The following is a 69957-nucleotide window of genomic DNA, read 5'->3' on the forward strand; positions in this document are numbered from 1 at the left end:
ACAACTGTGTCTGGTGATAAGGCCAAGCTCATCTTACACCCAGGTAGCTGCTTGAGAAGCATCTGCTGTGTAGATAGGACCCACTGCAGGGTGGGGCAGAGAGCTGGAGGGGGTGGAAGATCTGATGGCAGGTGTGCTTGTCATACTGTCACGCTCACACAGTTATCACCATTGATCATGTAGCCAGTACAGGCTGAAGGAGAGGAGGTTGTGTAGCCGGTCTATTATGGTCTGGTTACTTAACATTCCTCCTCCTAATGTCCTTTTTTTTTAGGATCTCGTGTGACCTGACTGGAGTCAGAGAGGTTATGTGTTTCTTTGTTTGCACTATCCAGTGGATCTGTTTTACATCACTGCAGTATGAGATGCCGACCAGTGATAGCGTCAGGATGTTGACGCTGTAAACACTGGCATGTTGTGCACTCACCTTTGGGTTGAATACTTTTCGCTGGCAAGATTGAAGTTCAGAACCGTCATTGTTGTTCCTACAAATTAGCTTATAGTATTGTTCTAACGTTGTTGTAATTGTACTTCCCTGTGGAGTCGCTCAATATTCCACTGTCACTAGAGTATGTAGATCTGATTGGGTATTTATAGCCAGCTTTTCAGAACAAACAACACATCATCAGTATCAACAAGTTGGAAGTTGGCCTATGGAATGTGCAGCTAGAACTATTATCTACAAAGACATTAATTCACTAGGGAGAGAAGAAGGATTACCCTGTCCAGTGACACACACTCCCATAGGGGGAGGCAAGAGAGCATAGCAGAGAGAGCTAATCTAGCCTCCACCAGTCAAGGAGAAGAGGTCACTGACAGCACATTAGTACTTGAAGACATCTAACATGGTGGACACATTGCTGAAAACTAAGCCAGGGTGTAGTCCGAGTGGGTGATGGCGAGTCGGGTAAAACGGTTTCTAAGAGGGGTTAGGCGAAAGGAGATAAGAGAAGAAAGATTGGGGGGTTGGGTTTAGAACCAGACTAAAACACTGCCTCCCTCTCTGAACTGACTAAGGGGATTAAGGGTTTTTAATGAAGTAGGTATTGCTGGTCAGAAGTTTGATTGACAGGTTGTGGAGTCAATGGTGAGCCTGGTTCTTACCGAGGGCGGGCCTAGTGACAATCAGTTGGCCTGGAGGTGAGGCAGGAGACCAGGCTATCACGAGGCTCCCAAAAACATGAGAGTCCAGAGAGAACCTCAGTTGTCCTAGACTTACAAAAGCTTACTCCACTTCAACATAGCATCATGGGTCTTGGCCACTAAGTGCTTAGCTGACAGGACTATTTTGCACAAGATTTGATTATGACCGGTGCAATGCATTTAGTAATGCATTTTGCAGGTGTTTAAGATATACTTCAGTGAGGATAATATTTTTCACAAATTATGGTTTGTCAAAAGATTATTCGAAAAATTATTGTTGGTATTTTTGAATACGTTTGTTTGTGAGTGAGTGGGTGAGTGAGTGAAAGAGAGGGAGTGAGGGAGAAAGCGAGATAAATCCCTAAGTGAATGTACACAGCTAATGGCTTTGCGTGCGTTGCCATTGCTGACGTTCACAAAGTGGCTACAATTACACTAAATTAAGCTATCATTAACTCTATCCACTGTATGCATCCAACAAAAACCGGAAGAGTTGGTGAAAGTCCATGCAGGTTTGAGTGTGTTGGTCTACTCGTTCAATGGGTGTGGAGGAGAGGCAAGGAGGGAGGGGAGAGAGAGACAGCCACCGGCACCTTAGCAGACGTTCACAGAATTAGAGAGGAGAGACGTTTCTAAATGGAGTGCGCACTGTGAATCCTACCTGGGAAACCTAGGTGCAGGGAAAATATTTTACACTCCCGCTTCAGACTGTGGAGCTGCGGGAACTAGTCTGCGAGGAATAAACATGGCCCCAGATATATTACTCCGTGGAGTCTTGACGTTGTTATTTGTGACTTCAACCTGCTTTGGATTTAATATTGACGAGCGGTTCCCAGTCATCAAAGAAGGAAAAACCACTGGCAGTTTATTTGGATTCTCCGTAGCTTTGCATTATCAGACACAAGGCTCGAAGCAATACCTGTGAGTATCACGGTGCATCTATTGAACGTAATTTGTTAAGTGTCCAGACGAAGATGTGGGGGTTTAGACGTGGTTTATGTATTAACGTAGTATAGTTTGCAAATATTAGCTTTTGAAACTCGGATCTACTGTCACATATCAGGTTATTGAACAAACCACTTTCGCCAATTAGATTTTAAAAAGGTTCCGGGAATCTTTTCTAAAGTTCTAATGGTGTCATCATCAGCAGTATATTGCTGTCCATTGCAAACCGGTATTATAAACCTCTGTAGATCCGTGCCGCAACTTCTCAATTATGCATAAAAACTCTCCCACAAGTCGCACACCTGTCACATCAAACTGTCTTCCTTCGACAATTTTCGGCGCTTTACATCGATGCTGCTTCCCAATCTGACAATGATGAGGGCTCGGTTTAGGAGTTCTCCGTTAGATACAATAAAAACATGTATTCTTGGATTCTAAAGTTCAAAGACGCCGAAATACATCGAGCTACTGTCTGTGCCTTTGCTACCTGATGGCTACGCAATTCATGAAATAGTATGCGCCGGTAACGTTAGTTTTTTGTGTGTAGAAAGAGTGTAGCCTACGTGTATTGGTTGAAGGTGTGGAGGGTAGATTGCGTTAAAGACAAAACTTTACCTTCCCTTTTACCTAAGCTATTTATAATCCGTTTATGCCTATTAAATACACAGCGTCTCATTGCCTTTAACCTTTCTTCATGCGTCAAAACATTCATAAAATGTGTGCCAGTGTTTTAGTTTGTTACATAACTAAAGGCCACAGAACATAGCCCAAGACAGAACATTTAAATTAAAGAGGATGTGTTTGCAGAAAGCAAAGCATTTTTTATGTATGCTATCTTACGCGGAATCTCATATGTGTCTCTTTCTGGCTGGCTTAAGCCATGCCATAACTTATTCCACTCGATTGATCAATGGCAGCGTAAGAAAACAAAGCAATGTTTCATAGGTATGGTAGTAGTCTTGGATAGAAGATTTGTAACCAAAAGGACTTGTGTAGACTTCTCATAAATGTCTGTTGTGCTCTCTGTGCTGGGCTGTTCGCTGCAGGATAAACAGGTGGGCCAGGTGATCATACATTACAGCCTCCACTTCCAAGGTTCTTGGTTTGTGTGCTCCAAAGGGGATCATATACCTCACTAAATGTACCCCTGAGGGTAATATGTCTTAGGGAAGGGACTCTATACTCGATTGCAGACTTAGAAGAGAATCCCAGAGGAAATGTTTCCTTATACTCACTGCTCTTGTAGGTAGGCTGGGTGCTTATACTGTGTTTCACAATAAGATGGTCACTGGGCAGTCATTTGTGCAGTTTGTTATTGTCTATAAGGGCATTCTTGCCCATATATCTGTATGTTACATACAGATATGTATGTAACATATATCTTGCCATTATATCTGTATGTTACATGAATACAAATGTGTTCTTCTAAGATCTTACCTCCCAGTGGGCTTGAAAGATCTTTGAACTATGTGGAATCTCACTGGTAGGAGACCACTAGGACTACAGTACGTCAGTACATAATTGAGGATTTCCTTTGCCCACATCTTCCTGTTTCATTCATGAGAAGATTATACGTTCATTGCGTTTGGTGTTTCCCAGTCAATGTTTTGTCATGGAGAATTGCCCATTTAATTGCCTACATGAGTTAGGCAGGAAAGAAAACTACAAACTAAGCTCCTCTTCCTGTGATGTAATCATGGACTTGAGATAAAGAGTAGGGGAGTTACCGTTTTACAATAACTCTAACCCTCCCCAAAAATATATTCCTAATAAAATAGCAGAACAATGTATTAATCTGAGACTTCTTAGTCAGGGATATGGATTGGACACTGGCCCTGTCCCCAGTGAGATGGTGTCACTGTCCACAAGCTGCAACCTAAGAAGGGGACCACATGGTCATGATGATGAGACAGGGGACCTAGGGGACCTGGGGACATACTGAGAGACTCAAACCTTTCCGAAGATGAAAGAGTGTGAGTGAGAGTGCCCTTAGCACCTGAGCTCCAACATGTCAACATCTTTATTTATTTGTATTATTACAATTCTTCTACAGTCTAGCAGTAACCTTAAATGTAATGTTGGCTATGCTGCTAAATGTTTTGACCTATGAATTTACTTGGAAACTACTTAGATATATCTGTAAGTTTTTATATTTACTGTTTTTCATAGTTCAGTTAACCAGATATTTTGTGTGAAAAGGCAGCATGTATTAGTGAACCGATAGTGTACGCAGTATACGATGTAACCCAACATGCGATGCTATGGTGGCTAGTTTTGTATCGTATCGGCCAGTCTCAAGAGACAGAAGAATGTGCTGACTTATGTTTGAGTTAGGGGGATTTATCTGTGTTGTCTGCTGTCTGTGTTCCGTATTCCTTTAATGATGTTTTTGTCTTGTTTCACCACAGTAAGGGTTGACCACAAGTCTGCTCGTTACATTTCTCCATTGTAGAGGGACGGAGAATGAGTGTGAAAAATGATTTTAAGGGTTCTATAAACCAGGCATAGCTTGTACAATGTTTATTTATGTATAGTTTTTGTCTGTATGCATGTCTGACAGAGTTGAAGATTGGAGCTGTAAAAAAAAGTTTTTACCGGTGCAATAAACCAGAGCTGAGATTGTTTTGGCATGGAGAGTGCCATTATACAATTTGAATGATTCCAGAACAGAATACTCCAGCTCAATGTCTGACAACTATGGGGAGGAAAGGGGTTAGTTCCTGTACAAAACCCAGAGCCTTCATGATCCAGACAAGCTAGCACCTTGCTCATGCAATATCTGTACCTGGTCATTTGAACATGACATCCCTCTCTCTCTCCCCCTCCACTCCACTCATCTCTTCTTTTCCCTTTCTCCCATTTTTTTGTGGAAGGTCTATTGGGTGTTTTGTTCTTTATTGGACCAGGAGAGGAGGGACAAGGCTGTCAGCTGGCCTCTTATTGGTTCTTCCAGGCCCCTGACTCGGTGGTATGCGTGGAATGTTTCACTCTTGCCTGCACACTCGCGACCTGCCAGGTTGCAGGTTGGGACAGGACTAAAAGCGAGGAGATTGAACGCATCCCTCTTTTCTGCTACTAAATTTATCTTGTATGCATCCAATTCAAACCTCAACAGGTCATAAAAAAGCCGATCTGTCTCTTTTCAACACAGACTCACATTTATGATTCACTGTGTTCCTGAATTGGGTAATCAAGAGTCCATTAATCCTTGGACTCAGACATATTTAATCAGAGTTGAGAGGTGCAGCTTCATCAGCTCATCTCTGTCTGGGGGCTGTGGCCCAACACCATGATATCCTGCCTTTCATTTAATGGGGTCCTCCCCTTTCTCCACAGAGGTGTAGATTAGATTGGCTGTCAGTGGTTTGATAGACACACACACACACACACACACAGAGTAGCTGCCGTTGCAGTAACAAGTCTCCTAGCTTTGTCCCTTTACAAGAGACTGAATTTTCATGCAAAACTCCAGACAGAGATTTCCCCCCTCATACTGTTGATTCCCGAAAAACCCAGTAACTACATTCACTAACAAAGGAATTAGGACAGAAGAATTCCCAATGTGATTATGAATAACAAAGCATAGTCCCCTCGATAACATAAAAGAGATGGCCAGGACGGGTTAGTTGGACTTGGCTCCAGTCCAGCATTCCATGTCCATTGCTGCATCCTTGGCTCTTGAGTAAGCCCTTTTCAAAAGCACTAGCATCATGCCATAATGACACGCCTTTGTGATAAGAAGCCTGTGTTGTCCATTAGGCCCTTAAACATACAAACTGTATGCCATGAGTTACAACGCATAGGCAGTGGTTCATTGATAAATCTCTGTGACAAAGAGCTGTAGTACTTAAGTTTTGTTTTAGGATAATATGTCTGTACTTTGTGTTTTTAAAGGTGTTTTAATGCATACAGGATGGCCTACCGCGTGCTGCAGCACATCTTTCTGATTTTATTAGCATTTATTTATTTATTTTTACTTTACGTAGATATCATAACAGCCATGCTCTGTAGAAGTTACTGAAAATGGTTAGTGCTGAGTCATTGGTGCTGTCTGCTAGAAATTGGATCAAAGCCTATGGTGCATTAATTAATCGTTGTTCTTCTTTTTGTTAGTCTGCTGTTTTTGTGCATTAGCTCTGAAATAATCCATAGCTCTCAGTGTATAGGGCCATTGCCAATGATGTTGCCAAGTGAAGTTTCAGCACAATCTGAGCAACGCTGAACCTATAACAAAGTTCAGTTGATAGCTTTTACCGCCCTCCTTTAGCAGTTACAACCTTTTTACAGAATTTTTCAAAGAACATACATTTCTGCTAGTTTCATGGTGTGATCATGACCCCTAACCAATCCCCACTAGCCTGCGTCACTTATCTTAGCCTCTGTCCCATTAGCATGACTGACAAGTTCCAATAACGTGTTGAAATCAACCTCAGCATGATCCCAGGCTTTCCCCTAAAACAGCCATGGAGACTCACCCCGGAGGGCCTTTCACTAGGAAACACCTGCAGGGAAGACAACTTCTCACCAAACAAAACAGGAACACTTCCTTTGTCTGCTATGGCGGTACAAACTCACCGAAACAGCATGGCGGATGAACTTGTAATGTTACCTCAGGGCTAATGAAGGTATGGTCGCCAAGGGAGCAACATGCTATCTCACTTTCCCCATGTCATATTTCATCTTTGACGGTCATTTGATAGCGAGGTATACGTTTACCTTTGGTATGCATGTCTCTTGGCACTAACATTGTATTGGGGAATACTTAAGATGTGGTAAGAGCTTCTGTAAACGATGTCACCGGCTCGTCAATTAATCCTCCTCCCTATCTGCCCATCTTGGCGCGAGTGTGCAGTATTTATACTTGGAGTGAGTTTAACCAATTAAACTCAGTTACACTCACTCAGTCACTCACCCCCCCCCCCCCCCCCCCCACCCAAATATAGATTTGGTAGATTACCTTAGCAAACATGCTAAAATGTTGTTAGCAGTTAGCAGAACATCAACTGTCAGCAACTGTCAAGACTACACTTAACAAACCCCCTGCTGTCCAACCTGTAACCTTATATGGGGAGAGCCAAGCGGGGTCAGGACAGTGGAGATAATCTCAGGGCTAGTCTGTTGTAAATTCCACTTTTTACAGCTCCGTGAGGGAAGTGTTTCAGTTGGAAACCCACTACTCTGGTTAGCTCAACGAGAACCACTGACTTTGCTGCCTTGTAAAGATTGGTCGATTTGGGGCCAAAGTTCTCCCGGGCCACACAGAAATGTGTTTACGGATTCCCCAGATGTGGATGTGTGTGTGTGGGTGGGTGGGTGGGTGGGTGTGAGCGTGTGTGATCTGGAGCCAAGGGTACAGTATACTAATGTGGTGTGTACGTAGAGAGACCCAGTGTGTTCAGTAAAAGATCCACCCTATACTATGACATCACTCACACAAAGCCCCCCTGTGTGGGGAACATTGCAATAATCTGAGGGCTTTAGTGTCACTGAGTACAGTGCTATTCGACTGCTATCAGTTATTTACTTATTTGCCACCAGTCTGAATGAGTTTGTTCTGTTTTCACTGATGACTCCCCAAGGCAGATGGTGGTCCTCAAACAGGATGTTTGTCATGTTGAGATGCCCCTGACAGCTTTCGTGTGTGTGTGTTTCCACCTGTATGTGCTTGCTTGTGTGTGTGTGCTTGTGTGTGTGCTTGTGTGTACACAGGGACCAGAAGTTTCTTCCAGAGTTGTTCAGCCTGGCTGGTAATTTCCTGTATACATGGTGAAAATGTACAGTATTACTTTTGTTTTTTGTTTTCTCTAGAATTCTCCTTTTCTCTAGAATTTCTCCTTTTGCTGTAGAGTTACTATTGATCCTAATGATGCATGGATCTTCTTCCTGTGTGTCCCAGTGTTTTCTGGAATTCATTCTAAAATGTCTGACACCATTGTGAGGCGGATCTGTGTTTGACCAGTACTACAACGTGAAAAGTAAGTACGTCTGTGGAGACTAAAGCAGTGAGAGGGGAAAAGCAAACAAAAAGCTCGTTCTCCCCACAGGTCGTTTACTATGGCAGTCTGTCAGGCCAGAGACATTGTGGAGTAATCTAGAGAACATTTTGAGTCCATTTTGAGCTACTAAAACTGGTAGTTCTGTGGTGGAATTCAAATTGATCATATCCTATGAGATATGGTCTACTTGTTTTGTTTGGGGTTGTGGAATTGCAGTTTAGCCTCAAGCTGTCCTCAAAATTGCCTTTCAGTGGTTCAGTAGGTGTGTCTGAGTGGTTCACCACCAACCGCCATTCACCTGCTGATCATGCATGCAGTAATGAACTAACACTAGGTGAATGTTGGGTCTATTGAATGAAGCACTCTTGTTCTCCAATATGGTCAACTAAATACAAAGCTCATAGTTATCATAATGGGTGTCTGATCATCTTTGGGGTCAGAAGGCCCTTCAAAGATTTAATGTAAATGCTATCTCCAACAAGTTATTTTAAATTCTTGCTAAATATTCTGTGAAAGGTTTGATTGATTGGTCTACTGTTCTAAGTAGTAATGTTCTTTTAATATTCAACCTAAGAAATTAACCTAAGAAATTAACAGTTAAAAACAGTTAAAATCTGAAACCTCTTGTTTTGGACTTGAATGTTCTTGCACTGAGCTACACCCATCCCATCACACAGTTCCAAGGCCTCCCAATGCAGGCAAGGCACACAGTGTGTCCCAGATGGTGAATAATGTTGTTGGCATGTCTGTGACAACCACATTTCAACTGAAGCAGGTGGTCAAACTGCAGCCCCCTTCTCTATGTTTGTGTTTGACTCATCTGCCAGCTATGTGCGTGTGCACACAGCAGGTGAGAACAGATAGGTGTGCACACGCTGAATGGTCTGATAGCAATGTGTGCTCAAGGAGAAGGTATTCTGTAAGCTGTATTGTAGACAGTAAGAGTCCAGAAATAGTTTATTTCTGAAGATAAAGACTTCAAACTTCAAAACGACCTATCTAAGGACAAGTGAAAAGCAATTTTTTGTATCAGTATCAGCCAAATCAGTCACCTAAAACAAATGAAGTGAGAGAATGTTAATGATTCATTCCCAGAGTTCATGGTCTAGTTCGAGACCTTCCCTTTGTCTTTGAGGACTACCGTTCTCCAGTAACATTCAATCACCAGTTCCTGTTTGAAATCCCTATTCTCATGACATGCAGTATTAGACATATTGTCCTCTTTCAAAGTAGCTGTTACACCATTACAAAGGCATAACTTAATTGTGTACCTGGTCGCCCTAGTTCTAATGCTAAATTGAATCTGCAAATTGAGTCGCTACCTTCAATATTACCCCCATCTATTAGCTTAGCAGGTCTAATTGGCTCAAGTGCAGAGGTTTTCCAGGAATCGATGTGGTCGTTCATATAATGTAATTGATTTATTCGCTAGTCTTGGGCTTCCCACTGGGGAAGTGCAGGTAAGGCATGCTGCTTGTCCAACACGGTGTCTATTTGTTTCGTTTTGTGTAGTCTCCCCTTGGGACTGGACTGTATATGGGAGTCAGATGGTTGAGCGGTGAGGGAATCGGGCTAGTAATCCGAAGGTTGCCAGTTCGATTCCCGGTCATGCAAAACTGACGTTGTGTCCTTGGGCAAGGCACTTCACCCTACTTGCCTCGGGGGAATGTCCCTGTACTTACTGTAAGTCGCTCTGGATAAGAGCGTCTGCTAAATGACTAAATGTAAATGTAATGTAAATGTATCTTGTCTACACCAGTTGCATTTGTGCATTATCAGCATTGGCTACCAGTGATTTTCCGATGGACTCCGTTTCCCATGAGCACTCTGGTGTTCCACCCCCACAGCAGGATACTCCCGTGACAAATCAGTGCCCTCTTGAGCTTATCTGGGCAGGTGATCAATCACCGGTAGAGTGTACCCACATACACGTGCAAACACACACACACACACACACACACACACAGGCAGGCATATACGTCTCTCTCTAACATACCGCTCACACTTTCTCTCTCAGACACGCACACACTCTCTCACACTCACACCTCCAGGGGTTTTTGGCAGGACGCCAGCTGGACTGATGGCCATCGTCTGTCTGCAGCAGCCCTGTGTCATGCCTTATCACTGAGCTGTTTAGACTGGAGATAGATGGAGATGGATGTTCCGCGGCTCAGACTATGCCCTCTCTTTCACTCTCCATAAGGGTTGCTGCACATTGTCTCTTAACTGCTTGTCATTGTTAAATCTCTTTATTATCTTTTGAGGACAGGGCTGTTGGAAGGATATTCCCCAGGTGGGAACGAAAGAATACGGTCTCTGTCTCGGTTTGTAAGACGGGAGACTGTTGCATGTGTCAGCAGTGCGGACGTGTCTGAGAGACCGATGAGCGTCTCTGTAAACTCAAACAAGTCCTCCTCTCACACAGAAAATCGGAATATCAGTTATTAAATGTTACTGTGTATACAACAGTCTTTATGCTGTTTTCCAACAACACTTTTCTACCCTGCATTTCATGTCTCTCTCTTGCTCTCTCTCTCGCTCTCTCTCTCTCTCTCTTTCTCTCTCTCTCTCGCGCTCTCGCTCTTGCTCTCTCTCTCACTCTTGCTCTCTCACTCTTTCTCTCTCTGATACTACCGGGCTCTTACTTTAATTAAGGGCTTTTTGTTTAGTGTGTCTGGCATGAAATAGGGTAGTTTATGACTTGGCAGGTTTGTAAAGAAAATGTCACATCCTAGTTCAACAAGGACACAATTTAGATCCTATTTAGTTTCTTAAGCAAATATAGAAGAACATAACAATGCACCTTGTGGGTGTGAGCAATCGCAAATGTTTGGTTTAGCTCGGCTAGCTGGTTGAGAGGGGCGAATTTCAACATGTTCTCTGAGTAGGAATGCAGCCCCCCAGCTCCTTGTTCCTGACTCAGAGAGGATTCAGAGAGTTTATTGGAAGGTGATGAGCAGAGTGGGAGACATGGGCTCGCATTGTTTAATCTGGAATGAGAACATATCAGCGTGTGAAGGTCAAACAGGAGAATGTGCCATTGTTGTTTAGTTTAGCTGCAATCTCAAGAGAACCCAATTAACATGTACTGCTCTTTGCTAGGGTGTTGAACATTTACACAGTTGTTATGGTTGAAATATAATCTTCTACTGAGGATTTCTCACATTGTATATTACTAACTCTGTGGGTGTCTCTCAAATTAACATAATTGTCCTAATTTCCTTCCAAGAAATTTGAGCCACGAACAGCAGTTAGTGTTTTATTGTTGACAGGGGTTAAGTTGCTGCAACAAACATTTTCCCTACTTGGGCCCCGAGAAACAAAGAGATGGGACTTTTCTGTGTGTAAACCAGGTCAAACTGAACCAGTATTGTTGTGAGGTGTGTGACGAAAATCCATTAGGCTGCCAAGACCTAGCTTGCCTCCCACTGCCCAGATCAACTTTTCAGCCTTAGTGCTCCAATTCCTCGTGGCTTCACACAGCAAAATTGGGTCTGGGTGCAGTTTTGTTGATTTGATCACAATAGGTTCACCCTGGCTCTTCTATAACCCTGGATATTACCCAGTATAATCTCTGATTGTGTTCATTTCCCACAATAATAGCCTAACTCCTTAACTCCTTGTTCTGAGCCACTAGGTACAGGTTTTTACCATTGATTAACTCTTTGGGTGGCCATGACTTTTGATTGAATGACTATGCATTCAGGTAAGCCTCTGTACACACACACACACACACACGAACACACAAACATTCCTCACATTGACACGCTCAGACACACATATCAGATTACAAAGTAGACTTCCTTGTCTCGTACTGTAGGTCTGAAAACCAAATCTTGGTGGCCTTGATTCCCTCCATATCTGTCAGTGTTTCAGCCACTCCAAACATCTGTGGAATCTCAGATAGTCTATTACTGAGTGATCACAAAAGCCAAGGCCGCTCTATCACCAATTGGAACCACAATGTTTCAGTCATAACCATAGGAAATACATGGCGTGGTGTGCCACTGAAAGGCCATTTGGGCTCTAGCTGTTTGTCATCACCTTGACAAGGTAATTGATCAATGGCTGGGGAGGCCTCTCTGGAGAAAATGAGGATAATTGTCCTTTGGTTGGAAATGATGCGCTCATATGGCTGGAGTGTGTTAGTAGCATGTTCCTGGGTAGGAACAGGACACCTCTTCTTACTGTAGAGATGTCCTTTTTGTCTGCTAAACTGCTAAAAGAAGATGAAATTAACTCATCCAGACAAGTTCCTCACACCTCTCTCAGGTGCAGCTTATCAAATGGTTATTATCGAATGGTTACAGTTGAAGTTTTGGAATGGAGTCATCTGATCCTGGATCTGTTACTAGGGTTGACTTCTTCAATCAGTCTCCTTGAATCCAGACTAGAGAGCAGAGATTACACTTCACAGTCTGTTGAGGTTAATGTTTATACTGCATGGCAGCGGAAAGACCATATATAGGCATGCTGGTGTGTTCTAGCTAGTACTGTATAGTTAGGTATTGATTCATCTTCTTCTGTGGTGTGGGCTTGAATAAACACTGCATGAGACGGGCAGTGCCAGGCACGCTGCTTCCAATCTGCTCCCAAATACACCCTCCTTCACTCTACAAGGTGCACACTCAGTTTAGGTATGGCTCACCAAGTTCAAGATATGAATCAAGATAAAAAGTTTACGTAAATTTGTTATCTGACTTTTTTGGAATATTCAACTGGCTGGTCTCAAACTCCCTCAAATACTTTTGAGGGAGTCAAGCTTAATATAAGTTACTTCAAAAACCTCTATCGCTTTCAGTTATTAAGGAAGGTTGTGTTTCGTCCATGCAGCCTCTGTCTGTGTTTATTCTTCGAAGTATGGCCTCAAGGCACCAAAAACACTTTGACTCACTTTGTGTGACTGACGTCAATGAGAACAAAGGGGAATTTGACATAATGTTCTGTACTAGACAATGGAAAAGTACAATTTAGATTTGAGCAGATTTTATAGACTGCTGCAAATTTGATCTTTAAATAAAGAACTGTGACAGTATGACCTCCAGGTTTTATCTTCCATGGATCCCATAATATCATACCACTGACTGTCCCTGCATGCTCACACTCATCAACAGAGGCTGATACATCTGACTACACGCTTCACACCAGCCTCAGGACCTGCCTGCTGTATCGTGTACCTGCTTCAGAGTTCACCATGTCAGGAGATTTAGTCATTTAGCAGACACTCTTATCCAGAGCGATTTACAGTAAGTACAGGGACATTCCCCCCAGGGCAAGTTGGGTGAAGTGCCTTGCCAAAGGACACAACGTCATTATGCACGGCCGGGAATCGAACCGCCAACCTTCTGATTAATAGCCCGATTCCCTAACTGCTCAGCCATCAGACAGGCCTGGAGCGGGAGAGAGTGAGCGAGTGGCTTAGTAGCCTGGGTTGACTCCCTAACCTGGCATCAGGTCCAGTCTTGTCTTGGTTAAGGCCCCCATTCCCCCCGCTCTCTCATCTCTGCACTCAAGAGGCTGCCTCTGTTCTGCCTCTGCCTCGGGGGTTCAGAGGTCAGCTCGTGTCGCTCTCTCTCAGGTTAAGACCCTTGTTATGATGAGGCGGATGGTTGACTGCTGACCACATCTGACTTACTGTATACGGATAAGAGAATTGTCCTTACGCCTGTCGTCATCAGAATTAATAGTGGGATGCCAAATGGTACTAATCAATCAAGGGAGATATGTCAGTGATTTACAACCGATATTTCAGATATAGTTGTTATGTGGTGTTGTGGGGACAGGAAATGTAACGGGTCTAATTTGATCCTGTCTGCCTGTCTGTCTGCTTGCCTGTCTGTCTGCTTGCCTGTCTGTCTGCCCCAGCCTCCTAGCAGGAGCCCCTAAGGAGAAGGCTCTGTCGCAGCTGAAGAACGTCAACGAGACAGGTGCCATCTACTCCTGCCCCATCAACACAGATACCTCTGACTGCTCCAGGATGGATCTGGTCAGCTCAAGTAAGCCACGACCACGACTAGAATGACCTTTGACCCCCGTCACAACATGAATCCTCTGTTTTTTTCCATTAACAACTGTAAAGTAGCTTATACAGAAATAGAGTTGTGGCCACTATTTATGTTAATATATGATAATAATCATAATAATAGATTCCTTTCTTGTGTCTAAAATGAACCACCCCAGTGACCCATATTTTATATCCAGGCCTTGATATCTCCAGTCTAATCTAGAGCCTGGCTGTTACTTCCTCTCTGCTCAGAAGCTTCAGTATCAAATGATCACAAAGGCAGATCCCCCCCCCCCCCTCCCATGGCTAAGCTGTTCGAGTATCTCAGTCAGCCCTGAAAGGCATGTTCCAGATGGGACTGAGGGAGCAGCCTTCGTAATTAAACTTTATTATGGGTAGACTCACCACTGTGTGGTGGGTTCCCAGGGCTGCTTCCCTCAGAGGCAGAAAGTAAGAAAGATAATAACGGATTTACGTTTTGATGTCAGGGAATTGGTGCTGTCACAGAGTATTTTTGCGGTGAGCGCCAAGTTGGGACTTTATCCACGACGGTTTAAACTGTCATCTTCGATGCTTGGCTGTCCTGCTTTCCTGACGGTCCTCATGACCGTTAATGATGATGGTGGGGATGTTTTTGTTCTTCCCTGAAAACATACTATCAGAAATAACAGTGTCATGTTATCACTTCTCTGCATGTCTACACATTTATAACTGTTAAACGTGAACATTACAACTTTTATTTACAAAAAGACATTGCCAAACGTTACAATATTATGAAAAATTGTTCATATGTCCAACCTTTCCAAATGAAACATCACATCACCAATACATCACCAACATAAAAAAAACACCAATTCTCATCTGCTGATGATTACAGCATCCTTCAAAAAGAATCAACTGTATTCTGCAGTACTAGCAAGTCCGCACGCAGCTTCCTTCAACAAACACAAACTCCCTCTAAACGCCCACGCATGCATGTTCCTTGGTGCTCCCTGTGAACACCTCTCCCTCCACACACAGCCGACTCCTCCGAGATGGTGGAGGGCATGTGGCTGGGCGTGACGGTTGCCAGCCAGAGAGAGAAAGGCGGGGGACGCGTGCTGGTGAGAACCCTTTTACACCCTCTGTCCAATTCCTGTGCTGAGGGTTGAAAGACAGAAATGTTATAGGCTTTAAATACTGCACTGTGAAATGGTTTGATATGCTTTATGTCAGTGGTTGTAGCTATGCCCTCTGTTAGATCTACTTAATGTTTGTGGCTGTTGCTGTACCTCTGTTAGATGTGTCAGTGACGGTTGCTCTGCCTCTGGGGTGCAGGCGTGTGGTCACCGCTACGTTAAGATGGTGGGAGGCGCCCCGGAGGAGCACAGGCGCATGGTGGGAAAGTGCTACGTCAGGGGGAACGACCTGACCTTTGACCCCAGAGACGGGTGGCAGACCTACAACTACGAGGTGTGCAACTCCAACTACAACGAGAAGAGCGAGGGCTTGTGCAGCATGGGCATGTCCGCAGGCATCACGGACACCGACGTCTACATTGGCACTGTGGGCAGCTACACGTGGCAAGGTGCGCACCGGGAGAATGACATGAAAATGTGTAGACAGATGTATAGACGGATGCATAGACGGATGCATAGACGGATGTATAGACGGATGCATAGACGGATGCATAAGCGGATGAATAGACAGATGCATAGACAGATGCATAGACCGATGCATAGACAGATGCATAGACGGATGCATAGAGGGATGCATAGACGGATGCATAGACGGATGCATAGACGGATGCATAGACGGATGCATAGACGGATGCATAGACGGATGCATAGACGGATGTATAGACGGATGCATAGACGGATGCATAGACAGATGCATAGACACTCCTACAGACACACCCACGTTCTTCTGAGGATTTGAATAAGCCACCTCTTGATTAGTGTGTTTTCTTGTTACTATTTTGTAAAAGTGTGTTTCCATATTTGTTTCTCGTTATGTAGGGAATGTACACATCACTTGGAGAGACCCTGATCTGGACATCCCCTTGGGCTCAGACTTTGGAGAGCTGACCAGCAGAAACATTTACATGGGTACGTCTTGTTTACTATACTGCAGTACAAGGTTTGACAATCAGACTGTGCTGGTAAACTTGTTCGGTTGAAAACATCCTGTCAAATATAACCACTTCTCATACTGCATAGACTGTACACATACTTCTTGAAATTTCCTATAGAGAGGGAACAAAAATTAGGAACTATCACAGGAAGTCAACATTGACCTTTATGTTAAAAGGTTTTTAGTTGTGACCCACTACTACAAACTATGGCTTGTCCCCAGTAACACCGCTGTAACTTGGGCCTGTTTTTACCCCAGGTTATTCTGTCCACGAGGACAAGAACCTGCTGAGTCGAAACGAAGACACAGTGGTAACAGGGTCTCCCAGAGACGAGTCCAAGGGCTCCGTGACTCTGGGGAGGAAGGACACCAAACTGGTGCCTGTGCTCGTCATCCCTGGGGAACAAGTGGGCTCGTACTTCGGGAACAGTCTGGCTGTTGCCGACCTCAACAATGATGAGTAGGTCACCGAATATTTAGGGGAGAATTCATGTCATTCCTTTTTTCTGCATGCCATATTTCAGCCATCTGCTACTTTCTGGCATTAAGTTGCTTATATTATACTACACTATTCTCTCTGACTGGAGAACAGAATGACTAGTTCTTCCTTGCATGCTGTTTTCTGATTATTTCAACCAATACATCATACGTTACCTGGACGACTCCCACTCTGGCCCGCCTGACTTGATGAAGAATTTATGGATTTTTAGCCTCTTTTCACCACATCAGAGATTCACTTTATCTTCTCACCACCAGAGATGAATAAGCGTCATTACATCACAGCTGAGGCATGTCCTCTGTTGCGTCCTTTCAATGCATGAATGAGACGTTAAACATCAGTCTTCATGATCTACCATCACATCAGAGAGCTCGGGTTTAAAGACTGCACCGAGAGAAACACAATATGAAGAAAAATACCATTAAAGTAGATACAGATCTGTGATACAGCTGGCCCCAGCTGGAAACATCTAGAACATGAATGAGAGATCCTACTGTACTGACCTGTTATTAGTCATATTTATTTACATTTACTCATTTAGCAGACGCTCTTATCCAGAGCGACTTACAGTAAGAACAGGGACATTCCCCCCAGGGCAAGTAGGGTGAAGTGCCTTGCCCAAGGACACAACATCATTTTGCACGTCCAGGAATCAAACCGACAACCTTCTGATTAATAGCCCGGTTCCCTAACCGCTCAGCCATCTGACTCCATTACTTATATTTATGTGCTTCTGCCTGCTTTCTGTTCAAGCTGGAACGACCTGATCGTAGGCGCACCGTTTTACTTTGACCAGAGGAAGGAGAAGGGAGGAGCAGTGTACGTCTATATGAACGAGAACGGATCCTTCCAGGAGAGCCCGACCCTCGTACTGAAGGGCCCCAGGGGGTCTGGGTTCGGCTTCGCTGTGGCAGCCATCGGTGATGTCAACCAAGATGGTTTCCAAGGTAACGTCACTACAGATCTTCACTAGAATAACGACAGCAATATACATAGTCCATTCTACTGCCCATTCGGATAAATGAACTAAAGACCCACTTTAGTGTATGGTAACATAAACTTGGATCAATGATCATCCACTTACTCACTTACTCAATTCAATATTATATATGTGTTAAAGGGTTAACACATATGTAACACACATTAAGTTATCATGTCATGATATCAACTCAATTATTCAAGAGAAGGTTTATTGTAACTTATTTAAGAGAAGGTTCAGCCCTTTTAATCTCACGAAGAAACAAGTTCATTACAAGTGTGCCAGTGTGGTGCTGCCACCTAGTGTTCAGATGAACATCACAGCAAAGTTTACTGATCTTAAAGTGAGTCAGAGATGGGCAGGGCCACACACATTATCTTCAGTTGACTGTTACTGTATGTTGAGCCCAATTCGTTAATTGTAACATTAATCTTATTCATTTTATAGACATTGCTGTTGGGGCACCGTTCCATGAAAACGGGGAGGTTTACATATGGATGGGAAGCAAGAAAGGAATTTCAGGGGAAGCCAGTCAGGTATGGACCTTCCTTTCCCATAATGCTCAGCATTCCTCAGACATTCTCAGCTGTCACATCTGCAAATGCACAAAATATTATTTAAACAAATGTGTTTATTCAAACTATAATGTACTACCTCTCTGAGAACCCACATATCACACTGAAGCAGAATGTGAAAGGTTGAAAGAAAAACACACAACCTCATCTGTGATCCAGTCGTTTTTATTTATTTCATAAATCAAAAATATTTTACAGTCCTCAGTAGCAATGACTTACAACAAGATGTAATTACATACAGAGGTACCCGAAGTTCGGACTTTGGTAAAACAATTATTCTTGCAAAAACAAAAACAATTGCTAAAGTATTGCCCTGCTCCATATTTGTTCCAGAGTTATGATTCACTATGGTTGGGCTTCACTGAATCTCAGACTATGGTTACCGGCCTGCTCATCGGTAGAATAACAGCACAGCTGCCTCTGTGATCTCCTTTGAGGCACTATAGAGCAAATTTGTTCCATAGCCACTCCCGTCAAAGGAAGCAAAGTCACCACACTGAAGTGGGGCACTTTCAGGGAAATGTCCTCCTCCTCCTATACAGTAGTGCTCAGTATGACATTCGTTTGGCTTGACCCCAGAGCAGATAGCGGAGGCTGCCCTTTCGTTATTTATGGCTCTGAAAGTGATAAATCCTGCCTCAAACTGAGTCCTTGAGACAGGACCATAGAATTCACTGGTCGATTGCCTGCTTCCGTAGTCGTACACTACTGGTATGGAGGGTCCTCTGTCACTGCATGACCCAACATTGTACCGTACAGGGTAGTGCTTAAAGAGCTCATACAGGTTCCCCCCATACAAGGTGAGGAAGCGTCTCTCCGTGTGGTAGCGCAGGATGGAGGCCAGGTTCCAGTGGGCCAGGGGTGACCTGTTGGGGACGTGCCACACTGCTACATCTTCAGCCGCTATGTCGTAATAACCAGGGTTCTTAAAGTCATCGGAGGTGGCGCCCTCGGCTGTCCCGAAGGTGGCGGTGTTGGCCCAGTTTCCATCCCCCTCCGGCAGGTTGGGGTTGCTGCCCTGTTGGCTGGACCACCGGTCGCCCACCGTGCACTTTCCGTACATGTTGTTCTCGTGCACGCTCAACACCAGCGTCCAGCCTCCTCCCGCGGTGGTCATGTCACAGAACGTTTGGTACACGGTCCCACTGGTGGTGGTCAGGTAGTACAGGCCGTCCTCTTCCTCTGCATACCTCTCCTTGATCTCCTTACAGCTTCTGGCAACATAGTGGGTTCTGTTTCTCAACTTCTCCAAATGAGTAAAGTCTGTCCTTCTCAGGACTGGACTCTCTGAGATTTCGCCGTCCGGTTGTATTTCGTTGTGTGATTTGGGCTGGGACATCACGGCACAGGACACCTGCTGGGTCAGCAGCAGAGGAATGACCAGCCGCAGGAGAGTGTTGAAGCTCTTCATATCTACAGTGCACCTGTCGTGTTCGCAGCCACAAAAGTCTGTTTTCAGCTTGTTGAAATGTGTCTCCTTATATCTGAGTCCACTCACATTCACTCCACGTTCACATGATCCCAGATATAATTATTAACAGAAATCAACAACACAGTTACTGGAAATTTATATGTTTTATTGCGCTTGCTGGGAAAGTCTGATAAGAGGGTCAGACATCTCACATTTTGTTTTGATCCACAAAACCGTGACTTACCCTTCTCTCTTTGAACACGTTTTTACTGTAAGAGTTTCATCCACCTAGTGGTCTACTTTATTATACCACTGTCTGTGTGACAGTAAAAGAACACAAACTATTCTAAAAACGTTTTAAAAAGTATTGCCCTGCTCCATATCTTGTTCCAGATTCATGATTCACTATGGTTGGGCTTCACTAAATCTCAGACTATGGTTACCGGCCTGTTCTGCTATCTGCTCTGCAGAGCAGATAGCGGAGGCTGCCCTTTCGTAATTTATGGCTCTGAAAGTGATAAATCCTGCCTCAAACCGAGTCCTTGAGAGAGGACCATACAATTCACTGGTCGATTGCCTGCTTCCGTAGTCGTACACTACTGGTATGGAGGGTCCTCTGTCACTGCATGACCCAACATTGTACCGTACAGGGTAGCGCTTAAAGAGCTCATACAGGTTCCCCCCATACAAGGTGAGGAAGCGTCTCTCCGTGTGGTAGCGCAGGATGGAGGCCAGGTTCCAGTGGGCCAGGGGTGACCTGTTAGGGACGTGCCACACTGCTACATCTTCAGCCTTACATCTTACAGCTTCTGGCAACATAGTGGGTTCTGTTTCTCAACTTCTCCAAATGAGTAAAGTCTGTCCTTCTCAGGACTGGACTCTGAGATTTCGCCGTCCGGTTGTGTTTCGTTGTGTGATTCGGGCTGGGACATCACGGCACAGGACACCTGCTGGGTCAGCAGCAGAGGAATGACCAACCGCAGGAGAGTGTTGAAGCTCTTCATATCTACAGTGCACCTATCGTGTTCAAGTCTGTTTTCAGCTTGTTGAAATGTGTCTCCTTATATCCGAGTCCACTCACATTCACGCCACATTCACATGATCCCAGATATAATTATTGACAGAAATCAAGGACAGTTACAGGAAAGGATTTATATGTTTTACTGCGTTTACTGGGAAAGTCTGATAAGAGAGCCTCACCCTCCTCTCTTTTAACTCTTTTTACATGTTTTATGCACCTAGTTGTCTTCTTTATTGTACTACTGTCTGTGTGGGTTCTACAGCCATCCAAGTCACCTGCAAAGTCACAACCTTCTGTAGGTCGCATTGAACATTTCAAGTGTCAGCCACGGACCTGAAGTATCCTGATGAATCTTCCAAATGATCTCCCAAATATAGAACAGTTACTGCAAGTACTGGAACCGTTTGGAAGTACCCTGAAGTCAGGTGTTCTGTATTTGTCTTCATTTCATTCTCTTTGCTGCCCCCTGTAGGTTATTAAGGGGAAGTCAGTGAGCAGTGGGTTTCAGACGTTCGGCTATTCCATCAATGGGGGTATAGACATGGACGAGAACAGGTACCCGGACATCGTAGTGGGTTCCCTGGACGATCGCATCGCTCTGCTCAGGTGAGGAAGTGGATGAGAGGGGTTAGAGGTTCATGTTTGGTTCTAGGAACTCATATCCCATCTGGATTGTATGTGCCTGTGTCAAACATCCTGACTAGCCTCCATCTATACTGTAAGCCTTGACAGTTATGTATCTCTTCGTCATTTCCAGAGCTCGTCCAGTTATCCACATCTCTAAGAACTTCACGGTGCAGCCAAAGATTGTTGACCCCAAGCAGTGCCCACCTAAGGACAAACCTTGGTGAGAAATATCCTTTAGATTAAATGCTTGAGCATTGAACATTGTACTGAGTAGTACTGAGCATTGTTTGGAAGTGTTTGATTGACAAACAAAATAGAATCTATGATAGATTCCTTAAATGTCATTTAACAAGTTTCAAGCAGTAATCTCCTGATACCCTGTGTTTGTTTCCCAGTATCACAGTGACGGTGTGTTTCTCCTACACGCTCAGCACGGGAAATAAGGACTTAAAGAAGGACGTCAGTGAGTAAACCTGCTTCACGCACGATGACCTCATAGACGTGCAGACACACACACAAACACGCAAAAGCATGCCGACAATAACCGTGTCGTGTCATATTCTCCTGTGTCACAGCTGTGAACTACACAGTGAAGGCAGACATGGACCGTAGGAGCCCCAGGGTTAGATTCCTGGTCAACCAGGATGATTCGTACTCTGACCTCTTGACCTTGCCCTCTCCTACGGCCGTGTGCAGTGTGCTGCAGCTCATCGTCAAGGTAACCGCTCGATAGCTCAAACACGCACACACTCGGACGCACACGACCAGCTCATTCTGTCTCTGAATATTCACGAGAGCACACATTTACATTTACATTTAGTCATTTAGCAGACGCTCTTATCCAGAGCGACTTACAGAAAGTACAGGGACATTCTCCCCGAGGCAAGTAGGGTGAAGTGCCTTGCCCAAGGACACAACGTCATTTCGCACAGCCGGGAATCGAACCAGCAACCTTCGGATTACTAGCCCAATTCCCTAACCGCTCAGCCACCTGACTCCCAGGCAGGCTCACACATGCAGGAGGAACATCATCATCATACCCTAATCACCAACTGAGATACTGTAGTATTTTTTGGGAACAATGCTGAATTGGTGCCACTTGCCTATTCATATCTTACATGAGGAGGTAAAAAAATGTTTGCTGTCATTCCTGCAGGAGAACGTGAGGGACAAACTGGAGCCGGTGGTGTTCTCTCTCAGCATGTCTCTGCATGAGACCAAACCCAAAGCCCGGCGCTCCCTCCAGAACCTTGACTCCTTCCCCATCCTGAGCCACAAGGAGAAGGTCACGGAGAGGACTGAGGTAGGGTCCCTTTCACTCATCGTTTTAATGACCCTCAGGTTCGTTTGGCTACGGGTGACATCTTTGAGTCTCTGTCTTCGTTTTCAGATCCACTTCCAGAAAGAGTGTGGCATAGACAACAAATGCAGCAGTAACCTTCAGCTAAAGGCTGAGTTTGCTAACGAGGGTAAAACACCTTACCCTAGGTGTGTGGACAGAACTGGAATCACGCGTGCAGAATTAACTCGTAATTTATACAGCTTTTAAGATATTCGAATCTGTCACAAACAAATTCTGTGTGTGTGTTTGTGTCCGTGCGTGCGTGTGGATGTGCGTGTGCAGTAAGGGGAACCTGCAGGTTCTGCAGTATAGCAGTGATGTAAAGAAGGTGATGTTGCTGGTGGAGGTGACCAACACACCCAGCCAGGGGAAGGTTGCCGAGGACGCCCACCAGGCCATGCTGAACATCACCATCCCGGACGTGCTGCGCTACTCTGGATTCAGGGCCCGGGTCTGTCCACACGGGGGCGGCAGAGAGACAGGCCTGATGTTGGCTTGTGTGGATGAAACGTGAAGGAAAGCCAATGTGATGTTAACATTGTGTGTGTGTGTGTGTGTGTGTTTGTGTGTGGTTAGGACCTTGATGTAGAATGCAGTGCAGAGGGAACTGTCTTGTGTGAACTAGGCAATCCATTGAGAAGTAATGAGAAGGTAAGAGCAAAGCTGTAACACGACTGTGTAGACATGTGCGAATTGACTTCATATGAAGTACCGTGTGTCTGTTGTGGGATGTGAATCTCTTTGGCCTCTTCCAGGTTTCACTGCTAATCATATTTGAGACTTCGGGTATTACGCTCTACACACAAGAGATTGAGTCCCGCTTACAGCTGTCCACGTAAGAAGACAAATAACTACAGTAATACTTTAGCAAACAGACCGGAGTTTCTAGAACACAGAGATGCGTTACATTATTGTTGCTGTTTTTTTTCAGGTTGAGTGAACAGAACGACCTGTTCCCTGTACCTGTGGTCATGCTGATTGAGAACACCATCCTGACATCCTTCTCAATGTAAGCCTACACAAATTGCTTTCAGCAGTTATATTTACATATACCTATGCATATTTTTTACTTACTTACTTGCAAAAACAAATCCACATCTCTCTTCTCCGCTGGCCAGAGAACAGCCCCAGGTTCTGACCCAGTTCAGTGGCATGGTCATGGGGGAGTCAGCCATGAACACCACAAGCGACATCGGCAGTCTTGTGGAGTACACCTTTAAGGTCAGGCATATGTCCACACGTGCAATACATTTTGGCTGTTTACTTGGTTCTGCAAGTTCTCACTCCTCCAGATAATCAAGTCACACACAGTAACAGACTCTTGCCTTTACATTTAGTCATTTAGCAGACACTCTTATCCAGAGACATACTCTTATCGTTAGAGTTCGATACTAGTAAAAGAGTATCAAAGCTTGTCATGATGCAACCATGCACTTTAGATACCATATCACTGCGTAGTATTGTTTGACAAAGACATACTTGACTTGACGTAAACATGACAGCTTTACTCCTCCCTGCCACCAGGTGGAGGTGTTGGGTCAGCCTCTGGGCAGCATGGGGATGCTGGCACTGGAGTTTGATTGGCCGTTGGAGGTGACCAATGGGAAGTGGCTGCTGTACCTGACTGAGATCATCACCAAGGGAACGGCAGAGAGTCGCTGTGTGCCTCCTGAGGACGTAGTCAACTTCCTAAACCTCACTGTGAGTAGTCTTTTTCTTTCTCTTTTTCTTTTTCTTTCTCTTTTTCTTTCTTTCTTTCTTTTTTTCTTTCTCAGATGAACGCTGGTTATTAAAACGCTGTGTTGGGTTTTCCCCTCCACTCCTGTGACCTGTTTCTCCCGTCTTTCCCCTCTCAATCTTTCCTCCTCCCGGGTCCATATCTCTTCCCCGCAGCTGTCCAACAGAAGAAGCAAGCGGCCGAAGAGGGAGGTGAAGGAAGAGGCCATCCGGCCCCAGATCCTCGAGCCGCAGGCGGCCATCACTGTGCTGTCTCCTCGCAAGGAGACCTTCCTGCTGGTGAGGGCCCTGGCCCGCAGCACTCACCACCCTTACACAGAGCAAAGAAATGGTGGGATGGATGGTTCGAGGGGTGGATGGATAGATGGATGTGTAGATGGACAAATGGATGTGTGGATTGATGGATGAATGCATGGCTGGCTGGATAGATGTACGGACGGATGGGTAGATGGAGGGGGGGAGGAGGTAGAGTAGTGGATTGAGGGACGGGTTAGAGGATTTTAGACATGCGAACAGAGGAATGGAGCAGTCAACATCCACATGAACTGTCCCCCTCTGTGTCTGTGAAGGACTGCTCCCTGAACACAGCCCGCTGTGTGACCTTCACCTGCCCTCTGACCAACATGTCCCAGTCTGCCCAGGTCACAGTCAGGGCACGCGTGTGGAACAGCACCATGCTGGAGGTAAAAGGTCATTGACTGCAGCAGAAACAGTCGGATAACCAATTAATGGACATGTACTGTGATGTGCTGACTGTCGGTGTGTGTGTGTGTGTGTGTAGGACTATGCCAATTCTTTAAGAGTGACAGTGAAGGGGAAGGCCACTCTGAAGCTGATTACAGACAAACCCACCATAAAGATGAAAGATGAAGCCAGAGAGGTAAGCGAGGAGGATGATGATGATGATGATGATGATGACAGACGTTACATTTACTGATCATTAATGTTGTTCTTGACCCCCCCCCCCCCCCCCCCCCCCTAGTTTGGACTGAACATTGATCCAGTGCTGGGGGAGGAGACCCCCTACGAGGTCCCCATGTGGATCATCATCGTTGCCGCGGTAGCCGGGATCCTGTTGTTGGGGATCATCAGCCTGATCCTGTGGAAGGTGAGAGGAGGTGACCGTCCTCTGACGTGTCTAGAAACACCCAGCCTTTCATTCCAGGTGTCGACTCTACCACTGTACTGTAGCTACGTGGGTCAAAGAGACTGTTCTAGAACTTGGCTCGTCCTGCGGCATATCCAGCCACCAGTCTAACACCCCCACCCCCTCCCTCAGTGTGGCTTCTTTAGGAGGGCCAGCAGGAGGGAGATGTACGAGGCCAAAGGCCAGAAGGCTGAGATGAAGATCCAGCCCTCTGAAACAGAGAGGCTGACTGAGGACTACTGAGACCAGCAGGCCGCTCACCAGCACAGGCCGCTTGGGCTCCTGGGTAATGGAGTTTATGTGGACCGGGGTGGACTTTTCCCACTTCCTTGTTGCAACGTTTTGTTGTTGTTGAACTAATAGCATTTTTCCTACTTTTCTAGGCTGCGACTAACTTTTATGCTTTCGTTTAGTTTCCTCTTTCTTCTCCACTCCTTGAATAGCTCTGTGTCTTTCAGTCTTCTGGTGGTTGGTTTACTGATTCTGCTGACTGATTCTGACAGATGTTGTCCCGTCTTCTGTTGTCGTTGTGTGTTTCCCTCCTTACTAAACTAACAAATTCTCGGCTCAATATTTAAAAGTGATACAGTGTTGTGAACCTACAATCCTTAATGCCAGTATGACTGATATTAACACCTGGTTTAAACGTTTCCTACAGCTTGGTTTCTTCAGACGGGCCATCTACTACAGGATCATGCCAAAGTACCACGGAGTCAAGATCCGCCGCGAGGAACGCTACCAGTTAGAGTACCAGTTCAACATGGGCTTCATGCCTGAAGACCCACAGAAGAAGTACTGGGTCACCAACTGGACTGAGATGCAACAATACTACTACTGAACCTCTCAACCCCTTCACCGTTGAACCCTGAACTCTTAAAACTGATGAAAGAGAAGAATGGGGTTGTCACAGGCTGGATTTTTACAAACTATGGACCAAACTATTGGTCATTTTGTTAACAAGTCCTAGTACGTTTTCATCAAAACGTGTCTTTTTTCTTGTTCTGAGTGCAATATGCCATTGTTCTATTCTGAGGATCAGGATATTTAAAGTATTTTGGTGAAAGCAGTGTTGTATGTTGTAAAAACATCCCATATTGGTTGTAAATGTATTTTCCATGTGTTATGTACTGTACTTGTATGTACTGGAATAGACATATTGGTGTATATTTTGTTTTATTTTAATTTTTCTAAATTCCTAATGACATTTAGAAGCAGCACCAGATTTTCTCCCAAAAAGGTCAATCCGTTAATTTAATTTTTTTGTGATTGTAAATGTCATTATTTTCTTCTCCTACTATTTACAATTGTGTTCCATGTTGGTTGTAGGTTACGATGTCACACAGACCTAGAATGATATTTTGGGATATATTTTTAGCAAGTTAAATGCTAAACTAGCAATTGTCATGCATTAACCAATGACAACATAACAACATTTGGATAAAAGCGTCTGCTAAAATGAATAAATGTAACATGAGTGCCTTACAAGTGATCAGCTCAGTATTGATATCTAAATTGATGATGTTGCTACCACATGAGATGCCTGTTTGTAGCTCACAGCCTGGCCGTGAGATAATGAGCACACTGGGGAAGTCTTTATGGAGACCAAGAGTACAGTGGATGAAGAGAAAGATGTTTACACTCCAACTCCCACCACTTCCATTGGTTTTTGATCGATGGAACAGAATCCTGTACATAGAAAAGGCATAGAGAGAGAATGACAGAACATTGCCACATGATACAGAGTGGTCTGGCCAGCTGCTGTTGCAGATATCCCCTTCTGGAATCACCCCTAAACATTCTTTTTAGGAATAGAATAGCCTAGTCTAGTTAACGTGGTCCATCGCTGGTCCAACATGGTGGTGGGATGGTTGGAGTGCACTTGAATTGTCTGTGGCCGACAGGAGATGTGCTTCACTAAATTATTATTTATTACACTGTACTGTGTGAGTACTGCAGTTAAGTACCTGTGTGGCTTGTTACCATAGTCACCCTGAGGGAGTCGCAACACTGGATGAAATATAAAGACCGTCTGCCATGAGATTACATCATTTTGGTGCACAGACACTAATTATGGTGATGTTGAAATCTAAACTCTTGACTCTTTAAAGTAAAGAAATGTGGATTTATAATTTGATGAGATTTTGTTGATTTTGATTTGGGCTTGGTTTTCTATATCTAGTTGTAGGTCTCAGAGAAAGACCTGCCTGTTAATGGGCTTCACTGTACCACTGGAAATCACTTAGTCCAGTCTTTGTCTGGAAATCCACTAAGATATACTCAGCTTTACAGTTTGTTACCTTGTGTACGAGCGATACAAGACCGTTGTAATGAATAAATGTTTCCTGATTTGAAATGTGCATTTTATTTTTACATTGCCACACTTTTGTGTTTTGTTTTGTAAATTTTTTGTGTTTCTCTCTTCACTGTGTTTTCGTATGTTTGTACAATTCACGATGCGATCTTGGAAGTCATCCTAGAACAACACAAAGCTCTGAATGACTGGCACCAAGCCCAGCTGCTGCCTCGCCTCTCAGGTAGTCACCTTAGGTGCTCTACCTGAGTCACCTGAGGTGCTCTACCTGAGTCACCTGAGGTGCTCTACCTGAGTCACCTGAGGTGCTCTACCTGAGTCACCTGAGGTGCTCTACCTGAGTCACCTGAGGTGCTGTACCTGAGTCACCTGAGGTGCTCTACCTGAGTCACCTGAGGTGCTCTACCTGAGTCACCTGAGGTGCTCTACCTGAGTCACCTGAGGTGCTCTACCTGAGTCACCTGAGGTGCTCTACCTGAGTCACCTGAGGTGCTCTACCTGAGTCACCTCAGTCACCTGAGGTGCTCTACCTGAGTCACCTGAGGTGCTCTACCTGAGTCACCTGAGGTGCTCTACCTGAGTCACCTGAGGTGCTCTACCTGAGTCACCTGAGATGCCTTCGTAGTCTGTGCTCTCGGCTCTACAGACCTTGTACTGACTAAATGAGTTGGGAAGGTGTGGGGGAGGGGCTGCTGCATCAAGGCACCAGCTCTCCTGTGCTACACTGTGGGTTTCTTTTATACTGTGCTGTTCCAGTGTAATTAAACAGTTTCTAAGAAGTCCATTGTGCTCTGATAGTTGTGTGCTTGTTTGAGTCATTATGCAGAACTGCTTTGTGCGTTGCGTCTAATCGAGCCCAACCCCTGATGGCACTTGTCAATACAGCGTGACAAAAAAGGAAATTTCTCTGTCTTTATTATACGAAGGCAACGTATTCACTGATCCAATCAAATATTTCAAAAATGCATACACAATTAATACTTTACAGACATTCATTTGAACATTTCTTAGTCCCAGTGTTCAAGTATCACAAATAAATTACAAAACAGTTTGCTATTATTTTTTTTTGCATACTGAAAATAATTTTGACTTTCAATTTATACAATAAATATACAAAACATCCAACACATGGAGGAAAGCAGACAGAAAGACAACTGAAACCGATCAAATCAGAACGCCATACAGTAGCACACACTCAAACACTGATGTTGCGCAAGATCCAAGGTCTTGTGGTACAGTAGCTACAGTTAGTGTGGCTTTAGCCAGTTAAGCTGCTAACTAAATCAACCATCTTACTTCTCTTGAAGCTCCATCTTAGAGGAAGACCTCCCACGTCCTCTTGACTTCCTGTATTTGTAGCCAATGAAGATGGTGGCCACCAGGAGAACCAGGCCCAGGACCAGCAGGACCCACTGTCCCGCCGCTGCTGCAGCACTGTCCAGGCTCATCCCCAGGAAGTCCACCTTCCCTTCACCTGGGCCGGGGGTGGAGCTGGGGCTGGGAGTGGGGGGTGCAGTTGGGGGAGCGGTGGCCGTATCAGCTTTTGAAACACACACAAACACACACACACACACACACACACACAGTGAGCAAGATGGATCCTGTTTCCATACAGTACATGCAACCAGGCCAAAACAAATCAATGTCTTGCAAATGAAAGCAACTGTAAATGTTCTGTGTGCACATTCGTGTTACAGTCTCATGGTCAAACCCTGTGTGGAAACAAAGTTCAGAGCAAGACAACTTCACGGAGGCTCATGCTTTCATGGCCTCCCCTTTCTGCTGGCCTCATTCTTTCCATCGTCTTCTCTTCCTCTGCCCCCCCCCCCCTCACACCCTGAGTCTCTATCTCCATTGTTTGTCCCAGGTATAGTGTTTCTGTCTGGTCAGACCGTTGGTTTCTTGTTGTATCTAATCTCCAACACATCCTTTCACCAGGAGCTCATCAGGGACTGAGGAACAGGGCTAGATTGATTTCCTTGTAAGCTGTGGCAGACCAAGAATTCCCCAAATCAATGGTTCAACTGAGAGCTCTCCCTATGTTCTTGTCTCTGCTGTGGTTCATCGCATTGACTTTGGCACATTTTTACAGAGTGGGAATGTGGGTATTCTTCATGAATGTACAGAAACCAAATCAATACACATACAGGTCCCTACCAGGATATACAACTTTTAATGAGGTTACTTTTTTTTTTCTTTTTCTGCAGAATGCTTTATGCTTTTCAATGTTTTATTTACATTATAATTTATACATTAATGTTTATTTTTCAGAAGATGCTATCTAAAATGACTTCCAGTGTGTAGAAACTTCGGGGGGGGGGGTGAAGGACCCAAACCCACGAGACAATGTACAACGTTCGCACCGCGCCACATTGCAGGATGACGTGTCATGACCTGAGGGGGGCTGAGGGAGACTCGATTCCAAGACACATTCCAGGACTAACGCCCTACATCCCTGAGCCCCCGTGTACACTTACTGGGTGGTTTCCAGTCGTACTCGGGCCAGCCCCGGACCTCGCCGTTGTTGTTGTTCTCCTTCTCCAGCCAGTCTGTGAGAGGTTTGAAGTACTCCACCAACGGCAGGGCGGACATGTGGGGCTGCCCTGTGATCATGGCCATGGCGTCCGGCCAGGGTTTACTGAAGCCCAGCTTCATCACATCACTGCAGGCATCAGGGGTCACAGGGTCAGGCAGAGGGCAGAGGGCAAATACACTTCTGGACCTTGAAACGAGTAAACTCAGTGTGGAGTGTGGTAAGGTGGCCTACTGACCCCAGCAGCTTCCCGGCCTCTTTAGACTGGTAGATGTCACATGTGTGGAGGGGCCCCACGTGATTGGCTGCTTTGCACAGGGCCTGGTGGAACTGGAACTGGATGATGAAGCTCACAAAGTATCTGATGGTAGAACATATGCACACACTTGATGAATACACACCATTCTCACAGGCACAGATTTGCTGTAACCCAGGGAGTGAAGCATTCAGAAGAGTCCACTGAAAAGCCATCTTATTGTAAATTGTTTTAGATGAACACTGTCCCCTGAAACCTAGCAAAAACATGTTTTTGACTCTGTGTATTAGACTTAGTATTTTTACCCAACATCCCATCCATGGCTCAGTAGTAGTGCTGTAGGGGTGTGATCAGTGGTTACTCTACCTGACATAGGGCACGTTAGCTGGGATGTGGAACTTTGCACCCGGGTCAAAGTCCATCTCTGTACGGGCCACAGGCGGACACAGGCCCTGGTACTTCATTCTGGAAGGGACACACAGACGGGAAGCATTCAAATCGTACGTTTTGCATCTTTCACTCACACAATGAATCAATTCATCCCTATTCTCACCTTACCGTTAGTTTGTGATGTTTACTCATTCGTTCAATCTCATGTTTGTATGGAGAGTCAGGTGGCTATGAGAGTCAGGTGGCTATGGGAGTCAGGTGGCTGAGCGGTTAGGGAAGCGGGCTTGTAATCAGAAGGTTGCCAGTTCGATTCCTGGCCGTGCCAGATGATGTTGTGTCCTTGGGCAAGGCACTTCACCCTACTTGCCTCGGGGAGAATGTCCCTGTACTTACTGTAAGTCGCTCTGGATAAGAGCGTCTGCTAAATGACTAAATGTAATGTAAATGTATGGATGTATGTTTGTGAGCATTCTACAGGCGCATGTACCTGAGGTTCCACCATTCCTTGTTGTACTCGGTCTTTGGGATGCGACCATCAAACACCTTCCATCTCCACTGGTCCATCAGGTAGCCGAAGGGCAGGAAGGCGATCTTGTCCAAGGCGATGCTCATCAGGAAGTTGATGTCACTCTCTGTGGAGACCGACGTGTTCGGTAGCAGAGGTAAGGGAGTTGTAATCCGGAAGAGCATTACGTTAACAGAACAACTGTACGGTACATAGACCAGAAAAGGAAATATAATCTCATCGGCACAACATATACATGCTGGTATTCACATGATACATTTACAGAAGAGGCTTAATCCAAAGCTAAAGTGCAAAGAGTGTATTTTGACTGTACAGCTGAAAATCAAGAATATAGTTTTAAGAAATGATCCCATTTAGTTTCCCCAGCAGTTTGACCCTACCATAGTTGCTCTCCACCTTGTCCAACAGGCCGATGCTCTGCAGGTGTTTGGGCGTGGCCACCGACAGGGCCAGCACATCGCCGATGGCCTCGTGGAAACCCGGGTTGGCCCCGTCGCGGAACGAGATTGGCTGGTCCTTGTACTGCAGGAAGTACTGCACGTGGCCCATCTCATGGTGCACGGTGATGAGGTCATCCATGGTCACCACGGTGCACTGTTTGATCCTGCAGGGGGCCCAGGGGGGAGAATTGTTATGACAGACAGGAAGAGTGGATGTGTTGATATGTTAAAGAATGTAAACAAAGGATGAAAGCAGTTGGATAAGGAGCTGCTCCGGATGCTGGGTGGAGCTGGCCGAGAGCCGTGCGTCCCGTGTGTAACTCTCAGGAGGCCAGCTGGGGTACAACTTGAACTACAAGTATAATTTTGCTGATGTGCCACAGCTACCAACTTGTTCATCAATCAAGTCTATTTTCATTTGCTTTGCATGCATTGTGAGATTCTCTCCAAGTTGACCTGAAGTCTTTGCGGTTGTAGAAGTCCCAGGCGGAGGCGTGGCACACGACCTCTCGACCTTCAGGCTTCTCCAACATGGATTTGCTCCAGAACTCTGGAGGCATCGGTATCAGGCCCAGGGACTGGAAGAAGTTGTCGGACTCCTGGAACATCCTGGTTGCATTCCAGCCCTGTGAAGAGGCAGTCCAGACACTGTCTGAGAGTCAACCTAAAAGATTGTGTTTCTGTATGTCCTTGTCTGTGTGTGTGTGTGTCTGTATTTGTGAGTGTGTGTGTGTCTCTGTGTGTTTGTGTGTGTGCGTTTCCATAAAGGGACATGGCTCTAGCACAGCGTAGCTGCTTGAGGTGTGTGTTTACCTGTTCCACCATGGCTGGTGTGGCGTCCACCTGTGTAGCGTCGGGGTAAGGGATGGCCAAGTCCATGATTCCAGACCAAGTCTGAGCCCACATGTTCCCTAGCAAGGCCAGGACCACAGACACACAGTCATCCCAAAAGCATTGGGAATGTTCTAATGTAGTGCGTTTTGGCAGACCTACAGATAAGTTTACACCCCGCTGACCTTACTGTACGCACAGTGTGTGGAGCGTGGGAGACTACAGGCCGTTTTGGACAGGCCCAATCCTGGGTCGCCCCCTTACCTAGCAGGTGAGCAGGGATGGGGCCCTTTAGGTTGATGTGATTGGCTCCGTACTTCTTGTAGAGGGATCTGCGCACGTAGGCGTGCACGTTGAGGTAGAGGGGTTCCAGCTCCTTCCACAGGCGCTCCAGGTCCTGCTCGAACGTGGGCGTCTCATACAGGGAGCGCCAGAAAGCTCCGTTGTCAGGGTGACCTGAAGACACACGGCCGCTGAGATGAGAGGTACAATACCACCAACACAATCCAACAGAACGCCAGTATGCTTCTTTGGGTCCCAGCGGTTCGGACGATCTCATGGAATCCAGAGCAATCGATCCTTACCACGACCGGCCCGACCCACATCTGTGGGGATGAGGCGGTATATACCGGGGCTTTTATTTTGAAATGTCGTACCGTTGAGTGTGGCGGCTTTGTTGGCCAGCTCCACGTATCTCTGGTAGTCCTGGCGCAGGACTCGGCCCGAGGCATCCCTCCAGCCCTGCCAGGCAAACAGCAGCTCTTTGTAGTCCCTGGACTCTGCCATGATCTTCTGGAGGTCTGGAACCAAGACACGCCCTTGTTTATTACAGCCTCTCTCAAGCCTCGGGGAAAACAATGGCTGCACTGCATGTTTGAGAGGCCAAGAAAAGCATTGGATGTGTTCTCCCTGGGCCTCCCACTAGGTGAACACCAGAGCCATGCGGAGCTTCATCCAGCTGGATGCTCCAACTGACGTTATGCTTGGGGCAAGCTAAGCCCCTGCCTCACCATAGTGATCAGAGTACCTTACAGTACAGACTCTCACCTGGGTCGAGAGGATGGCAGGTCCCGTTTTCTCGACACACTTTAGCCACGCTGTACTTAGTCTCCATGTTGGCCAGCAGATTGTTGTACTATAAGAAGAAGTAAAACAAGCTATTATGGTGGAGACAATCCATGACACATCCATTCTGGTGAGCTACCAGTCCGAACACTGCAACTGTGGCATCCCAGATGCATTCAAAACCCTCTCACCTCTACCAGTTCATCATCAGGAAGTCCTGCCCTCTCAATGTCACTCAGCTTGTTCAGGATTCGCTTGACGGAGGCGTCCTGGAAGTCTGTGGTGTCGTAATTGCGGGCCTTCATCCCGTAGGTCAGTGTGTGGTTGGACATGTCCAAGTTTTTCTGAAGCTGGAGACAAAGCCATACAGTAAACACGCCATTTTGAAGAAGTGAGTGTGCGTTGAGTGAGAAGAAAAAAGAGAGAGTAAGTGAGAAAGAAAGAGAAAGATGGGGAGAGACACGGAGGGAAAGAATGAAAGTGAGAGAGAGAGATTGAGAGAGAGAGAGAGAGAGAGAGAGAGGGCTAATCAAGTCTCACCATGTTCTGCTTGTTTGCCTCAGTGATGTCAGTGTTGTAGGTCCACGAGGCCTCAGTATAGTCGTTCCACACTACCTCTGCTGAGCTGTTGTACTCTGCCAGGAAGGCCTTGGCCTGCACCTCGTCAGCTATTTTATCTGGAAACACATGCTCGGGCTCAGGCAAGGCAAGGCAGCCAGGGCTTGGTACAGTGGTCCTCATTCTCCTCAAATAAGAATTTTTTTTCCTTTTACTGTTTAACATGGCAAAAATAAAATTGTTTGGAGAGCTGCGCGCAGGCATTGATTCTCTCAGACCCTGCTTGCCCCGCTCCTGTTCTCTCTTTCACTACAACCTGAATGTCCGAACCTTGAATTTTTGGATCAGAGTTTTTTATACATTTAAATAAATTAACATTTCAATTTTAAAGAGGTGAATTCATACTGTGGGAAACACAGGAATCATATACTGTAAACAGCTGAAATTATGAGATCACTCCACAATCACTCATCTCTCACCAATATCCTCAGGGTAGCCCTCTGGCATGGGCGGGACCCAGTTGAAGTCGGGCCAACCCAGGGTCTCGTTCTGGTTCTGCTTCTCCAGCCAGATGGTGATTGGCTCGAAGTAATTCATGAGAGAACTGGCATTCATCTTCCCTGTTCCGAGAGCATCTTGTAGAACTTCTTCCCAGGGTTTGGAAGACCCAGACTGAAGCACCTTCCTGAGTTAGGGGAAAGGAAACACTGGTCTCTGATCACTCAGCTCCAACATCTTTGGAGGGTTTCAGGTTTGAATCCATAGAAAAAGAAGAAGAAATGCCATGACACATCGTCTGAGTTCCTAAACCTCCATTACAGTCGGAAATGAAAATTGAGGTTGAGAATGACTTTATCAGCTAGTTCATGTTGGCCCTTAGTTGAAGAGAGAGGAGACCATCTTCAGAATACTCACGCTAAGATGTCTCCTGCCTTCATGGACCCGTAGATGTCACATGTATGCAGGGTCCCCTTGTGCCCTGCGGCCTGACACAGCTTCTCGTGGAACTGGAACTGCAGGATGAAACTCACAAAATACCTGCAGTGGTGAAGCCAAGTTAGTCAATGTTAATGACATTACCGTAACCCAATCTATGTGTGTGTTTGTGTGTGTGCGTGTGTGTGTGTCTGTGTGTGCGCAAGTGGGCTTAAACCGGGTCTTCCAGCACCTGATGTATGGCGTGTTTCCAGGAATGTGGTATTTCGCCCCAGCGTCAAAGTGTTCCTCTGTGCGTCTAGTCGGAGGGCAGATCCCCTGGTATTTTGTTCTTAAAAAAAAAAAAAAAAAAAAAACACCCTGTCATTCTCCTACATCTCTAAAGCAGTCAGCAAAGGTGTCAGTATCAGCAGAGCAATGCAAATCTAAAGGACATTTCGATTATTATTCCTACTTAGAAGGTCATTTACACATAAGAGTTTCAACTCGTGTAAAAGGAGATGATTTCCTTTCCCTCGTTCAGCCAACCATGTGGTTAGAAATACGTGGTACTGACCTGAGGTTCCACCACTCAGCGTTGTAGCGCTCTGGAGGGGTCCGGCCACTGAACACCCCCCACCTCCACTGGTCGATCAGATAGCCGAAGGGGAGGAAGGCCATCTTTTCCAACGCCATCTTCAGCAGGTAGTTGATGTCACTCTCTGCACACACACACAGTTGTACACACACACACTTTTTAGCCCTTGTGTTATCTCCGGGTCATTCTGACCCATCATCATTGTGACCCACCGTCGTATTGCGACAACTTTACCGCATACAAAAACAAAGTGAGGAATTTTCTTTTAACCGTCGGGCTGTCTCAGACCCCCCACATTGCGAAGGTTAAAAGAAAATGCTATTTATTTGTTTTTGTATTGGGTAAAATTGGGTAAACACAACGATGGTTCGTTGTGAACCTACGGTCATGTGACCCGAAGGCAGCACAAGGGTTAAGCAACACTAAACTGTATTTCCTTACAGTCTGCACTTCCAGGGCCACCATCCCTGTGGGATATATAGCATATTATAAATATAGATTCTGGGTGTAGTAGTTGTACCTTCATCGTTCTCCAGCGTTGGCAGCAGGCCGATGGTGTGGAGGTGCTTGGGGGTGGATACGGAGAGGGACAGCACGTCCCCTATGGCCTCGTGGAAGCCCGGGTTAGCCCCGCGGCGGAAGCTGACTGGCAGGTCCTTGTACTGCAGGTAGTACTCCACATGACCCATCTCGTGGTGCACGGTGAAGAGCTGTTCCATGGTCACCGTGGTGCACTGTTTGATCCTGAGGGGGGTGGAAAGGGTGTGTGTGAGTGTGTGTGTGGGTGGTATTTATTGATATACAGTATGGTACAGTGTATCATTTCATTTGAATTAATTCTTTACTATAGATTCATGATAATATCGTTTTTTGTTTTTTTTACACAGGTATGCTCATTCATGTTCATTGCTCACTTCTCTGCTAACGATGCAGTTACGTTGAAAGTATCAAAGACAGGTGACTAATGAGTGCAGTACAAATAAAAGGGATAGCGTCTTTTTACAATTTTGCCACGCAAAAAAAAAGGATCTGTAAGCTGACCTGAAGTCCTCTCGGTTGTAGAAGTCCCAGGCGGATGCGTGGCACACGACCTCTCGACCTTCAGGCTTCTCCAACATGGACTTTTCCCAGAACTTGTCAGGCATCTTGATCAGGCCCAAAGATGTGAAGAACTCCTCAGCCACACGAAACATGTGAGTGGAATTATAGCCCTGACGGAGACAGACAGAGAGAGAGAGGACAGAGACAAGTAGAGAGAGAGAGAGAGAGAGAGAGAGAGAGAGAGAGAGAGAGAGAGAGAGAGAGAGAGAGAGAGAGAGAGAGAGAGAGAGAGAGAAAATAACATTAGAAAGTGTAAAATCGTGTAGAAAAGTGATCGTCCCGAAGGAAATCGGTCTTGGACACATCCAGTTTTTACTGTTGAATACAAACGATACAGCGCACGCACACAATAACAGTCTTCACTTTCACACACGTACTTGTTCCAACATCTCCTTCGTCACGTCCACATTGGGTTTTCCAGGGAAGGGGATCATCATGTCGTAGATGTTGTTCCAGGTTTGAGACCACATGTTACCTGAGGGGAAGGTGGAAGGTCATATAGAGTTAGTGAATCTTTGTTTCCCCTCTCTGACTGGACACAGCTATACAAGATGCTGGGCTGTGAACTCAATTTGCAGGGCATTTCTTGTTGCAAACATGAACTTCTTTGCTAATTTTCATGTTAATATCCTTTACATTTTCCCCTTTAATTTATGAATATTGATCAAACAAATCTTGTTTAATCAATATTCATCTTGGACTGATTGAGTTTAAGGAACATAGATCTCATCTCTGCTCGTGACAGGGGAGATAGTGAGAAGATGCTGTACCTAACAAGTGAGCTGGGATTGGTCCTTTGAGGTTGATGTACTTGGGGCCGTAGTGATTGTACAGCTTCCTGCGTACGAAGGCGTGCAGGTTGTTGTAAAGTGGCTGGATGGTTTTGTAGATCTCCTCCAGGTCGTTCTCGAAGGTGGCCGACTCGTACCACGAGCGCCAGTACGCCCCAGTGTCAGCATGGCCTACACATGGAGCAGAGGACAGTCCCAAATGAGGACCTTTCATCCATCCATCATCTATTCTTCCTTTCTCTCTCTTCCCCTTTCGCTCTCTCCCTTTCTCTTTCCATCCCTCTCTTTCCTTTTAATTTCTCTTTCTCTCACACTTATTCTCGCTCTAACCACAGATGTCCCTTCTAATAGCATCATCGTGTCCAATCACAACGTCCAACCTCAAATCACAGCTAGCTTTCAGCTAATGTTAGCAGCCTGCTTGACAGTTATCCCGTGGGTTAAAGATCAGCATGGTGTGAGATCTTACCGTCAGCGAGGGAAGCCTTGTTGCTGAGCTCCACAAACCTGGGGTAGTGCTGCCTGAGGGGCACCCCCGAGGCATTGTGCCAGCCCTCCCAAGCGTACAGCAGCCGCTTGTAGCTCCTAGAGGTGGCCATGATTTGGGATATCTCTGGGGGAAGAGAAACCGGTAGAGGGGGAATCTTAACAATGCTCACAAAAACTAGGTCTGCTTTAAAAACACTCTACGGGGGTGGTTAGCTAGTGCTACTGACGGCACTGACCGCACACGCACAGTTGTGTGCTACGTAACCCGAGTTTGAGGTTTTGAATGTTTACATGACTTGTGTGACACTATTCCTCGAAGACAGAGGAGCGTAGCACACACATTAGCACCGAGATTATCCCTGAGTAATGGTGACGGGAAACAAAAGCTGCCCTAAAACAACATCTCTGTTTACAGTCCAGACGCACAAAGGGAGTGTGATGAGATGGGGAAATTGAAGGCCAAGGAACAAAGTGGGCTAGTGAGCTGTGTGGAAAAGGGAGATGACCCCTTGGTGTGGCCAACCCCTCAGGGTTTCCGTTTGCTATGATAATAAAGGTGGTGTAGGTGTGTGTGTGTTTTTGGAGGGTGTGTGTGTGTGTGTGTGTGTGTGTGTTTTTTTGGAGGGTGTGTGTGTGTGGGAGGGGGGGCAGCTACTTTCTGACTCTGTTTCACCCAATGTTCAGTTTTGTTGATTTTAACTCAGGTTAAACTGTAGGTTGTCCGGGTGGTAGCCAGTTTATAATTTGTCTGTGCTTGTGGAGGTGTTGGTTTAGTCTTGCATGCTTCTTATGCATGCCTTTGCTTAAAGAACCTTTGACATTTTATTTCAGTGCATTGTATATTGCACTGTGACAACAAATCTACTGAATCCTGATAGTGGATTTTACAGTAGTTTATGCGAACACTGCAAACACAACACATTAAGGTTTGTCTTCTGGCATTGTGAGCTTTCCATTAATGTTTGGCTACAGCAGGATGTCGAGACACAGACCTATTGTTGAAACACTTCAATGATTGAGAATGATAAATGAAGTCGATGTGTTTTAGAGTGCCCTGAGTAGCGGACCTCCATCATGCTGTTTGTGTAGCCTCGTTACCCAACATCCTAACGAGCTTCATCCAGCTCAGACTAATTTTCCTCATCCTGTTTATTTTCCTCAAGTCGATACAATCGCTCCCTCTGCACCGCTTCTCTTGTTATTCTGTTTGAGTATTCCTCCTTTCGATCTCTGCCTATTTCTCTTTGTTAGACTAGAACATTGTCCGAAGACAAGTACAAAATAGACAATGCATATGTGAAAATGTTCTGGCCTAAAAGCCTATAAATTACTGTTGTTAAAGTTCACAGATGCTGATATATTGCATGAGTGAAGGAATTTCCCTTTTTGACAAACAATTTGCTAAGACCTTTAATTCTAGACAAGTGTTCAGTTGTACGTTTAAAGGATTTTATTGCATTTTATTTCATCAACGCGTACCTGGCTCCAGATTCCAGCAAGGTTCTCCAGGTGTGGGGCACACTTTGGCTGTAGAATATATTTTGTCCATGGTGCTGAGAATGGTGTTGTACTGGGAAATCGTTGGGGAAAAAGAACATTAACTTCAAACTGAAACAAAAACAGCTATAGTCTCAAGAAATATGATCTAACATCATATCAGTGAAACAATGCAGAAGTAGCAGCAGTTAAGAATCATCCCCTTTATCTCAAATCTGATGCAAAGTTATTGTCAAAGTCATCCCCAGATACAGGAAACAGTTCCGCCCATTACAACACTGATATAATTAATCTTATGATTCAGCTTTCGCACGTATGAAGACACTGACCTCCTCTCTCTCAGTGGTGGGGAGATTGGCAGCTCCCAGCTCGTTGATTTTCTTAATGAGCTTCTGCAGCTCGGGAGCGAAGCCAGTGAGGGTTGTGTCAGGGAAGACTTCTTTGGCCTTCTTGCCCCAGGCTTCTGTGAAGGCCTGCTCCTCCAGAGATGCAGCCACCTGGAGGCACAAGTGCTCCCAGCTCAGTATTTCTTTTTTTTTTTATTTCACCTTCGGTAATCAGCGTGTCGATGTCTTCGGGGTAATCAAGGTGAATCATCCCCTCAAAACTCAAGCTGCTGGGAAGGTACACTGGTTTTACCCCAAACATGTTTGGAAACGAATTACATCAAACTATTTTATGAATCTAATCTCTTAAATAAAAAAAACTTTTAATTGGATGAACTATTTGATCTTGACTGTTGCTGAAACGCCATGCCTTCCTGCTCTGGAGGGCTTTCGAAGTGTCACCGAGAGGAGCAAGGCTGGGTCAGGGAATAACAACCTCAGTTAGAGCGAGGTCAATGTTAACGGCACTTACAATGTCCTCCCAGAAGCCTTCAAGGCACCTGTCGACACATCCACTATTGTTACAGGGAAGGTCAGTGTGTAGACTGTGGTCTAATGAGTGCTATTCTGCGTGATAGTGATGGATTGAAGAGTTCTCTGAGACAAGGCCATGGAACATAGAACCTTTTCTTGTATCATTGTACCACCGACTGCGACACAGAGTCCAGTATACCAGGTGTGACAGTTTGAAGAAGTTCTCATCATGATGAACAAATAAACCTTGGTTTGCAGCACCAGTCAACTGACAAGATGTTAAAAGGCTGTCAGGAATTCATGTCTGGGTGACTGCTGTAGCAGAATCCACAATCACCCCCCTGCATCACAAGTCATGTGCATATTTACTGGTCCAGTTTTAGTCCTGCTGAGGTCCATATTGCATGTCAGATCCAAATATTGTGCAACAAATGATTTCACATAACACATTACTCAGACAGTGTCATTTTAACCAGAGTGCATCATAACATCTCTGTCAAATCGCTGACATTTGCCCCAGAACTGATAGAATGGTCCATCTATCTTCTACTGATTAACCCACAGTAAACTGGACACAGTGTGATGCATCAACTCAAACTCTCTGTCTACTCCTCTCTTTTATGTCCTTTCTCTTTTTTTCTACCTTTCTCGCTCTCTGTTCCCTTCCAGGCTGTAAACATTAAATTACATTATAAAGTTGTTATGGTTTATAGACACTTCATATTTGTTCTTTCCCCATTCTGTTATGGTTTTATAGATACTTCTTTTCTTTACACATTCTGCAGCAATAAAAACCTATACATTTCCTTGTTTCTCTCATACATATAATGTAGTCCTCTCAAAGTCTCTGTGTGTGCGTGTCTAAACAGTATAGGCACATTAGGATGGTCACATCTAGCCCAACTCTGTTGTTCCCTCTGTGAAAGGAACTTAGAAAGTGTACTTTTCTTAAACAGTGTAATGTTCACTTCAGAACAACTACTGAATAAAAAGGCAGAGACTTCTTTGAGTTTGAGGAGCTCAATTTTTGTAAAGTGTGAGCTGAACCAAGGCAGCTTCTGAAAGAGCAAACACACAATCGTTTTGGACGGGCAGTGCCAGTTACAAGTGCTTGGTTGGGCAGTGTGTCAAAGGACCGAGGGTCGTCCACAATCACTACTGCTGCTTTTGGTCTCCCGTCACCCCAGGACCAGGCCTTCTGCTGTTTGATCGTGTTTTCGCTTCTCATTTGCACTGAGATGAAATGATCTACCACCTCTGAAGCAGCAAGGAGTGAGTGCCTGTGTGTGCGTGTGTGTGTGTGTGTGCGTGCAGGCATGTGTGTTGGTGTGTGTTTGTGTGGCCAACAAACTACTCGGGCACACCAACACACATGCCTGCTTGCTAGTTTGTTGGCCACACCCCCTACAATGCAGCCTTTTCCTAAATCCTAGAATGAATTTAACTTCCACTCGAAAAAAAACTAAGCTGAACGTCAGGGAATGGATCCACCTGGGGATTTCCAGAACAACCACGGTCGCAGGAGTGGACAGTCATGTACATCCCAGCACACTCCATTGTCAGCCTCGAGAGAGAGAGAGAGAGAGAGAGAGAGAGAGAGAGAGAGAGAGAGAGAGAGAGAGAGAGAGAGAGAGAGAGAGAGAGAGAGAGAGAGAGAGAGAGAGAGAGAGAGAGAGAGAGAGAGGGAGAGGGAGAGGGAGAAAGAGAGGGGGGGGGGAGAGAGAGAGAGAAAGAGAGAGGGAGAGGGAGAGAGAGAGAGAGGGCTGAGCTGAGCTGAGCTGAACACAGCGAACGAGCTGCTCTCTGGCTGCCAAATCCCATCGGGCTCAAAGCCCCTGATTCCCTTTGATCCTATCTTTGAAGTGTCCAGAATAATAGCGTTCATAACGGGCAGCCCACAGGTCGGACCCAAGCTTGCTTTTCTTGCACCTCACGTCCTGGGTTCTTCCTGGGAGAGGCAGGCATTGTGTCGAATGACCCCTGTGACACGAGCGAGGCAGGGGAGAGCCTACACCTGTTGTATTGGACATGTGCTGGAGTCCAGCTCTAAGCTGGGCTGGTGGTATTGTAAAAACCCTGTTGAGACAGCTGCCTGACAAGGGAAAGCAAAATAAACTAGACAAAGGCGGTCGATGCTTGACACTGTGTATGTGTTCATCCTGTATGTGTGTGTGTGTGTGTGTGTGTGTGTAGGTGGCTCGGATGGATGGATGGGCAGGTGGGTGGATGGGTGTGTGCCCATGCATGTGCATGAGATTGTGCGTTTGTCTTCCTAAATCTCCTTTCTCGGTGCTGGAAAAAAAAGCACATTTTTCACTGATCCCACCTACTGTCTGGATTCTGGTATTCTCTCTTTGTTTTCCAGCCTGCACCACCTCTGTGTGTGGAAATGCAAATGGCCCTCTAGCATACAGAGAGAGGAAATTGTAAAAGTAGAACCATCTGGAGACAGTAAGCTAATGCCTCTTCTGGCCGAAAGATCCTCAAACCCCCAAAATATCTGCAGCTAAGACAAAGTCTTATGGAAGCCTTGTGGCAAGCGAGGTTTACAGGGACGTGAAAAGACTCTGTCTTTATAGCCCAATAGAAAACGAATAGAACCAGGCATTATAACTACTAAACATCTGACTAAACACACTGGCTGACTCCCCCTGCTCACAGCCCCAAAACTCCGCCAACCGCTCCTGGAACTCGTTTCAAAGACTCAAAGACGCCCGAGCCACATGTGTTCGGATTGCTTTTCAAGGCACCAGAAACGCACATGCAGAGTTGGCCCAGCAGTGTGGTAACGGGGCATGTCATTCTGGACGACCATGAATAGGCGTGATCCTAAAGTCCCCAAAGTCATGCAGGGCTTCGCTCAACAGACATCCCTCTGTGGGTGCAGTCGTGATACAAGAGAGCGGTCCAGCAAATCGCAAGGGTCTGTTTAAGGTTTTATATACAGCAAAAAAAATGGCAAACATATTTTCTCTATAAGTAAATGTTGACAGTACACTACCTGCAGCTCGGAATTGTGGTCCGTCAAGTTAGTGTTGTAGGTCCAGCTCGCACTGGTGCTGAGGAAGAAGACTTGCTCTGCTGTGCTGTTGTAGTCGCTGACAAACCGTTGGGCATCCACCTCTGTTGACGTGTAGTTTCCTGGCATCCACTCTGGTGGCAGGGCTTCAGAGAGTCCCAGGACTGGCAGCAGTAGCACTGCTGCCCACAGCATTCTGGCCCCTCTGCAGTCTCCACAACCTGGGGGGGGGAAGCCTAGAGGGAGTGCTGGAAAAGTAGTGTCTGAGAGGAGCGCAGGCTTCTGATCCACTTGTTGCCGCTGCGAGTGTGCACCTTTCCTGAGTGTTGCTTTTATCCAAGTTGCCTCTGCCTGTTTGTCAAAGGCTGTGCAGCCTCAGCTAAGTTCCCTTCTTAAATACCAGCTGAACCCAGCCCACACTTATCTGCAGACGTCCCCTCGCCACTTTACAGCGCGGCACTGACACTATCTCTCTCTCTCACTCACTTCCTCCTTCTTGTTTAACCTGCTCGTCTGCCCCTCTCTCTTTCCTTCTCAGTCTCTCTTTCTCCCCCCCCCCTTATTCCTTTACCCTCAAGGCTTCCTGGTTGGCCAGCGTTGGTAATGATCAGAATCACAAGAGCTGCCCCTTTGCGCTGCTTGAAGCTGCCACTGCGGTGTCAGACAGGAGATCAGTTTTTACACTCCATCGCTGCTGACAGGCGGCTCCTCAATCACCCACACTCCCCTCAGCCCACAGGATGAGAGAGAGAGAGAGAGAGAGAGAGAGAGACAGAGAGAGAAACAAAAGAATGAAAGAGAGAAGTGTTCGGAGGAGGGGGAGACAGAGTTAGAGTGAGAGGAAAAGACAGGGACAAAGAGGGAGAGAGAGGGGAGAGCAAGAGGGAGAGAGGAGGGAGAGAGGAGGGAGAGCAAGAGGGAGAGAGGAGGGAGAGAGGAGGGAGAGCAAGAGGGAGAGAGGAGGCAAGCCCAGCGATGTGGAGACGAGAGAGAGGGGAGGGGGAAAGAGATTATGAGGTGGGAGTTCCAGAGACACGATATGAGTGAAATGGGATTCTTATGTACAACAAGTGCTGTTTCTCCCTGCCCTGGGTGTTTTCCTGTGTCCTGTGTCATTGTCTTCACCTGTCTTGTTAATTGCTGTGTCGTTGTGTTATTGCGTCCACCTGTGTCTTGTTTGGCTGTGTTTCTAGCTTCCTGTTGTGTGTCCAGTCCTTGTCTTATGGTCGTCCTTTTGTTTCTGTGAACCCCGTCTGCTTCTCTCTCCAACATGTGGGTCCTACCCCTGCACCCAAACGTTTCTCTCTCTCTCTCTCTTTCCTTCACTCTCTCTCTCTCCCTCACTCTGTGCATCTCTTTCTGTACTGTGCAATTATTTATGCACAGCTAAGGTAATCATGTGTTTGAGCACGACAGAGTAAGTTACTCAGTAGATGAGCTGCGGTAACGGTCCACACCTGGTTTTCACAACCTCACACTCTTCAACTTCAACGTGATGAAACAATTGCTGCTCCGCCTCCTAGCCTCCACTGAGGCTGTGAGCTCAGGTCTTTCTGGGTAACAAGAGCCTGAGAGGTGGGTGTCACACAGAGGACAGAAGCCAGGGGCAGGGGGGGGCACATTAACATATTCTCCAGCGTTTGAATCCAAACAGCACTGTGAACTATTAAACATTCTGCAGAGCACGAGAACATGTGGTGCAGTGGATATACCGGAACTGAACAGATGCTGGTGGGGGTGGAGAGGGGATCACATAGCCAAATCAGAACTGAACTGGGGCTTTATAAGAGAGTAGGAGGGTGAAGGGGGGGGGGGAGAGGAAGAGAATGAATGGGAAAGAGAGAACAGGGAATGGCCTCAACACATGGAAACACAGAACATGTGGTGCGTGTATGTATGAAGACTGAGGCATAATCGTTGAGGAAGCGAACCGTGTAGTTGCTCTTAAGACCTGTGTCAACTATGTCATCGTCATGGAATTCTCGAGAATCTCCTCAAGCAGTTTTAGTGAGTGTACAAGTTTGCCCAATCCTATTTGCTAAATGCTACATGCAACATTTAGCATATCCTGCACCCTGAATGTTCTTCGCATATTAAACAAAGGGGTAGCATAACTCTTAACATAGAGTCTTGGGCCGGGGCCGCGACCATGGACGTTCAGAAACACGCAGAACTGTGTTGTTTTCTATTGTTTCTCACGTTTGTAACTCTACACTCAAATTAAATCATATGTACTTACAACCACAGAATAAATAAATAAGCAAAACCTCAAGGCAGATGCACACCTGAACAGAGCTGGTCATGAGCTTTGCAACTGAGAAGTTCACCTCCAAAGAAGGTCTGTGTTCTCTCCATTATTTGATCTATTTGATTCACGATCTCACTAGAACGAAAGCTAAACAACACAAAACAGAACCAGTTATTGCGGGCACTTGTCTATCAAACCAAATCCACCTTTAGTCATTTTAACATTCTGGAAATAGTGAGGAGAAAACCTCAACAGGGAATGACGTTGTGGAAGAGACTGTTCCCATATTGGGCAATCATGCAAGGTTACAAGGACTGTTTTAGAGAGAACGTTCTTAAGTTAGTAACAAAACTGTGGTTGTTACTAGTCACTGTTTCCACTGGAAACGTGGTCAGGCTTAGTCACAGTCCTGCCTCCCATTCTGACACCACGAGTCTACTGGAAGTCTGCTGACAGTGTCACTCAACGATCTTGATAATATTACGATTGATACATTAATAGCAGTTAATACTGGTCGTTATGTTATAGTGTTGTTCAAAGTCTGCAAAAATCCAGATAACTGCGATGGCTTTCGTTAACAATGAGCCTTAGGCTACAGTGTCTGGACATGACGTGACTGTTATCTCTCAAGCCAAGGTCTTTGCATCCAAACGTTGTTCCGTTCCGAACTTGATGGCAGTGGTGCATATCTGCCATTGCCTTGCTTTGTGCTGAAGTTGTGTTTATGTGGCTATTAAGATCTTCAAAGGGCTTTTAATCTCTCTTTAGATCTACCTTTGCTCCACAGCTTGTTATGAGGGACACCTAGTACGTGTCAGCCTGTTACAGATTTATCATAATAAAGTGAGAAGGTAAGAGGTCAATAAGGTAATTCGCAAAACACAAAAGCAAAATTGAGAACTCATACTTTTTTGGGACACATTTAGATGGCTGAAAACAGAAAGTCAACATCCTGTCAATGTGAGGTTACCAGGTCAGAGAGAAAAAGAGTCCGACAGTAGCCGAGCCTGCACCTGGGTCAGGCTCCAGAGGCACCAGCTCATTGTTACACAACATCATCTGTCCTCCCAGAAAGTCATCTGGCATCCTCTATTGTCGACCCAGGATCTGGTCAACAGCGGCCAGACAGACAATCTCATCCCAAGGCGGACAGCATCTGCTCTGCTGCTTGCCCTCTGGTAGCCTGGTGAGTGGCCTGCTTCCAAGCTGATGCACGTGTGCTCTCCATGTGAGCAGGTGGAGGTGGTCTGGTTACTCATTGACAGCAGTATCTCTGTTTTTCCCCATCAGATGAGCCCCTCTGGGTTATCGTCCTCCTCCGCTGTCAGGGACGTCGTTTGATACCAGCTCACTGAAGAGTTGGCCTTGATGAACGTCAGGTGAGCAGTGTTCAGCCAGCTGAACCAGGCTGAACCATCTGATTTTGAAGCACGTATGGTTTTGTTGTCGTGGGATTCAAGTTTTTTTTTTATTGAATATGAATAATATGACATTTAAACTGACGTATAAATTCTCCCCAGTGGGCAAGCATGAACTTGGCTCACAAACACTCATATTACACAAACAAAACTCTTTCTTAATTTACTTATAATACTACTGAATCTCAGAACAGTATAAGACAAAGCTTGGTAATAGTGTTGCTTCTTGAATTCTCAAGACCACTCTGTGCAGTGTTGCGTTTGTTGTTGGTTTGAACCCTGACCCTTCACAAGAAACCGTCAAACCACAAAAAACATCGACAACACAACTTGAATTTTACTGAACCGACCGAAAAGAGGACTGGTCCCTTGACGCCTTGAGCAATTACTGCTGTAAATGTGCTGATAATCTTGACTGAAATTGGGTCCAAAGTCAACGTTATTTGGGGACAAACAGTGGGTAGAGGGCCACGGTGGATAGTGTTGGCTGTTGGATAAAAGTGTAAGTGTGTACGTGGGTGTGAGTCTATACACTTCATCCCCCTGTCTAGTTCTGCTGGAGTCTCCAGCTCACTAATTGAATTCAGGAGCTATAATGAAAGTCTGTGAAGCGTGGCGAATCTGTGATAGCCCTGAGCATCCAATCTCCACTGATAGAAAAGGCATAGGTTGCACACCATTGGATCTGGATGGTGTGTGTGTGTACGTGTCTATGTTTATATGCGTAGGATAAGGGGACTATTTTAAATCTGTGTACATGCTTTTTTTCTCTCATCTTCAGTAAACAGTAAAAGGGGGCTGAGTGGTGAGGGAATCGGGCTAGTAATCCGAAGGTTGCCAGTTCGATTCCCGGTCATGCCAACTGACGCTGTGTCCTTGGGCAAGACACTTCACCCTACTTGCCTCGGGGGGAATGTCCCTGTACTTACTGTAAGTCGCTCTGGATAAGAGCGTCTGCTAAATGACTAAATGTAAATGTAAACTGAAAGATCTTCTTCTGCCCAAAATCTAACCGCAGTGGTATGTTTTCATAGTCCTCTAGCTCCTCACCCTTCCCTCCCTTAATGCTAAACTTATACTCTCTTATTTCTTGAGAAATAAACAAAATATCCATTCTTTCCTTTGTTGATGTGAATTGTTAGGATCGAATTTCATTTGACTCAAGTTTCATCTATGTCTTTCAATGCTTTTTACAACATTGTTCAAGAACAATACATCATATAATCTTTGGTTTTGAAAGGCCATCTGGTGTGGGGATGCAGTTTCAACTGACACAAATAACTCCCCACATAGTGTTTTGACTACCCTAAAAATCAGTGTACTATAGCAACACTGATATTATCAGCAAGGTTTAGTAAGACTTCTCAATAAAATGAAATAACTTCCCAATCCAGAGGCTGGCTGGACACAGAACTGTTCTTCATGGGGGCACAAAAACAAGCCCATAAAACAGCAGTTAGTCAGGCGCTAGGCTAATGCTGGTGTGCAAGTGGGCAGAATTGGAAGTGTTCTGGTCTCTATGGGGGGCAGAATGTTTAAATAGGCTTTCAGTCCTGAGAAAATGTCATGTCTTGATATAAGCTATCCATCTTATAGTTTGGTTTAATGTTACTTCCCATGCCCTGTGTGGACTGTATAATTTGCTTGTAGGTTCTCCAAGGACTGCAGAGTGAGATCAGTGATATCCCCCGAGTGAATACAAAAGCCGCACACATCCTATCCTCACTTGGACAAACTGGTTGTTGTGAAACCTTCACAGGAAATAATCTTTGGTTGCATGTTCTTGGCTATTGTATTTCCCTGTTTATGGCATTTTAGTACAGTTATGTAGCAGCACTAGCCAAGACTTAAAGTATAAAATAGCAGTGCGCCACAGTAGTTCTAATTCACTGCCAAGATTAAACCAACCACCCCACAAATACTGCAAGCTACACAGCAACAAGGTTAATGGTGATAGAATAATCTTTAAACAGGTGAATTGGTGGTGACAAAGGTTTTGTGCAGTTTGACACTAGTGTCATGAGGGGGGTGAGACATCTGTGTGAGAAATTTTTACATTTAGCAAACGCTCTTATCCAGAGCGACTTACAGTAAGTACAGGGACATTCCCCCCGAGGCAAGTAGGGTGAAGTGTCTTGCCCAAGGACAGAATGTAATTTTTCGCTGCCGGGATTTGAACCGGCAACCTTCTGATTATTAGCCCAGTTCCCTAACCGCTCAGCCATCTGACTCCCACACCTGTGTGGTCTTCTCTGGTTGGTATCTGCAGCACACCAGGGTTGCGTTCCTGCTGCAGCCCTGCAGAACAACAAGAGGGCACAGACGCAGGCATGTTCGCTGCGATATTTGACAAGTGCATAACTGGATCTAATTTTATGCTTTGGTATCAAACAGAATGTGTTTACGAGGCCTACCGAACCAAGCAGAACTTCAAACCGTGGAGATGAAATAGGCACCATTAGTCAATGTCAGTGTCTGGACATATTCTACAGTGAATGAAATAAACAACACAGCCGGTTGTTTTCTCGAAGTATCAATATAGAGCACACACTGTCTACTGTATTTTTATTTAAAAAATGTACACCATCAATATGATTACAAAGCTCACGTCTTTTTGTCACCCACAGGGCAGTTTAATAAACTGAGAAAATTGTATTTCCCCCTGTGGATTTCATGTAACAGTCCAGCAATTTTGGCGCATGACTGTGCAAAATGAATCTAAAGTTGTCCATTTACCCCCCCCCCCCCACTCACTGACGTAATTAAATGTCTATAAGCAATCAAACAGTTCAATGTTATGTACAACCTGTATTATCACAAGATGAAGCTTTTCTTGATGAACTTTCACCTCTGCTTGTGTCTGGACTGCAGATCTACACACATAACATGTGTGATTAAGTGTGATTACGGGTGCACAGTAAATAGATAACAGGTAAAGGATAGGAGCCGTTAACACATTATCAAAAGACAAACATCACAAAGACTGTAAAATGAGCAATAAACAGTACGATTAAGGATGATTAATGACTAAATAACACTTAATATCCTTCTACGACAACATTAAAGGAAAAGGAGACATGACATTTCTAACCCAGTTTTGTCTATCTAGTATTGTCTCCCTTATTATAAGGTAAACTAGTAGTACGTTACAAAATAAAACGGTGTTGTTCTCATAATAATAGGTGTGCTCACTGTAAGTCAGTCAATAAAGCACTTTACCAAGGTACTGAAAGCTGCAGTAGGTAACATTATAAAAATTAAAAAACTAAGAGAAACAGCGGCCCCAATTCTTGTCTGAACACCTGCACGCGAGTTCGATTGGCAGTTGTCTCACACAAAAAAAGTGAAGGAGAAAGGTATGCCTCGCAGAAGGCGATTTGCTGGAACAGGATCACTGGAACGTAATTGGCTTAAAAGTAGCGGCAAGCCCAGAAAATTATGAATTGACATTCCACTGGCACTGAGCTGATTGTGTGCTAAAAACAACTATCCAATGTCCTCTTTAGCTTACAGAACATGTTTATAGGGGTTCTGTGTTGAACTGTATCACTGTTTTAAGATTACCTACGGTCACACACCCAAAAAATAAAAATAACTGTAGCCTAATCGAAATAGCATATTTCACCAAATTTAGCAATACAAACTAGTCGACCTGTTAGTCAGACACTTTTCTCACTCGCACCCAACGTTTGGTGAGTTTCCATTGGCTATTCTCCTTCCTACGTTGTAACACTGACCTCTAGTGGACTCCTTAGCAAACGCGTACTTTGATTTAAACAGTTTAACTTTAAACTGGAGGACAGTCGAAATAGTTTTAGTAAAGTGTAACCTTTCGTGTCTTTCTTACATGTCACTCTCATAGTGAAATATTATCACTTTATACTCAACGAACTGAATCAAATATTATTGTAGAATTTGGTGCCACTGGGCTGTAGCTAAGCCTACCTCCAATGAAAACTCATGCCCCGCGGATATTCCGCGTTCAGCATAGACCCTGTCCATCCGCCCATTCTTCGCCTGTCATTTCAAATTGAGCCAAGGCGTCTATTCATCTTCGAATAGCATTTGGATCTAAGAAACTGGATTATACAAAATGACAGACAAAAATAATTATACAGAGCTCATAACGCAAATATTTCAAGAAGCACCCTCTGCCAGGAAGGGGCTCCTTGAAAACTATAACAATCTTCTTAAAGTTGCCGATTACTACGAAAACAAATATCTGCAGGTGAGCCATTTTTACGATCCGCGCATAGAAAAAAACTTTAGATAGGCCCTACTTGTAAAAGCACGGACATAGCACACGCACGACACTCAGTAAATTATGCATTATATTAATAATTCAATTAACCCTTGTGTGGTGTTCATATTTTAGTTACTCAGCCAGTGCAATATTATGCAAATTATGCATAATATTAATCATTTGTAAAGCAAACAATAGTTTCTAAGAGGGCAAGGACAAGTTTGGGTTTTATATTATTTCAAATTGTATTTGTCTTATTATAGAGAATCTTGTGTAAGCGATAACAACATCAACCTAAACGTTTTTTAAATGTATGTTTTTACAAACTGGAAACTTTTGAAGGTGGAGGACAGAAGGGCGTGTATTGAGGAGACCATGTCGTTAACAACCCAAGCCCTGGCCAGTGTTACCTACCAGATTAACGGTCTGGCTACCACCCTTCTCAGACTGCTAGACCAACAGGCCAACCAGCTGAAAGACATGGAGTCCTCCATCAATCTCCTCACTCTGGTGAGAGACTGAACAGAGAACGCTGTAGGTCACCTCGAGTATTTAAATATATGGATTAAATTCCACTTAATTAGTTTTATGAGGTGACGGTCATTTATGGTATTGTATGAAACATTGAATTGAGCAGTTTTCTTAAAATGAGGCACAGTCCATATTTTGAGTTATAGAATAAAAACACTTTGTTAAAGGGCCCACAATGTGAAAAAAGGACATGGTTAATTACAATACTGCAGTTAATCACTGTTTAACTCAACAAATCAATAATATTGAATCAACTCTGCAGCTGATGGAATACTGACTTCAAACAGTGATAGATCAGTCTTCAGATGAAATTGCTCCAATTCATCACCCATCACTATGCAATTACTCTAACCTATAGATCTGTATACTATGCCATTTCTTTCAACTCTGGGACTCTGGAACAAAGTATGGGAATGGGTTCTGCTTGGTAGAGGTGATGTGGTTCGTGCTCTCTCTTCTAGGCAGTAGCTTTCCACCATGAAAATGTGTCTCGGAGGGAGATTGGTGTTTTAACAAAAGCAAAGAAGAAACCCTCCCCGACCCCTTCTCGCAAGGCAGACCCGGGGGCTGTGACTGAATACTCCAGAGTGCCCATTTGCTACTCCATCCTTGACAACATCGGACACTGCTTTGAGGTGGGCACTGCAGTACACACACACACACACTCACACCAGCTAAACAGCCAATAAAAAAAGCTTTTAAAAGCTTTTAAACAAACAAATAACATACAGTATAACTGATCTGGAATAGCAGGGAGACCATTAAACCACCTGGGTGATCCTCTGTCACCCAGCACCCTTAATCTTGGTACTGTGTCAGCCATGTTGTGATTCATTGCAGACTTAAGGACAGTGATGGACTGAGCCACTGCTTTCAGTCACTATTCATTTTCTCCTCAGGTCTCTGGGCTGCGTCCACAGAAGACAGGGTCTATGGACAGCATACAGAGTATAGGAGTCCACCAAGGGTACGCACACAAATACTTCTACTACTGCAACTACTTTGACCGTTACTACAATTATTTCTAATACTGTTGCTGTACTACAAATACTTCTACTAGTGTGACTACATCTTCTTCAAGTACTACTACAAGCGTACTACAACTGTATTGCTACTACTATTCATGTTTTGGGTACTATTGGTAAACCACACTCGATGTTATTAAAATCACACTAGATGTTATTTTTCTGATAACTAGTACTAGGCACTGTTCTTAGTTAAGCACAAATCCCTAAGAGCAACCAGGTTTGAAATACGTTCAAGCAGAGACTTGTTTTTTGTCTTGTTTGTGCAGTCGTGCAGCGGAGCCTGTAGCATGTCCAGTTGTTCCCATTGGGTAAGCTAATCACTGATGTGACACACAGTGGAGTTGGTTATCTCTGGCCCAGAATGTGAGTCAGACGTTGCTGTGATCTGGATCTGTGGAGAAGTCATGTTTGCACTTTGCAATGATGAGTCAGAAATGTAGTCGCATTTATCAAGCACCATTAAGTATGAGATTGAGATAATAACTTGTTTCTCAATAGTCTCAATTCTCTTTTCACCCACACAGATCCAACCTTGGAATTGCTGTGCCCCCACCTTCAGTGCCCACTTTACCCTCCATCCCCACACTCACCCAGGACTCTCCACCGGCCTCTGCTTCTCCGCCTAACAACCTGCCTCCTCCTTCACCTCCACCTACCTCCATTTTTGATGAGCTTCCTCCTCCCCCTCCTGATCCTTTCTTCACCTCATCCACCATCACTCCTTCCCCTCCTCCTCCTCCGCCTACTTTCACTTCCTCCCCTAACCCCCCTCCACCACCCCCGTCTCCCCTCAAAACCAGTGTCACTCCTCCGCCACCTCCACCACCTCCAAGCTTGTCCAATAGCCTCGTCCCTCCTCCTCCTCCTCCTCCACCAGCACCAATGGGAGGAAGCCACGCTCCTCCACCACCACCACCACCACCACCTCCTCCTCCATCACAATTCTAAACGTCTGGTGATGAGCAGCCATGTCAAGACTTTCTCTATGGAAAGGTTATTTTCTTACACGTTTTTGTGATTTTGAAATTAGTTTCATATAAAATATAGGCATTTCTAAAGTTTGGGACGGGGAGTGCCATGGTTCAGCCCGGATAAGGCTAACCATTTGTAAAGGTAAAAAGTATTAAAATAATCCCAAACTACCTCTGAATCTCAAAGTGTTTTGTCATAGTTGTCTGTGTAGAACCTCAACCTCTCAAACAGTAACTTCTAGAACATCTGATAACCTTGAAAACCACACATTCCTACATGCAAAACAACTGCACAGAAGATCTCCCTGGTGTGGACTGCTGGCCTGAGCATGTCCCAACACCTCCAGCAACATTCCTCAGCAACACGCCTGGACATGGAACCTCTCTCACATATCCTTGCCATCTGACATCTTTATCATCATTTCACCTGATTACATACTTGTACCTGTATCTTCTTTTTCCCTTGCCGTTTGACACTTTTTCGATGAACCGTCCCTGACACCTACAGTGCTTAAACGACAAGCAGGTTGTAGGTTAGCGCCAGTGATAAGATGTTTGCGTCACTGACTGAACCACTAATAGGGCTGTGTCTTTAAGCAGGTCAATGAGGCTGTAAAATCAACTGTCTTTGACGTACGTTGCGTAAATTGAATGGGTTGAGATGCCCCGAAAACAACTCAAAGGTTGCCTTACAGTTACTGTGTATCCTGACTACTTGGTTGGTAAGGTAAGCAGAAATGTGTCGGTTAATTTAATTTTTCAAATCATGTCTTGTTTGAATGATTATTGCCTACTTAATAACAATATTTTTAAAATCTTGTTTGCCAATTACATGAATAATAGATATTCCTGTATTGCTTTTCTTTCATAATCTCTGTATTTTCACTGAAACAAGACTTCAGGAAGGAGATTGTTAGATATTTTGTAATTCTGACAGGTCATAATAAACACGTTGGGATTAAGCAATACGTTACACTCTTTCATTGTTTGTGATGTACAGTACAGGAACATTTAGTGTCTGAAAAGTATCTTACACATTAACGGGTATTTTTCTCAACAGAAAGCCTGAGCCCAAATGTGTCTACCATGGACATGAATTATATCCTCATTATGAAGTTAGTACTTCAAAACAACATTTTAATACGTTTATCTTCACTTTGCTTTTCTCACAATTTTAGAACTTTATCTTAACTTTGTGCAGCCTGGGATTTACTGTGAAACTTTTACTGCCGCTGGCACAATATACAGTTCATGGTATGCAGTACCCTAATGGACACGCTGAGAAAGCACAGCATATCTCATCCAAACCTCTTAGGCATTAGAATGTGTAGCTGGACCAGTCTTAAAACCCCACATTTCATTTCCAGAGTCCCCTTCTTCCTGCTTGGCTTAGCTCTGTACATGATTTGTTGCCGAACCAAGCAGAGGAACCCGGATGCGGACGACCTGATCGTCCCACAGCCCCCTCACTCATCCTCCATCTACATCATCCCCATGCACAATGAGGAAGAGGAGGAAGAGGAGGATGACGAGGACGCGGAGCACCTCTGCGCTTTCTACTCTCCACCTCGTTATAGCGACCCTCCTTCCTACAACTCGCTGAGCCTCCACTGCCCACCGCCGTACTGTCAGGTACTGAGCTCGACATTTTGTCGTGGAAGTATAGCTCGCCTGACCCCGAAAGAGCAAGCAGAATCGTTACAAATCCAACCGCATTGTCTTGTCAGATCTCGTATGGCATGTGGTGCTCAAAAGACAAATGATGAGTGATCATCGTTTACATTAATAACCATTTCGAGTGTTCTCAGATGGTGACTGTTGTCCTCATTGCTTGTGTAGGCAGACGTCCCCCCTCCTCCTTACATAGAGGACTGCCAGCTTCCAATGGCACACCGCTGACCTCTACCTGGGCCCTCCCACCTCCACCTTCATCATCCAGGGCACGCCTTCTTCACAACCCATCAACCGCATCATCACAAAGTCCTGAGGGACACTACTTTCCCCATGCAGTTCCCTACTGTCTTGTTGTTGTTGTTGTTGCTGTTGATCGAACCATACCACATTACAGACCTATCAAAGACAAAAGAACAGCCAACTTGATTTCTGTCAGTTGCATACAGCATTGGACATTCTACCTGGGTGTGTGTATTTCATTCACTGTTGGCCATGCATTGTTTTGTATCATACAACCCTATAGTGTTGGTGGCAACTTGAATCTACCATTAAGTATTTTCATATTAACATTAGAGAAGATACACATTTGCCAAGACAAAATTATTCAACCAATGCAAAGTGAGATATTGTATTTATTTTAATGTGGTACTTTGTGTGATTTGTACTGAAAACTAAAGGAAACAACAAACTTTTTTACCCAATGCCTCTGATCTTATTCATAGAGGGTAAGATTTTTATCTGTGTGAAAAACCTTTTGCTAAGAATTTTAACGTAACTTTTTGGGGTTCCCAGGGTCCCTAAAACCTGTGTACAGCATCCATTTACACAAACACAAAATGTCCATGTGGTTAATATGAACTCAACCTTGCATGCTTCAACAAAACCCAGATGACCTCATATCAACCCAACAGTTAGAACCATACCAACCAGGTCATTCCTCTCTGGGAGATACAAGTTGTATCTTCTTTATCTGTAGCTGTATCTTTAAAAAGAACCGTCAGGCTGTAAAGGTTTTAGAGTAATTAAGATCCCTTGAAAGGTGCTGACATGTTTAGAGTTTCCTGTAACAAGACGTTTTTTAAAGGTAGGACATGTCAAATTGCAGCGTACTTAAAATATTTTCAGTTATAGAACTATGTGTCGCGTATGACACGATACCTATTATTAACTCTTGTTAGTTGAATTTAGTTTTCAATTTCAAATATTGACTCAATCACATGAGAAGTTACAGTACAGTTAGATTTACAAGATTCAGGAAAAGCTACAGGTTTTTAGCCCTTTTAGCTAACGTTTATTTGTACGATTTTGGGATTCTTGAAAGGTAAACGCTTGAATCCAATTTGGTTCACTTGACGGGGGCCAACCAATGATCATGGTTTGTATTCCATAGTCTGTGACATCTGATCATCTCTCTGCTCAAAGTCCTTTGGGATTGGCTACTTTCAACATAGGGTGGAATCATGAATTGTATGAAATAAATGTCATGCCTTATCCTGAGAGTATAAGGCATGACTGACGTTGGATACTTTATTTGTTTGTGAGTAGTTGAGGAGGTATATGAAGAAGGGTCTGGTTTGATCTTTGTAACCAGGTTCAACTTCTCTAAGAGGTTAAACCGTCATGCATCTGTTTTGTGTTCTCCAGCTTTAAACAGTGGAGTCAGAGGCCCCTCAACACTGCAATGGGAACACAATATCTTCCTTATATGTAAGTCTTTAACAACTGCTGTCAATGTTGTTGTTTTTTGGTTGTTTTTGGTTGTTAATGTATGAATGTTTTTCTTGGTCAGTCACAGACTGGTCATGTACGAGAATCCAGCTTCATTATTGAAGCTGACCAAACCCTCAGGTTTAGGTTTCCCCTCTCAGCCATTTCCATGCTTTATTGGATAGACAGTTCAAGGTAGACAGCAGGGCACGGACAGACAGGTGGACATGTAGCAAAGGGCCCAGGTTGGATTCGAACCCAGTCCACTGAGGTAACCCTTGTGCTGCCTCAACTAGGTTTTCTTCCGAGACGGATTTGAACCTTGCTACCGTACTTTCAGATTTCCTGCAGTGGTGATAGCCATGGCTGGGATACTGCTAGCTTGCTACTGCCATGCAAAGAAGAGGTTTAGCAACATGCTATCGGAGCCGGCCAACTCCCCCTCCATCTACGTCATTCCCCTCTCTGTCCAGGAACAGGAAGCAGAAAACGTTCTACTAACCCACCCCTACAATTACCCTCCTCCCTATGACTCACTGGATCTAGACCCCCCACCCCCATACTGTCAGGTACTGCATCCATTAAGGAATATGTCTCTCTACTGTCAGTAATCTATTTTGTCCGCAAAAATATATCAGGCATATACTGTAGCATAGACAGACAGGTGATAATATGCCTTGCTACAATGACAGACTTTTCTCCCACTGCAGGTTGATCCCAATCTCGAACTTTACACCCGGAGGTTCCCCTTCACCTCAGGTCTAAGGCCTCCACCCCCCCTGTCCCCCACCACCCTCCCACCCACACCCCTTCCTCCACCCTAAAGTCAGAGGCCAAGTTCCCCTCATTAGGTGCCCCTGCCTTCATCCCAATCCCCAACATCTGAACTGGACATTTGCAGTTCCTCCTTCAGCGGATGCTTTATGCAACGTCACGTACGTGGAGCGTGGGACCCAAACAGGCGTCATACGCAGAAATTCGGGAGTGGAAGCAATGATGTACTGTGAAAGTCAAACCCAGGACACAATATCAGCCTAGCATTGCAGGACAAAACGTTCCTTCCTTGGGATCAGTGATAAAGTGTACAAAAAGCGCACAGAATTAAAGCCTTATCACAGTGAGCCAACCAGGAGCTCAGTACTAAATCTCATCCATGCATATTAAGTTGTATTAATAGATCAGCTATAAAAGACACAAACAGGAGCATTACTCTACAACATAGTATTTAATACAGTGTTTTTAGGAGCCAGTGTCTAGTAGTTGTCCCACCATAGCAACATGCTGGGATAGTTAGTAGAGCACCAACGTGTTCGCTACTGTATAACTTTGTTACAGTATAATATTTACAAGATTGTGAGGAAAAAATATAAAATTACAAATGATTTGCAATCACATGGTTTTCTTTTCGAATCGTGGGAAAAGACATCTAGTACATTTGTTATGCCATGTCAAAACAATACTTTTCCATCCAAGAAAATAATGTATTAAAATGTCCAAAACAAATCTATAATCCAACCAATTTGTATTATTTTGACCTAAAGATTTACTTCTTTACAGTAATATTGAATTATTGACAGTGGTCATACAGTAGGTACGTAACAAAAACATGAACAATTTCCAATAACTTTTCCATAGACTGACTGAACAGTCCGATGCACAACATAAGGCAGAAAGAGTCAACGTCCTCAGGAAGGAACTCAAGAACATGCACTGAAACAAGAATCCAGCTCAATTTATCATGAGCACTATCCTTGGTGTGTGTGTGTGTGTGTGTGTGTGTGTGTGTGTGTGTGTGTGTGGTAATGCGTGTCTGAGTGTGTGTGTGTGAGTCTCTGTGTGTTGATGTGTGTGTGTCTCAGATATATTGCTTGTCATCTTTTTAAAGAACAGAACATAAATAAGAGTACTACTAGAACACATTTCATATATTTACAAACCATAAGATCAGATGTTCAAATGTACAGATTTTCATATAAAGAAAAATATGACATTTGGTTTTCTTTTCAACTGTCCTTAAACTACATATTCTATGTAAACATTGCACAACGTATACAGTATACCTGTAGCTTTGTAACATTTGGGAAGGCTAAAAATGTGGTCTCGATCCATTGATTTTGACACTCAAAGACCTCCAGAACAATATCCGCAAAATATATAAGCCTACTTCAACATGGGTCTACACACTCATAGCACTCACACACTATGCACTGTACCATTAAACCTCTAAAGCCTTCAGAAAAAACATCAGAACGATCTGTTCTTTCCTATACAAAAAATACATTGGACATCATGTCTATAGAGGACTGATTTTGTGCAAAAGGTCTACTTGGGACTGATTCTTTGCACCTGATCCTGACGATTCTGGTTATTATTGACAGACCTCCAATCTATAGCCCAACGAGCTACTGTGTCTCCCAGCTCTAATCATAGCATATTCTCTCATAATCTCATCTGATTGGTCCCTCGCTACATGCGGGCTTGTGCCACCTCTGACCATTGATTGCTGAACCTTGACCCCTGTCTTGGACTTCAGCCTGTCCAGTCCTGGTCTTAGAAAACCCAGCTGACTGGCACCCACTGATTTTCGGAGCCCAGTCTCTCCAGCGCCACCTTCAGGCTGCGGTAGGCACCGTCAAGCCCGTCGTTGACGATGTTGACGTCAAAGTAATGTCCGTAGGCCCTGTGGATCCTCTCACTCTCATCCACAGTCCTCTTCAGCTCAGAGTCCTGGCGGAAAAATCATTCACAACCATAAAAAACAACGTTCCGACTGTAGAAGAATGAAGGAATGTCATCAACCAGTAATTACTATGATACAGAAGGCAACAAGGGTCACTGTAAACAATGTCATTTGTACACGGTAGACTGCAAAAGATTATTACGTTGTTAAAATGTGGAAAGGGTCGCGGTCCTGGTGTGCTTGGTGGGCAAAGCTAATGGTGTTGTAGCTGGTGGATGTACAGGTGGACTCACCGTTAACTGTTTGGTGACTACGCCGGATTCAATAGCTGACCGGTTCATCGCCTTCAAGACCTCAAAATCCGGAGCTTCGATAAACACCACGTAGGGGAGGAACTCCGACGTCCGCAGAACCTTGAGAGCCTTCAAAGAAGGAGGTCGAAGAGCCGTTGTCATGACGCAGGCATGCCAAGTTGTGTGGTTGAATTCAGTTACGGTGATATACTGCTGTTAGGTGGGGGGGGGGGAGTTCCTTCACATTGCAGATTTGCTTGGCTGATGTGAAACTCATCAGTTTGTTTTTAAATCTTACTCCACAAAATACCAATGAGTTGGTACTAATCATTAAGGGACTCTGCCCGTTGAATAAACATGCTGATGGGATTCGATTATGGCTTAATGCCTCCCCCTCCCATGCATTGGAGATGCAGTGGGTGTGACAGATACACCCACTGAAGACACAGTGGATGAACTCTGTTAGATATCTGTCTACTTCTGATGGATCCACATCTATACTTTACAGGAATAACAAGTAGGAGAAGATTCGAAAAAGGATGAGAGTATGAGGGGCGAACACGTGTTGTAGAGTGTGAAGCTGTCTGGTCTTGAACACGCTAGCCAAACACTGAGGTTCAAATCTTGGCCCAGGTCAACTTTTGCTTGTCTGGAGTGGTAGGTTTCTGTCCCCACCTGTGGATTGACGTCCAGGATGCAGATCTTGCCGGCGTCCACCACCTCGTGGATGGAGTTGATCTTGGTGCCGTACAGGTTACTGTCGTACTCGCCGTGCTCCAGGAAACGGCCGTTCTTGATGTCTGACTCCATCTCGCTGCGTGTCATGAACAAGTACATCTGCCCATCCTTCTCATCTACTTTGGGTTTCCTGCAGGTGACTAAAGTAGCGAGGGGATTGGTCAGGTGGGAGTGACTAAAGTAGCGAGGGGATTGGTCAGGTGGAGGAGACTAAAGTAGCAAGCGGATTGGTTAGGGAGAGGTGACTAAAGTAGCGAGGGGATTGGTCAGGTGGAGGTGACTAAAGTAGCGAGGGGATTGGTCAGGTGGAGGTGACTAAAGTAGCGAGGGGATTGGTCAGGTGGAGGTGACTAAAGTAGCGAGGGGATTGGTCAGGTGGAGGTGACTAAAGTAGCGAGGGGATTGGTCAGGTTGAGGTGACTAAAGTAGCGAGGGGATTGGTCAGGTGGAGGTGACTAAAGTAGCGAGGGGATTGGTCAGGTGGAGGAGACTAAAGTAGCAAGCGGATTGGTTAGGGAGAGGTGACTAAAGTAGCGAGGGGATTGGTCAGGTTGAGCGGAGTACTATTTAATGAGTCAACTCTCTGCCTTGGAGAGACTCGGGTCACACAGATAGCAAACCACCATACCATAGTGCTGCTGCATCAGTGTAAGAGCTGTACTCACAGGGCATGGTGGTCCCGTAGCGGTGGGGGTCCGACACCAGCAGCTTGTTCTTCAGACTGCGACGGCCCACCCCCTGGGCTCCAATCAGAACCAGCGTCTTCCGTCGAAAAGGCGGAACCTTCGCCACCTCCTCGTAGATACGCAGCTCATGGCGATCGAACTCTGGGAAAATAAACCAAAAAATGGAATTGTGTGTCTGACTCCATCTACAGGGGTCCATCACTTCCTGTTCACTGTAGACTTTAGTAAGGGGTTTTATTTAGAAGCACCTGCGTTTTTTGTCGTCAAATACATCATCTTTTTCTTCTTCTTTCCACCCATTCCTGCACACAGCGGACCTGAGAAAAACACACCAAACATATGATCCCAACACAGGCTGCGTCTCACATCCCTTCACCCCTGCCCCCTGTTAACAGTGATATACCTGTGCTTCTAGGGCTGTTGACTTTTACAGCCAGAATAAACAATAAATTCACTTCACGAGATGCGACGGATCCGTTCTCAACACTAGGGGGCAGTATAAATTAAAGATCCAAGATATTAGCATAAAGCACATGGGAATTGGAGATTTCTGACACAGCCCAGCGGTCTCCTCAGTGCAGCACATAGAGTGAGTTTGGGCCTCAGAAGGTTTAAGTGTTTGAAGCAGAGAGAAATGGTGCATGAAAGCTTCTGCTTGAGTCAACACAATTCTAATGATGAAATATCTTTTAAATGCATGCGGCTCCTCTGCGCTTCCAGAGTTGGGAAAGTGTGTGTGTGCCAGGGACGGGTCTGCGAAGCAGCCCTGATGATGTCACCCCTCTCCACTGTGGTGCCTGGCAGCAGTCTAACTCAACACCTGTTCCAATGTGCAACAGAGGGCATTGTGTGCATGTCGGTGCCCTCTGTCTGTCTGTGGGTGTGTGTGGTTATAGAGAGTGCAGGTGTGTGTGAATTGTTAGCGAGAGTGCAGGTGTATGTGGTCGTAGAGTGCAGGTGTGTGTTTGTGTGTGTGGTTATAGAGAGTGCAGGTGTGTGTGAATTGTTAGCGAGAGTGCAGGTGTATGTGGTCGTAGAGTGCAGGTGTGTGTTTGTGTGTGTGGTTATAGAGAGTGCAGGTGTGTGTGAATTGTTAGCGAGAGTGCAGGTGTATGTGGTCGTAGAGTGCAGGTGTGTGTTTGTGTGTGTGGTTATAGAGAGTGCAGGTGTGTGTGTGTTTGTGTGCGTGTGGTTATAGAGAGTGCAGGTGTGTGTGTGTGTGTGTTTGTGTGAAAGAGTCGTGGCTGGCTCCTCTCTGATTCAGGACATACAGCTTATTAAACAGCAGATTGAATCTGACTGACTGAGTCATGCTGGCTCTCATTACTGATCTTCTTCTCTGGTGAAATATCTCTCCTGAGAGGCCAGGCAGCCGAGGATGCTGCTCATAAGTCAACTGACACAACAGCTGTCTGCTCTCTCACAGTAATGGGGAGTCAGGTGGCTGAGCGGTTAGGGAAGCGGGCTAGTAATCTGAAGGTTGCCAGTTCGATTCCCGGCTGTGCCAAATGACGTTGTGTCCTTGGGCAAGGCAGTTCACTCTACTTGCCTCAGGGAGAATGTCCCTGTACTTACTGTAAGTCGCTCTGGATAAGAGCGTCTGCTAAATGACTAAATGTAAATGTAATGGTCTCACTCTCTTTACTGGCACTCTCGTTTATTTTTGGATTGTTTTCTGTTAGGTTTCCCTTTTCAGCCAGTGCAGTTTTTCCTACTTAAATGATAAACGTAGAAGGGGTTGGCTCATAGGGGAGGAGGTTAGAAACAACAGGGATGGTTCAAATCCCAACACGAAGAAAGAATTCCACTTGATTCTAAGTGATGCAGGAAGTGACGTAAAGATGTGTCCTCCTGTCTGTCTGCCTGTGCCGCTGGTTGGAAACACGTACCAGTGGTGACCAGCTCCAGGTCCCTCTTCACGAAGGCCTTCCGCTTCTCCTCCAGGAGTTGGCTGGGAATAAGACCAGCGCTGCCCCCCTCCAGGTGACAGGCCTGAGGTTAAACACACACACACGCACGCACAGACCCACACATGCACCCACACACACACACACAGACCCACACATGCACACACACACACAGACCCACACACACACACACACACAGACCCACACATGCACACACACACGCACGCACAGACCCACACATGCACACACACACACACGCACAGACCCACACATGCACACACACACACACGCACAGACCCACACATGCACACACACACGCACGCACAGACCCACACATGCACACACACACGCACGCACAGACCCACACACGCACGCACACACGCACGCACAGACCCACACATGCACACACACACATTCACACACACATGCACAGACCCACACGTGCAACATGACAACAACTGTGTTAAGTATATCACATGACAGACACACACACACACACATGTTCGAGACAGGGTGTGTGTGTGTGGGAGATGCTGACCTGCCACCAGTTGAGGTCCTCCTGATTGAAGATCTGCAGGATGTCTCCACTGCTGAAGCTAAGCCCCGCCTCCTTACAGGGAATCAGGTTGTCATGGGAGGGGTCGTAGTCAAAGTGACACTTGACAAAAGCCTGAAAGTGGTACAGAAACTAGGTTACGTAAAGAACACCTGGACAGAGGGCTCAGCTGAATGATCTCATTCCAAAATAATATCCAACGTTGAGTTTTGTATCTTTTCCACTCTGACTTACAGAACACAGTTTCACAGCTGAATGATCAGTCATATCAGTGCTGTTTTCCCCTGATAAGGCTTACAGTAAATCCATAGTAGATAGATATCTGCTTAAGACCCTGTCACCGAGACTGTCTTGGCACTTTTATAGAGTACTCCATCGAGCAGTACACTTAGCCAGACCTTACAAGGCCCGCGCCTCGGCCCAGAAGCCTAGCCCAGTATCCCGTCCCTCACCCCCTCTCCTGAACAAACGACATGTCGGGAAGGAGAGGATGAGAGAGCCAAAACAGGTTGTCATGGCAACCACCCCCATGCGCTTGACGGCGTTTATCCCGTGAGGAGCTGGCTTGTGAACGAAAAATAATACCAGTCACACACACACACACACACACACACACACACAGTGGTAATGCAGTCTGTCCTTAAGAGAGCTGTCTGGATAGAGACACACCTTAACATATTTACAAAGTACTTACTGTGTCTCACATTTAATATTCACAAGTCTTCACTGAGACTTTAGTGAGAGCTTAGCCATTCTGCTTTTAGAATTGATCTTCTAATTAGTTAGCATTTACGTTTTGAGCACAGTTTCAAAACTGTTGCAAAGCCATACTTCAGAAGTGTATAATTTACAGCGATTTTTGAAAGAAAAAAAAACAAGCTTGTAACAACCAATATCAGATGTTTTTCAACAGGCACCAGAGACCACTGGAAGGGAGTTCAAGGGGGTTCATTCAAAATGGCAGCTGCCTAAAGCCCTGTCCAACTCTCGACAGACGGAAAGATAGATCGACAGATACACAGAGAGGTTCTGCACAGGAGGCCCCGTGCTGTGACGTGGAACGCTGAGTCGTTGGCGTGGACAGTGGGTGGACCGGCATGGAGCAGTGCTATCTAGACGACAGGTGTCTGGTCCTCGCAGATCCTCTGCCTCCCTGTTAAAGTGGGTCATGTTATTGTCACTGTGTGGCTTCACTGGCTTGCCCATTACTCTGATGCTCTCTGGCACTTTGGAGACTGGCGGGGTATCCATTAGCCAGCCTCTAGGGCTGTTTGAATCTATCTCTTACCCCACTCACTGGAGAGATGCAATTGCTTCCAGACACTGATTCAAAGGCTCGTTGCTCCTTATTTCAAGTGCTAAAGTCAATTCAAGGAGAAGCCACAGTTCATCTGGAAAGCATACACAAAGTAACACATAACAGACTTTCTACACCTGCAAATATAAGGTGTCTTGCACCGTACGGTGAATTCCTGTGGATAATTAGAGCTCACATTATATCTCCAGCAGCTATTCTGAAGTATATTTCTAAATTCTAATCTTGTCTTTGTATGAAGCACAGTTGGATCCATCTTCTGTTAGACTAGGAGTGGATATGAGGAATTAAATCAAGCTCTGTGTTTTAGAGGTTTGTTTTTGCTCTCACTAAATCACCCATTCTTCTCCAGTCTCCATTATGTGAGAGAACATATTATTAGAGAACACTATTAGCTGAATGAAGCTTCCACAACATTTGGACAATTGACAAACCTTAATGCAGCTCAAAGTAGGAAAAAAAAGGCCCTTTTAGAAAAGCTGTGGAGAGTGCAGTTCTGTGGATGTGTGCTTGGCAGGGGGTGGAGTGGCAAGGTCAGAGACTGTAGTCGAGAAACAGACATATTGCTAGAACACACAAAAGTGACCAAGTCGAATGAGGAAAAAACGCCCGTATTTGACGCATTGCTAGGGTTAGGGTGTCGAGCCTGGTTTTGTTGGTGTGAAGAATAACCGTTGTACCAAAGAATAGCTTTGCACTCGTCCTTTTTTTTAGCAGAGACAGATCTTCAAAGGCCTCTAATGCCAACACCTTCAAGTTCAAGGTTCACCAGGGCTTCAGGGGTCAGAGGTCACGGGTGGGCTGACCTGGCGTGGGGTATGAGGCTCCTGGTAGCTGGGCAGGATCTTGAGCACCACACTGCCGCTGGCTTCCTTCAGCATGTCCTGGAGCACCTTGGGGTCGTTCCCCACCTCTTTCCCGTTGACCTCCTTGATGATGTCACCCACGTGGAGCAGGCCCTGCTGGTCAATCATGCCCCCGTGCAGGATCCTGGCGATGACCAGCTCGCCGGTCTCCACGCGAAAGGTCACACCCTAGGGAGACGAGACAAGACAACAGCTCCTGCTGCGTTACCTCACCGGTGAACTCGCGAGGACGGTAGAAAGAGTCGATTTCAAAACGAGCGCTGCCTGTGTGTGTCAATGCCAGGGCTCTGAGGAGGCTCACCAGATGCTCCCCGGACACCTTGCGTATGCCCACCATCCTGACCGCGTCGGGGGGCACTGGCTGGTTGTTCAGAGCGGCGTCCATGAACGAACAGGGGCTGGGGGGAGGAGTCTCGTAGGTCTTAGAGGCCACCGAGTCATGGGTTTCTAGTAGGGACTGATGACGAATAGGAAAGGAGGATCAAGTTCTTAAGTGACATGGGATTGGTCTGTTTAGAGTAAACAGATTAATTCATTAGTGTACAAATATGAAAACAGAATAAACGTATGGTTGTCCATTTCACAACCCGTCTCAATCCATAACTCTAGTCATCCTCCAAAAACAAGCCAAGCTTTCCAAAGGGATGAGAGTGACATCCTAGCACGCTGTCTGTTTCGGACAGCGATCTGAAACTCTGGGCCGAACGTCAGACTCACCTGGAAGTGTGGCTCCTTCAGGATGCGTGCCAGTTCATCGGCAGCCGTGCTTCTCTCTGTGAGGGGAGTGAGGTCTTTCAGGATGTCCTGCACCAGCTCTACGTTGTTGTCTCTCACCGCCTCCAGCTTGATCTCCTCAACGAACCTCTCATGGGCCTGCGGGTCACACAGGGACATGGGGAGGGGAGCTGTGAGGGCTGGGGCTGTACCTGACCAGCAGCAGCATTCGTGAGATTCAGATCCATTCATGATATGGGGGTGGTGATTAATGACACCTGTGTGCAAGTGTGAATGTTTACTCTGGCTTTGATGGGACTGGCTTGATATTAAGGCTCTGAAAAAAACAGTGCGATCAACAGCTCTCATCGGCACACACACACACACACAATATAATGAATATGTACCGTACTACAACAAGAAGCAAAGCCAACACACTGAGTCACATCTTCAACCACCCCCCCATCCCCCCCCCCCAAAAAAAAAAGTCAGACACACTGTGTATTTTGCCTGTGTTCTGTGAAGCATCAATAATTCAGCTTCTATTAATATTTTACCCCCAGTCCCATTCCAAAGACATTGGGGTCTGTGTTTCTGAACATGTCCTCACCTCTATCTTTCACAGCCTTTGGGCCCAAGGTAGCTAAGCAGAATAAATGACGCTATCCTACTGTGTTACACTCCAATGGACTTTCCTATTGAAAGCTAGGACATCTATTGCATACAAAAACAGGGCTTCAATCTTTATTTACATTCTCACATTAAGTGTATGACTGGCATGTACAGTGTGAGTCCAGTGCATACAATGATTGTTATAAAACTGGCCAGGATAATGAACAGACGTGTGTAACGACATAGCTAGGTACAGTGTAATCACAGGCAGTCACTCGTTCAATACAGGCTGGAGCAAATCGATATACAGTTTAATTCCTCAAGCTTTCATTCTCCTACAAAAAAAACAAAAACAAGCTGAAATAGCTCTCTTGTTAAGAAAGATTCATAGAGCCAAGCTACCCCGAGGGGGGGGGGACGGCTCCCATGGGTCCCTGGTCTAATCTGGTAGCCATGGCTGTTTGTTTACGCGGGGAGGGGGGAGGGAGAACATATCCCTGCTGGGAACAGGAAGAGGATGTGAAAAGCACAGCAGATTCTAGCTGCCGGGACCACGTACAATACAATCCCTCTGTGCTGGCACAGCCCAGACAACCTGATGGAGCAAGCTGTCGTTGACTGGCCCTTGGATCACCCGGCACTGAGAACAGCGCAGACTGGACATGTAGGAGCAGACGGGGAACAGGGACGCAGCCGGGTGGCCGGCGTCCGGCCCTGCGTCTGGGCCCACCCCCGGGCGTCCGGGCCCACCCCCGGGCGTCCGGGCCCACCCCCGGGCGTCCGGGCCCACCCCCCGGCGTCCGGGCCCACCCCCGAGCGTCCGGGCCCACCCCCGAGCGTCCGGGCCCACCCCCGAGCGTCCGGGCCCGCGTCCGGGCGTCCGGGCCCACCCCCGGGCGTCCGGCCCCACCCCCGAGCGTCCGGGCCCGCATCCGGGGCCGGGCCCACCAATAAAAGTATTCAGCGGCCGGTCCCACGCTGAATACCTTTAGCCTCAGTGGTTGTCCGGCTACGTTTTTCCGCTTCAAACGGAACAGGGAAGATATGGGAGCTTCCCTCAGAGCTGCTGGAGCAGGGAAAGCATGTTCATGTAATAAATCACACACATACTGTAGCTGCTTTGAAAAGGCGTGAACCAAAAAACTGTAGCTAGTTGCCTTTCGAATACTTCAATGGTGCTGGTTATCTCATGAAGCACAAGAAAAGGCTGCAAGAGGAATCTTGGATAATGGTGTCGTTTTTGTGACAGGGTTTTGCACAATGCAGTTGTTGATAGCCCTACAGAACAGTTATAATGGCTTCGACTCATAGACAATCCTGATATCTGTAACAAGAGCGCAATGCTACAGTGAGCTTTTATGTCCTTGCAGTCAAGTGTTTTTTTGTAGACCTGTGTGAAGAATGAATTACAATCTGTCACAGTGCTTTTTAGATTCTTGAGCACATTTTCTGTGCTCTAACAGCTTGCATCAGCAGATTACTCCTTTATGAGGAAAGGAAACACTGAGGCACAAACAAACAAACACACATACACACACACACACACACACAGACAGTATTCTGTAAGTCTCCACAAAAGAAAAATCAATCAAGTCTTGAGAGCACAGGAGTGGATAAGGCATAAAGAGAGAGCAAGAAAGAGAGAGAGTGAGAGAGCAAGAGAGAGAGAAAAAGGCTCTGTTCCTGAGCTGAACAGGAGGTATTTGATGCAGTGCTCCCAAAAGATCTTTCATCTTGTTCCTCTCTCCCAGAAATGACGCTGCGAACCAGGAAGAAAGACCACACACCCTGTGGCTGTGCGTCTGGAGTTCCTCAAGAAGTGCGATGCATCCCTCAGGATTACATTTACATTTAGTCATTTAGCAGGATGACGCTGTCAGTGAGGCACTGTCTCAATTCATGCCCAAATGTTTCAGAACTGTAGTCTGACTGCACAACTCTTTCTGTAAATCATTATGTATTCCAATCATCATGCTGAATGTTTGTCATGACAACAATGCTGATATGAACTGGTTAACATAACAACATCAGTTTTGACTGGAGTTCTATATT

The 69957-nt window shown here is 45.4% G+C and overlaps 5 protein-coding genes and 1 long non-coding RNA gene across 8 annotated transcripts in view; 3 read left to right on the forward strand and 3 right to left on the reverse strand.

Moving 5' to 3' along the window:
• The first annotated feature begins 1771 nt into the window (after positions 1–1771).
• itga3b (integrin, alpha 3b) lies at positions 1772–26332 on the forward strand. Of its 2 annotated transcripts, XM_067244299.1 has the most exons (26): positions 1772–2064; positions 13950–14080; positions 15109–15191; positions 15406–15655; positions 16086–16175; positions 16459–16660; positions 17453–17646; positions 18126–18214; positions 21158–21291; positions 21443–21532; positions 21708–21775; positions 21888–22030; positions 22469–22615; positions 22703–22800; positions 22937–23105; positions 23231–23305; positions 23410–23489; positions 23586–23663; positions 23773–23875; positions 24179–24355; positions 24548–24670; positions 24961–25074; positions 25173–25271; positions 25374–25499; positions 25671–25824; positions 26197–26332. In XM_067244299.1, the coding sequence occupies exons 1-25, from the start codon at positions 1889–1891 to the stop codon at positions 25779–25781; spliced, it is 3150 nt and encodes a 1049-aa protein (XP_067100400.1). In that variant the 5' UTR covers positions 1772–1888; the 3' UTR covers positions 25782–25824; positions 26197–26332. The 2 variants fall into 2 exon arrangements, with proteins under 2 accessions (XP_067100400.1, XP_067100401.1); XM_067244300.1 differs by lacking the exons at positions 1772–2064; positions 13950–14080 and having other exon boundaries at positions 15369–15655.
• LOC136950566 (intelectin-like) lies at positions 18403–19684 on the reverse strand. The gene has a single exon (XM_067244976.1). It carries the CDS (start codon positions 19662–19664, stop codon positions 18645–18647), a length of 1020 nt encoding a protein of 339 aa, XP_067101077.1. The 5' UTR covers positions 19665–19684; the 3' UTR covers positions 18403–18644.
• Positions 26333–28008: 1676 nt separating the features above from the next.
• LOC136950164 (uncharacterized) lies at positions 28009–28638 on the forward strand. The gene is made up of 2 exons (XR_010877474.1): positions 28009–28085; positions 28293–28638. It is a non-coding gene; the product is annotated as an uncharacterized lncRNA (long non-coding RNA).
• Positions 28639–28734: 96 nt separating this feature from the next.
• On the reverse strand, positions 28735–44128 carry ace (angiotensin I converting enzyme (peptidyl-dipeptidase A) 1). Its single transcript, XM_067244298.1, has 25 exons — positions 43701–44128; positions 40169–40336; positions 39822–39912; positions 38323–38466; positions 37833–38024; positions 37440–37537; positions 37003–37172; positions 36482–36705; positions 35941–36085; positions 35617–35715; positions 35364–35486; positions 34928–35133; positions 34431–34567; positions 34082–34240; positions 33873–33960; positions 33482–33625; positions 33090–33281; positions 32808–32905; positions 32451–32620; positions 31935–32158; positions 31516–31660; positions 31005–31103; positions 30621–30743; positions 30327–30511; positions 28735–29389 (listed from the first exon to the last, which is right to left on the reverse strand). The coding sequence occupies exons 1-25, from the start codon at positions 43911–43913 to the stop codon at positions 29142–29144; spliced, it is 3885 nt and encodes a 1294-aa protein (XP_067100399.1). The 5' UTR covers positions 43914–44128; the 3' UTR covers positions 28735–29141.
• A 7296-nt stretch (positions 44129–51424) lies between these two features.
• Positions 51425–56527, forward strand: abi3b (ABI family, member 3b). 2 transcript variants are annotated; one of them, XM_067245026.1, is made up of 9 exons: positions 51425–51612; positions 51970–52137; positions 52620–52793; positions 53058–53125; positions 53453–53494; positions 53711–54884; positions 55218–55272; positions 55525–55789; positions 55997–56527. In XM_067245026.1, exons 1-6 carry the CDS (start codon positions 51478–51480, stop codon positions 54132–54134), a joined length of 1011 nt encoding a protein of 336 aa, XP_067101127.1. In that variant the 5' UTR covers positions 51425–51477; the 3' UTR covers positions 54135–54884; positions 55218–55272; positions 55525–55789; positions 55997–56527. The 2 variants fall into 2 exon arrangements, with proteins under 2 accessions (XP_067101127.1, XP_067101128.1); XM_067245027.1 differs by lacking the exon at positions 55218–55272.
• A 2228-nt stretch (positions 56528–58755) lies between these two features.
• mpp2b (MAGUK p55 scaffold protein 2b) overlaps positions 58756–69957 on the reverse strand; it is a 19140-nt gene continuing 7938 nt past the window's right edge. The window contains exons 3-12 of the mRNA XM_067244474.1: positions 67297–67452; positions 66881–67036; positions 66520–66747; positions 64381–64512; positions 63825–63927; positions 62184–62252; positions 61915–62076; positions 61187–61389; positions 60512–60640; positions 58756–60265 (exon numbers count right to left, since the gene is read on the reverse strand). Of these exons, the coding sequence (XP_067100575.1) occupies positions 60089–60265; positions 60512–60640; positions 61187–61389; positions 61915–62076; positions 62184–62252; positions 63825–63927; positions 64381–64512; positions 66520–66747; positions 66881–67036; positions 67297–67452 (1515 nt within the window). The 3' untranslated portion in view covers positions 58756–60088. The remainder of the gene's footprint in view (positions 60266–60511; positions 60641–61186; positions 61390–61914; positions 62077–62183; positions 62253–63824; positions 63928–64380; positions 64513–66519; positions 66748–66880; positions 67037–67296; positions 67453–69957) is intronic.

The sequence above is a fragment of the Osmerus mordax genome, chromosome 10 (assembly GCF_038355195.1).
Source record: "Osmerus mordax isolate fOsmMor3 chromosome 10, fOsmMor3.pri, whole genome shotgun sequence".
In the NCBI taxonomy this organism is placed as follows: Eukaryota; Metazoa; Chordata; class Actinopteri; order Osmeriformes; family Osmeridae; genus Osmerus; species Osmerus mordax.

Coding starts and splice junctions, on each gene's coding strand:
- itga3b (XM_067244299.1), top strand. CDS start 1,889: ATGGCCCCAGATATATTACTCCGTGGAGTCTTGACGTTGTTATTTGTG. Junction 15,192..15,405: donor AAGGCGGGGGACGCGTGCTG/GTGAGAACCCTT, acceptor TCTGGGGTGCAG/GCGTGTGGTCACCGCTACGT. Junction 23,490..23,585: donor TCCCGCTTACAGCTGTCCAC/GTAAGAAGACAA, acceptor GTTTTTTTTCAG/GTTGAGTGAACAGAACGACC.
- LOC136950566 (XM_067244976.1), bottom strand. CDS start 19,664: ATGAAGAGCTTCAACACTCTCCTGCGGCTGGTCATTCCTCTGCTGCTG.
- ace (XM_067244298.1), bottom strand. CDS start 43,913: ATGCTGTGGGCAGCAGTGCTACTGCTGCCAGTCCTGGGACTCTCTGAA. Junction 33,961..34,081: donor CTGATGATGAACTGGTAGAG/GTGAGAGGGTTT, acceptor TTCTTCTTATAG/TACAACAATCTGCTGGCCAA. Junction 33,626..33,872: donor CTGCCATCCTCTCGACCCAG/GTGAGAGTCTGT, acceptor TCTTGGTTCCAG/ACCTCCAGAAGATCATGGCA.
- abi3b (XM_067245026.1), top strand. CDS start 51,478: ATGACAGACAAAAATAATTATACAGAGCTCATAACGCAAATATTTCAA. Junction 51,613..51,969: donor ACGAAAACAAATATCTGCAG/GTGAGCCATTTT, acceptor AAACTTTTGAAG/GTGGAGGACAGAAGGGCGTG. Junction 52,794..53,057: donor ACATCGGACACTGCTTTGAG/GTGGGCACTGCA, acceptor TTTTCTCCTCAG/GTCTCTGGGCTGCGTCCACA.